The 72,089-nt window shown below is 46.2% G+C and overlaps 1 protein-coding gene across 4 annotated transcripts; it reads left to right on the top strand.

Annotated features, from left to right (window-relative positions):
- Window positions 1-9,244: 9,244 nt before the first annotated feature.
- Window positions 9,245-58,181, top strand: LOC147440401 (uncharacterized). Of its 4 annotated transcripts, none has more exons than XM_086530140.1 (10): window positions 9,245-11,018; window positions 11,276-11,368; window positions 11,463-11,528; window positions 11,619-11,684; window positions 11,795-12,091; window positions 12,182-12,369; window positions 57,519-57,616; window positions 57,711-57,790; window positions 57,881-57,946; window positions 58,056-58,126. In XM_086530140.1, exons 1-6 carry the CDS (start codon window positions 9,558-9,560, stop codon window positions 12,344-12,346), a joined length of 2,148 nt encoding a protein of 715 aa, XP_086386266.1. In that variant the 5' UTR covers window positions 9,245-9,557; the 3' UTR covers window positions 12,347-12,369; window positions 57,519-57,616; window positions 57,711-57,790; window positions 57,881-57,946; window positions 58,056-58,126. The 4 variants fall into 4 exon arrangements, with proteins under 4 accessions (XP_086386266.1, XP_086386267.1, XP_086386268.1 ...); XM_086530141.1 differs by having other exon boundaries at window positions 9,246-11,018; window positions 57,525-57,616; window positions 57,881-57,987; window positions 58,056-58,181; XM_086530142.1 differs by having other exon boundaries at window positions 9,246-11,018; window positions 57,525-57,616; window positions 57,711-57,781; window positions 58,056-58,127.
- Window positions 58,182-72,089: the final 13,908 nt, after the last annotated feature.

The raw sequence follows: 72,089 nt of genomic DNA on the forward strand, positions 1-72,089 counted from the left end.
TCATCTATAAATGTCATAAAGTAAGAAGCTCCCCCTAGAGATAGATTAGGCATAGGTCCACACAAATCACTATGAACAAGTGCCAACTGTGTATCTCTTCTACTGCTTCTATGCTTATGTGGCTGCTGTGTTTGCTTACCATACAGACAATGTTCACAGAATTCAAAATCATTAAATGAAAAGCCAGGCAAATAACCAGAACGAGACAAGATTTCCATTCCCTTCTTGGACATATGTCCTAACCGGCTATGCCACAAAGAAATGTTCGGCTACTCGGTTACATTGATTACATTTTTAGAGACATTTGATACATAAATCATGTAAAGTCCTCCAGACTTTACTCCATGTGCTACTGTCATAGAACCCTTGGATATCTTCCACATGTTCTGTCCAAAAGTGGTGACGTAACCAGCATCATCAAGTAAACCTGTGCTGATCAAGCTCTTTGTAATTGCGGGAACATGTCTCACATTCTTCAGCATGAAAGAAGAGCCATTCAAAAACTTCAATTGAACATCTCCAACACCTAAGATCTCACATGTCTGCCCATTGCCTAGCCGAACATGATCTTTAGTGGTCACATAAGAGGTAAACCACTCCTTGTTTGGAGACACATGAAGTGATGCCCCTGAGTCTATAATCCAGTCACTCAGTGCATTTCCATCAGATGCTGTAAGAAGAGCTGAGTCCATTGTATTCTTCAAGAAGTAGATGTCTCCTGACACTAGACTGTCATCCTCTTCAACAGTGTTTGTCACATTTATTTCTTGAATCTTCACTGAGGACTTGTTCTTCTCACCATGGTCTTCAGCTTTCTCTTTGCCTTTTTCTACTTTCCATTCTCTGCAGTCTCTTTTCATGTGACCCTTCTTGCCACAATGGTAGCCTTCTATGTCACTCTTGCCTTTAGCACTGCGGGACTTGCTACGAGACTGATTCCTCTTTCCACCTTTGTACTTTTCTTTGGTCCTTCCCCTGACAACTAAGGCTATTCCTTTGCCTTTGTCCATTGTCTTTCTATTGGTTTCTTCAGTAAGCGGACTTCCTTCTACACCTGCTATGTTCAAACCATATGGAGGTGCAGAATTACTCAAAGCTGTGCGAAAAGTGTCCCAACTTTCCGGCAATGTGATCAACAGGAACATAGCTCTAACAGGTTCATCAAACTTGACACCTTGAGCTGACAACTGACTATAGATTGTGTTGAATTCATTCAGATGATTGGAAATAGGTGTCCCTTCTTTCATCTTCAAGTCAACAAGCTTCTTAAGCCAGTATACCTGTGAAGCTGCACTCTGCTTCTCATAAAGATCACTCAGCTTTAACCATGCTTGATAAGCCGACATCTCGTCTGCTACATTGAAGTAAACGCTTTCTGCCAAAGTTAGCATAATGGTAGAAAGTGCCAATTCATCCATTTCGCTCCATTCATCTTCGTCCATATCTTTTGGTTTTATCCCCTTGAGCTTTATAGGTTTTATCTGCTTCTTTTGTACCAACACGTGCCAAATCTGATTCTTCCACAATGGGAAATTGGTTCCATCCAACTTCTTGATATTGTAAAGAGCAGTGTCCTGTGATCCAGCCATAGCTACGCTTCACAGTAGTTTACTTTCCTGGGAAAAATTCGGCAAAGTTTCCCCTGTAAACTGACCTCTGAACCAATATCAACCTGTCAAATGAACCAAGAAAGCTTCAGATTCTACAAAAATTTTGGCAGAGTCTCCTTTGTAAAATGGCTCTGGTGTACTAAAAACAGACCAAAAAACAGCTCAAAAAACACTGTCTCTCTGACACTGTAAGCTGCGGGTAAACCTGTCCTACACCTGTACTGTCTCTGACTGTCCTGTCACTGTCCTATAAGCATAGACTGCGACAATGCCTCAACGGCAGTAAAGCAAAGATGCAATCCCAACTGTCTAACTCACAGTCAATACATCCTAGCTGCCTATCTAAGGGTGCTCGAGGGATCGCTCCAAGACCTGTATCACCGAAAGAATCTCAACATTCTAGAATCCCCCAGCTCAATAAAACCTCACTCGACCCTCAACAAAGGCTGCAGTAAATCTGACAGTAAGACTTCCCACAAAGTCATACATCCACAAATTTCCCACTGTATACTGTAACCGCTGCGGCGGTTGTTTGCTGCGTGACTCACAGCCAGCAAACCCTCAACAGACATACATCATCTCTGACAATACATCCCATGTGGAAGTACCTGCAATGTCAGGATGAAATCTGGAATATCAAGCAGCAAACACAAGCTACCTAATGAACTAGTGGATGTCGCCTATAGTCTGTGTGTAGATGCGCCCGTGTCGTATGTGACACGCCTCCAAGAACTGTGAGCCGTCCTTTGATGTGTAGACAGCCACAAATCAACACTTTGGGAGTGTCGATATCCTCAGCACCTGCAATCGTAGGCTGAAAACCCCAAATTTGCAGAGTCGGATCTGCACCCGCCGAGACCACGTAGTCGAAAATGGCCTGCGCAGACCTTTGTCGAAGCCGAACGGTGGCCGAGATGACCTCAGAATGAAATTCCGAGAACACCAAGGCCTTTGGGCCGTCCCATAGGATTTGGGGCCGTGTCTTCGCCTGTCGAATTTCACTCCAATCTGAGCTGGTGACTCTAGCCTCCTGCAGTGCTGCCCCGAGCCTCGATCTGAGCTCTGATACCAGTTGAAGGAGTACGAGCGGAAGTGCGACGCGAGAGAGAGAGTGCGAGAAGAAGAGCACGACGATATGGTGAACTCGCTCTACTGTAGTGTGTAGAGCATAGTGAGTTCTTATTAGGTTTTTACAAAAGAATATGTGTACATACCTGGCGGCCCGCCCACTTACCTGGGCGACCACATTGGGCTTTATACCCCAACAAAAATGACCTATGAGACCAAAAAGTTACAATTGGTGAATCTGATATCATGTCTAAGTACGGAAATTAAAAAGTTACGAAGAACTAACACTAAAACTAAAAACACTAAAGAGGAAGGAAATAAATATGAAGTTGGTTAGGGATTGAGACAAGATACAGGGGGGGGGGGGGGAATCTCTCATCGGTCGTTGTCGGATCTCGTCAACCTCCTCCATGGTCAGTACTCTGGTTGGGCATCTTGCATGTCGAGCTAGAGTGATCTGTATCTTCTGTTGCAGCCTTCGTCAGTGGTGGGAGACCCCCCGAGGTCGTGGGCATCTTGATCTGCCTAGCTCAGTGGCTCGGTCAAGCAACGTACCTCTAGTATGGGTGGCTATGAGATTTGTTGTAATGACTGCTCCTCTGGCTCTCCCCTGGTTGGTGTAAAGAAATCTGTGATTTGTCTTTGAGATTGTCTATCCCCTGATGTCCTCAACAAGCTCTCCCTAAGTCTGCGCAGCTCTAGTAGGAACAATTCAAGACATCTCTGATCCTTGTATCTCATGACTCTAGAAAAGGGTCCGAAACCTTCTATGAATAGGCAGTGGAAGCGACCGCGTGTCCCATAGTACGCCGGGAAATGACATGTGTAGTGCAGCTCTATCTCTGGCTCTAACTTACATAGGTGACATATCCTGGCCCCTGCCTCGCCGACACCCTTTGAAAATGACCAGTCTCGATCTGAGCTAATGTGAGGATGTGTGTATCTGCCCAATAGCGCATCTTATCCAATGAGATAAGTGCGTATCCATGTATGTAGGCCTAGTCACAAAGCCGTCCTCCGTGAGTTGGAGAAGATGCTCTCTGTAGAAGGCCATCTTTGTGCCCAACTCCTTTGTTGGCTATATCCATGTGCTCTTGGTATCTAGCTGAATCAAATCCTGACGTATGAGTCTGGTGACCTCTGTCCGTGTGAGAGACAGGGAGGGTGCATCCAAGGAGTATTGAAATGGAGGCAATCTATCCATGTTGAAACCATGCGACTGAAACCATGTTGTCAACTGTCCATACCAACATGTTGTATCGCCTTGTAGAGCTAGTTGTCGAGATGACTCCAGGACAAGCCGAGCTTATCTGTCCTTGGGGAGATCCCATAGACCGTGCATAAAGGATACTGATCTAGTCAATGACTCCACCACGAAGCGGGGGGCGACTAGCTCGGCTCCGATAATCTCATGCGACACTGAGGCCTTAGCCCAGATCACCCGAGCGATCATCGAGACCAAAGGTCTCTCTATACATCTCCATCCATTTGTGTTGCCATATCTCCCATGGTGGTCTATTGAGGGTCCCCACATCTGAACTCCATAGAGCATAGCTGGAGTCACTAGAGTGTCAAAAAGCCAGAGCTTTATTCGTGGTTCCTGAAATTGAACCTGCGAACACATCCTCTCTAGTCCTCCCAAAGAAGCTGCATATGCTCTCATCAGTCTAGTCTCTTATGCTCTCCTTAGTGAAAACACCGGTCCACCGAAGACTACCCCCATATAAGTATATGCATTTGTATACTCCACAGTCTCCTCGCCATACGTAAATGTGGGTGCCAACCTCCTAACTGACCCACTGTGGTGTGGTGTTGAACACCATAACCTTGGTTTTCCCCAAGTTGACAGACAATCCACTGTCACGAGAAAATGTATGCAGAACATCCAAATGACGTTGCATCCTCTCTTGAGAGTAAAAAATGAGCACAATATCATCAGCATATAGTAACAACGGAATCCATTTCCCTGCTAGTTGAGCACCCCTGTCTCCCTGGCGCTCTACATAGTTCAAAAACTCATCCACATACATCCCAAAAAGAGTCGGGGATAGGGGGCATCCCTGCTTTACTCCAATAGTGGAGTGGACCATGTCAAACATTCCTTCAGTGGTGCGTACCCGCCCCATCACTATCCTATATATAGCAAGAATACCCCATATCATCTCTATAGGCACACCCATGTCCTGTAGTTTGCGTATAAGTCTGGCTCTCGGCACTGTGTCAAAAGCTTTACGAAAATCCACAAAGCTACAATAGATCCTCTTGCCATGGTGTTTACCCTCCTGAATAATAGCTCTGAGTGTCAAGATCTGGTCAAGAGTGGAGAAACCTCTCCTAAAACATGCTTGCCCTGGTGCTATTATGCCCTCTTGCTCTGCCCATTTACTCAGCTCCTGCTCATGCATACAACCTAGCTAATGTGTGACCAACCATGATGGTGCGATAATTCTCGGGAATCATGGGATCTCCTGACTTGAAAATAGGCACAATCATAGACATGTAATACTCCAAGTCTCAAGGAAACCTTCATACATGGCTCGATTAAACATCATAGCCAGCAGCTTTGCAAGCATATCTCTGGCATGGATGAAGTGCTCTGCTACCAGACCATCATGATCATGTGCTTTCCTTGTCTTCATCCTGTCAACAGCTTTCCTTACCCTCTCGGCAGTAAAGAAAGAACATGTCTCCGGGCATGTCTCTAGTGGGTCCGACAAAGGTGGTTGCCCAGGTGCTGTGTAGAGAGATGTGGCATATCCCCCCCATGTCTCAGTGGAGGTGACCGTTGGTGGTGGTGAATGCTCGTGGAATAGCCTCCATGCTTCGCTTGAGTCCTGAATTGTAAATAACTGTGATACAGATCCTGCTCTAGCTGACATAGATAAGTCCTTTTCTTTCGTTGCACTAGGCGGCGAAAGATAATCTGTGATTGTCTATGTGTGGTTATACTCATGAGCACTTCCCTCTGTAATTTGATCCTCGTCTCTGTACACTCCTCATCATACCATCTATTCTGGGGAAGGCTCCCAGATCGTCTTCAAGTAGGCTCGCTATGGGGGTATGCCTCTGATGCTGCATCTTGGATCATCTCTGTCAGTATTTGAGTGAGTTCATCTAGTGGCCTTCCTGGCTCCTGGGTACATAGCTGCCTGTAAATCTCATCCATATACACCAAATCCGTCTCCCTCATGAAGGTATACCGAGAGTGTGTGTGGGGACCTCTTCTAGTGAAGCTGTGCTGAATTGAAACATCAGGGTGAAAGACAAGATAGCATGATCAACTGCTACTCCAACTAGCCTAGTCCCCACCGTGAAATCTTGAAAGAATGGAATGAGACCTGGCTGGGCCATAACATAATCCACTGTGCTGGCACCATGTCGGTGTGGAAAGCAAGTAAAACCTCCAGTTGTCGAAAATCTTTGTAGGCCATTCAAAATGGCCAATCTATGGTTCCCATATCTATCAAGTATCTACCATATTCAGTGTATTCCTCATCTTATGATAGTCTGGATAGACCAACATCCAGCTCCCGGAGCATCTCCTCAGAAGTATCATAAAATATTGTCTGGTGGTGGGCAATCCTAGCATTGAAATCCCCTAGTATGATAATGTCTCCATCCTTGGAAAACTCCCATATGTCATTATCCAAAATAGCAAAGGGGGATTGTCCTCTAGGTGATGCATATACTGACGTACTAGGAGGAAAGTAACAGATAGCAATGTAGAGGTATCTGCCCGTCTTTTCCCTGAGCCTCACCCACATGTACCTAGCATGTTCATCCTTGCACGTTATACATATCAATGGCTGCAACTCCTCCATGAATAGAACTGCCACTCCCCCTGAGCCCTGTCCTCAATGCTTCGATCTGTTTGCAGGCTGTCTCCCATCTATATCCGCTCACCTGTGGCATGGATTGCCCAGGGGCTTGATGCGTCTCAGAGTAGAAAATGATGTCTCTCCCTGTGAAGCTATCCTCAAAGGCCCCTACATCAAGACGGAGTGACCCATTACAATTCCAGGTTGTCATCTTTAGTGTGGTCCCGTAGGTCTCGCACCGTCATGCGGGACGTCACTCCAATACCACCACCTTTCCATCCCTGTAAAAAGAAATCTTCCCCTTTTCCCTTGCTGCTCTAATTTTCGGCATTACTTCTTGCATATGAGCAATCTGCGAGAGGGTGAGGTCATCTCCAAGAAAGATGCCAGTCTTCTTTAGAGTCGGTCTCTTCTTCAAGAAGTCCTTCTTCACTTCCATGGAGGGGAAGCGGAGAATGAGTGCCCTTTCCTTCGAGGTTTCTCTGCCGCTCCCACTTTTCTTAGTGCCCACTCTCCAAGCCCTCGTATGCGTCTGCTTGCTGACCCCCACCAGAGTCATGAGTTCTTTCACCTCTTCATCCACATTATCTTGGTCTTTGAGGCCGCATATCCTTACGTGTAAAGCCCGCATACGTCTCCTTTGCTCCTCTTCTAGTGTCAAGTTGATGATGGTTGGTGTGGGGGTGGAGGTTATTTCCTTGCCTTTTCCTTTCTTGACAATCTCGATCCATTTTTCAGCCTTTTTTGCTTTTTGTTGGGTCTTTGTGATGACATCTACCCACGAGGTCATCATTTCTTTTTTGTTGCCCCCCACCTTCTTTGATGGCCCACACTTGTTTTTTAATTGTGTTAAGCTCTTCAATTACTGAGGGTTGAAGCTCTCCCTCTTCGAGGACCTTCTGCGATCGCATCTCTGCAAGCTCTTTCTTGAGTAGTGCGATTTCCTCATCTCAGGCCTTCACACGATCCTCGAGTGTATGTATCATGCTTTCCTGTGCTGCCACACGTGCGTCGAATACGTTAATAGTACCTAGGAGATGGTGGTTGATCTTGATGATGGACTTGCTCAATTCTTCTTTGCATTTTTGGATGGCATCCTCCACCGTGTCATCCTTGCCATTCTGCTTTCTCATGATTGAAGGGCCGCAACAACCGGAGAGGGAGAGGCGAGCAGAGACTCTCTCTCTACCCTTTCTCTCTCTACGCTATTCATGTCTCTCTCTCTACGCTTTTTTCCTCTCTTTCTCTCTCTAAGCAATTTTCCCCCCTCGTTCTCTCTCTACGCCACTTTTCCCCCCCCTCTTTCTTTCTCTGCGCGCTAGGTTGGCGCTGGGTTGGGGAGTTGCAGGGAGAGCAAGAGGGAGCAGGGAGCGGGGGCAGCAGCGCGAGGGGGGGGGGGGGGGGGGGGGGCGAAGGGCAGCGTGAGCAGTGCGTGGAGGAGCAGGGGCAGCGGGAGCACAACGGGAGAGAGAGGGGAGCAGGGGGCGGGGCAGGGCCAACTGGGGGGGGGGGGGGAGAGAGAGAGAGAGAGAGAGAGAGAGAGAGAGAGAGAGAGAGAGAGAGAGAGAGAGAGAGAGAGAGAGAGAGAGAGAGAGAGAGAGAGAGAGAGAGAGAGAGAGAGAGAGAGTAAAAACGCTTCTATAGCTATACTATTCAAAATTCTTCACTATGTTTTGATTTTTGAAAGACCTTTTCATAGTAAGGAACCCATTTATCGAATTTATTGAAGCCCATTTGGTCATTGGGCGCATATCCCTACATTTTGGTAATGTGAGGGGTGGTTGAAGCACCCTCTAATGAAAAAGTTCTGGTTTATTGCCAGTTAGAATTGATCTCCTCTCCTCCAAAGTGTCACACATGTGAATGAAACTCCATGACTGTGACTACCCCAAAAGTTGGGGAAGCACCCCCATGCCACTAATTGACACTCCTCCTCCAGAGGGGATTGACAATTCATGATGCTTGATGTGCAGGTGAGGAGTCCATTTCCTTGAGAAGGAAAAAAGCCCATTATGGCTGGGGTTTGAAATCACTACGTGCGAGTGGCGAGGCCAATGCCTTACTATTACACCATTGATCACAATATTACAGTGAACTGGCAACTATAAACCATATAGTAAACTTTGAATTTTGTCGTTGCCAGAGTTTACATGTGGTTCACACCATGATCACACATAGTTCACATGGTGTTTACCAACCTTTTGTGGCTCACATCGAGTTTACAACATGATCACAACAAGATCACCCAAGGATCACATCCCATATGGTGCACACGGTGATCACAACAATGTACACTCATCATCAAACATCATAAATAAATGCCGCTTGCGCCTTTTGACATGGACCATTGGTCACCATTGGGAAGGTCCGTGTCAATTAGTTGCAAGGGAAGCACCCCCCTGGAGGAGTTTGTGCACATAGTTTGCAATTTTCCTCACACCTGTATACTAAGAGGAGCACCAACCCAAGAATTTTGCAACGCTGGCGGTTACATACATGGTGAGTTTTACTTCTACGCTTTGGTCACGATTTGAAGAATCTCCTTGCTAGCTCATGAAAGTTTGACGAAGCGTCAGCTTCTTTTTTTTCTTGTGCAGAACCTTGCATGAGCACCCATGAGGCACATAAGCTGCACTTTGACGGTCATGCAAAGGTGCCTTTCGAGGGCCTATGGGGGAGCCCTCTTACAGAATTTGGAAGGAAATGTTCCGCTTTTAAGCTGTGATTGATATGGGCCCGCTCTCCACAACTCCAGTCCAAAGCTCTCATGGATTTGGTGCTGACATGGCAGCCAGCAATGAAATGGCAGATTGTAGAAATGGCGGTGTGTATGCAACACACCGCGTGCCTGTCTCTCATTGGAGCCTCTCTGGGTAATGGCGGGGGTAAATGGCGGGCGCAAAATGAAGTTTGGGAAACCGCCTATAGCATTCCCTGCTCTCCATCGAGTTTTTGGCTACTCAACAGCTTGACACAGGTTGAAGGGACGGGCCAGAAGCTTTTGTCAACCCATTACGACCCTCTGCAGAAATTCAAGAGAAAGAAGGGCTAGTTCGGAGATATGTCTGAGCAGGCAGGTGGGCACAGATTTTCTGATAAGCAAGATGAAGAAGAAGACCATGAGACAATTCAAAATCAGCCTCTTGATAGGCTAGATAATCTTGCTTTCCTTAGCAGTAAAAACGATAGCATCGTTAATGCAAAGAGCTGTCATCAGAGTCCTTTCACTGATGATGAGCTTGTTACTTGGCTGCAATACCCATTGGATGATTGCTCGGACATCTTCCAACACTGGCCTCCCGCTCCTCTCACCCCTTCTGCAATGGGTGCGCTTGCCCCGTCCTCTACTGCAAACTCCAAAGATGTTTTGCGGCAGGAAACTGATTCTTTTATGATGACTGCAGCCTCTGACAAACCTCTTCAAATTGTTGTTGGCCTGAAAGCGGATACTGCTATAGGAACAGCAAATGTTCTTTTGGAGCAGGCTTGTCATCAAGTTGGCGTAAGCACAGACTTGAAGGGGAGAGACGGTGGTGCCCAACAAGACTCTCAAAGCTTTGTGCATGTACAGGAGCCTGCATCAACTTACGCAATCCAACAAGCAGGTTCGCTTGTGGATGAGAGAGAAATTATCCCCACCAATTATCGCAACCCAACTCAACGGGAGCTTCACCACCGGAAATGTTGTGTTGCAAGGGAATCCTTTTTAGCTAGTGGTTCAAGCCCCCAATCAAAGCAGACAATAGCAGAAAAGAAAACAGCTGAAATGCAGAAGATGGAAAATACCCACTTAGAATTTCTTCCTCAGTTGCAAGCTGAGAGGCGCCCATCCCCTTACAGAATACAGAAGGAACCTGCTCAAGCAAACCCAGCAGCTGATGCAGCTCTAGCTTTGGGTGCTGGCAGAGCAGCAGGTGCCATAAGTGCATCAGGGATGGAAGCATTTACCAAGGTGAAAACCTCGTCTCAGTCCCTCCGCCCTTTCAAGTTGAGGTCTCCTCCATTGGCTCCCCTACCAACGTCTCCCTCTGGTAAAGGAGTCTCTGAGGGACCTTCCTCTCCTACTATGCTACCGCCAAAAGCAAGACCTGTTGGCTTTCGTGCAGCAATGTCTGTCAATCAACCAAACCTTCCATCGAAGATGCAGAATGTAACTCAGCCGTACTTCATCAGGGCAAGTGCAAATGTCCCTGAGGCTCAAGGACATCAGCTTCTGGTTTCCATGGAAGGTGTTAATACCAGTAACAAGAACAGCGCAAAAGAGTCACCTCTGTCATCTTCAATGACAGCTTCAGTGGGTTCTCAAGGTCTAAAGCACCCTGCAAACATTTCCAGCAATTTTCGAGCAGCTGCATTTCAACAGCTGGATACTCCTGATGTACAGAAGCAAGGCACCTTGTCTCTATGGCCAGAGAAACGAGATGATGTTTCTATTTCAGGAGATTCAGAAACTAGTGAAAGCTTGAAAGAAACATTTTCTGGCAGCAAGAGGAAGTTGGAAGACTCCGAATGTCAAAGTGAGGTACTGTGAATGCTTATTTGGGAAAACTTTACATAACCTGTTCATCTGTGCTTCATTCATGCTATGGACCACTACTTGCACGACCCAGTGCAGTTACCCCTGTTTGAAATTTTTCTTTTTTGTATGCTTGTGATTGCGGAATAAATGGCTGCTAGTGCCGGAGTTTCATTATTATTTTAGGAAAGGCATTCGACATGAGGTAAAGCTTTGCAAAATATGGAGTGCAATGTTTTGTTGCTTATCTTTCATAGTTGCAGGATGCTGAAGGTGAGTCTGCTGTTAATTCCCAAACAAGAAATCCCAATTCAAAAAGGACAAGGGCAAATGAAGTTCACAACCTTTCTGAACGAGTTAGTGGCTTCTACTAACAATTCTGGTTTGCTTTTATGTATTAGCATGATGTTCTGACTCAAGTTGTATCACCCCTCCCCCAAATTTCCACAGCGAAGGCGAAACAGAATCAACGACAAAATGAATGAGCTTCGTGAACTTATTCCAAATGCGAGCAAGGTGCGAGGATTTGTTGCTTATAATATTGTTTCCTCGTATTCGTTGCCATGTTCTATGTTATGTTAAATCCTCATCCTGTCCCTTTCACAGACTAACAAAGCTGCTTTGCTGGATGAAGCTATCGACTATCTTAAGAATTTGCAATTGCAGCTCCAGGTGAGTTGATGTGGTGTGCACAGGTATGCCCAAATTTTCCAGGTTTTTCTATTAGGCTTCTTTGTATTCTTTGGCAATATGTGTGGCTTACCGAATGTTTATGCATGCAGATCATGTCGGTGAGAACAGGAATGAGTTTGTCGCCCATGGTAGTACCTCCGGGCTTGCCACACATGCAGGCACCACAGATGAGCCCAGTTTATCCCATGGGAATGGGAACACTTCCAGGCTCTTCATCTGGGGTAGTGAGTGCAGGGTCAGCTATGGGTGTAGCAATGTGCAACATGACTTATGGTGTTCCGGCCAGGCCACTTGTTAGTTTGATGAATCCTGAATCTAGGAGGCTGGCTGCCCCTGAGTCAGTTCCTTTGCATTTTCCTCATTCCTTTGTACAAGCTCCCTCTCAGGTCAGATCAATTTTGAATCAAGGGGCTTCACTCTGAGAGCACTGCTGTTAATCTCATTTCTAAGTTTGGTGCTATTCATGGAACTTGCAGTCCATTTTTTCAGTAAATATAGACGCATGTAGTAATTACTTGCAACAACAGCATCTCCAACAACAGCAACAGCTGCAACAGCACTCTCATAATCATGAACAGCAAGCATCGCCACCTGTGCAGACACTCTCTCCGAGGTCACCCTTTTTAAAACAACAACCATAGACTTGACAGATGTCTGAAGAGGGGTCAGTATTATCACTGTTTTGGTCTGTTCACTTGGAACAGTTCGATTATTTGTCAAAAGTGTGCTCAAACTAGAATGAATGCATAGGTGCTTTGTAAATAAAATGGATGATCGATGCTTGCACAGTAACAAATGACCTAGCTGCTCTGTTTTTTGTATAGTTGCATATGCGTTCTTTCTGAGCTTTACATGTAACATAGAGGGACACATTTCATGCAGATCCAGTTGTTTTTGTGTTTTACTGTAACCTGTAATCAAGCAAACCACTTAGTAGGTAACTAGGAGTAGGAATTTCAATGGTGCATTGCTTGTAAATGCTCTATCCTAATACTCATTAGTTCTTTGGACTTGAATGTTACAAAATGCCTCTAAATTAGGGTCGCATTTGAAATGACCAGGGGTCCAATCAAACTCGTCTGTATTTGTCGTTTGAAAAAATTATAATGTAATGAGGCTTTTTACAAGTGGGTAAAAGCTATTTTATAAAAAAAATGATAGGAAGGAGAGGAATAATTTGTCAACCATAATCAGAGTTGGTGAAATGGCTATACTAGGTGGCTGAGAGTAGTGGTAGTGTTCACTAGACATCTTGCTCAAGGAGGTGAGGCCCTAGGCAGTTTACTTATTTTTAGGTTCACCAAACTTGTGAAAAAGAATGAGTTTGTCGAAATGTTTACTAGATCCAAAAGAGGTATCATCCTTCTGAGCTTGTAATTCCTCCTCTTGATCAGCAAGAATTTAGATGATCGCCATCTTCCAATGAAATGATCTATATGTCATAGGGTTTGGGTTGCTGTGTCTAGAACAGATTCGCACTTGATGAGTGTGCTTGCCTCTTCTTGTAAAGGTGGTCCATGTCAATATCCGAGTCACAACAAGCAAAGATCACTGGTGCCGAAACATTTCTGGAAGTTAACGCTATTTATTGGTGGAGTGCTTTAAGAACCAAGCTTTATGCTCCTAAGGCTTGGCAAGGACTCAAAAGAGTTTTTACCCGAAGTGCAATTAATCACTAATCGAGGTAGCATGAAGATGGTCTCCTTTGACGCGCTTGAAAATTACAACCAGAAGTTTTTGGATACTTATTACTAGTCTCTTTCTTCAAGGATTATCTCTGGAAGATTAGCATGAGAGTTACACCATTGGGGCTACCTTCACCGTTTAAAGAGTATTGCCTTTCTAACCAAGACCATACATGAGCTTAAGGAACATGCAGAAGCTAGATATTTGATGATGAAAGGTAAGCTTACTTTTGATCCAGAAAAGGCAAAAGCCTCCACAACAGAGCTACTTGCTCGACTCAAATTTCCTCCCAGTTAAGATCAAAGTCAACCCTCTGCCAGGAGTTGGCTGACACCTAGACAAAGGGAAACCTTGCAACAAGAAGGAAGATGCTTCGGATGTTTGAAACGCTCAAGATAATACGACAACAGAGCAACCACCTGCTAAGAAGCCCCGACCTTCTATAGGACTTGCTCCTGATATTTATGGTGTACCGTAATGCAGAGCGCAGGGCAAGGATATGCAGCTTCAATCATTGTCAACACAAGTCTCTGAGAACAACTCTTGTGATTTTGTCAAAGGATTTGCAATTGACTTTGATAACTGTCACATACGGGAGCGGACATGAACAATTAATAGGCTGAAAATAAATAGAATCTGAGAGAGAGAGAGAGAGAGAGAGAGAGAGAGAGAGAGAGAGAGAGAGAGAGAGAGAGAGAGAGAGAGAGAGAGAGAGAGAGAAATGAAATGTTATATTAACGTCTTCAAAAGGCCACAATGACCTATGAGACCTGAAAGTTACAAAATGGTGGATCTGATACAAAGTCAGAGTAACAAAATAACCTAACAACAGTACAAAACAAAGATATATACTATGGGGTCCTAAGTTGGTCGATGTGAGCCAGGCAAAAAACTAAGCAGAATAGTGGGCGGCTTGTTGGGATAGCTGAATCACAACAAAAGAGAGAGAGAGAGAGAGAGAGAGAGAGAGAGAGAGAGAGAGAGAGAGAGAGAGAGAGAGAGAGAGAGAGAGAGAGAGAGAGAGAGAGAGAGAGAGAGAGAAATGAAATGAAATGTTATATTAACGTCTGAAAAAGGCCATAATGACCTATGAGACCAGAAAGTTACAAGGTGGTGGATCTGATACAAAGTCAGAGTAACAAAATAACCTAACAACAGTACAAAACAAAACAAAGATATATTCTATGGGATCTTGGATTGGTCAATGTGATCTAAGCAAAAAACTAGGCCAAAATGGGCGGCTTGTTGGGATAACTGAATCACAAAAGATCTAGCATCGGTCGTTGGCGAATCTCATCAATTTCCTCCATGGTTAGTAGTCTGACTGGGCGTCGTGCATGCCTGGGCAGCGTGCTCCGAATCTTTTGTCGTAGCCTTCGTCGATGCTGTGTAGTCTTTCGCAGTCGTGGGCGCCTGGATTTCCCTAGTTCAATCTCTCGGTCGATCAGTGTGCCTCTCGTGTGAGACGAGGGGGAGCTCTGTTGTGGGAGTGGCTCTTGCGGTTGTCCCGTGTCTGCTCTGAAGAAGTCTGTGATCCGTCTTTGAGACTGGCTGGCCTTGCCATTCAGCAGGCTCTCTCTGTGTCTGCGCAGCTCGAGCAAGAACAGACCCAGGCATCTCTGATCTTCGTATCCCATTATTCTTGAGAGTGGTCCAAAACCCTCTCTGAACAAGCAATGGAAGCGGCCTCGTATCTCGTAGTAGACGGGGCAGCAGCATGTATAATGCAGCTCTCTCTCAGGTTCCAGGTCACACAAGGGGCATGTCCTGGCCTCTGCCGGTACTCCGTTGTATCTCCCAGTTTCAATCCGTAGCTGGTGAGACGATGTGTGTAACTGGCCAATAGCACATCGTATCCCATGAGACAAGTGGGTATCCATGTACCTTGGTCTCGTCACAAAACCATCTTCCGTGAGCTGGAGAAGGTGGTCTCTGTAGAAAGCCATCTTCTCGCCCAATTCTTGTGCTGGTTGTATCCATGTCCTCCTTGTGCCTAGCTGGGTAAGGTCTTGGCGGATGAGCTTGGTGATCTCCGACTGTGTAAGATTGAGAGATGGTGCATCCAATGAGTACTGGAATGGTGGCAGCCTGTCCATGGTGAACCCATGCGCCTGAAACCATGATGTCATCTCCCCATACCAGCATGTTGTATCTCCTTGTATGGCTAACTGTCGAGAGGACTCAAGTGCTATGTGAGCATATCTGTCTCTGGGAAGTTCCCATGTGCGGTTTATGAAGGAGACTGATCTGGTGAGCGCCTCCACCACCAGTGGGGGGGCGGCTAGCTCTGCTCGGATAATGGCCCGTAGTACTGATGCTCGGATAATGGCCCGTAGTACTGATGCCTTGGCTCTAATGAACCGCGATATCATAGAGACGAGAGGTTTCTCCATGTTCCCCCATCCGTGTGTGCGGCCCGGCCTCCCGTGGTGATCCAATGAAGGTCCCCATATCTCAGCCCCATAGAGCAATGCTGAAGCCGCCAAGGTGTCAGAGAGCCAGAGCTTCGTCCGGGGCTCCTGAAACTGGACCTGCGAGCACATCCTCTCCAATCTACCCAATGCTGCGTGGGCTCTAGTCAGTCTGGTCTCTGCTACTCTTCTGAGTGAGAATGTGGGTCCGCTAAAAACCACTCCAAGGTAAGTGTAAGCGTCTGTGTACTCCACAGTCTCCTGGCCGTATGTAAATGTAGGTGCTGACCTCCTGATCCACTGTGGGGTGGTATTAAACACCATAACCTTGGTTTTACCAAGGTTGACAGACAAACCACTTTCGTGGGCAAACGTATGCAAAGCATCCAATTGACGTTGCATTCCCTCTGGGGATTCGGAGATCAACACAATATCGCCAGCATATAACAAAAGTGGAATCCAATTATCCATGTACCTGCCAGCTGTGCACCTTTATCCTCATCGCTGTCAATGTAGTCAGAAACCTCATCTACATACATACCGAAATAAGTAGGAGAGAGCGGGCAGCCCCGCTTCACCTAAATAGTGGAGTGAACCGGTGTAGAAAGTCCCTCCGGGGTGCGTACATGCCCTACTACTGATTTGTACAATGCCATGATCCCCCAAATGAGCTCTGTGGGTACTCCCATTTCCTGTAATCTGCGCATCAATCTGGCTCTGGTAACTGTGTCAAAAGATTTGCGGAAGTCCACAAAGCTACAATAGATCCGTCTCCCATGAGATCTGCCTTCCTCGATGATGGCCCTGAGTGTCAAGATATGGTCAAGAGTAGAGAAGCCTCTCCTGAACCCTGCCTGCCCAGTTGCACGCATTCCTTCCTTCTCTGCCCATCTACTCAGCTGTTGCTCAAGAATGGACGCATACAACCGTGCTTGAGTGTGCCCAATCATAATAGTGCGATAATTCCAAGGCTCCATGGGGTCTCCTGTCTTGAAGATAGGTACGATCGTAGATAGGCTCCAAGTGTCCGGTAGGCCCTCACACATGGCACGGTTAAACATAACTGCTAGAAGCTCTGCTAGTAGGTCTTTGGCATGCATGAAATGCTCAACGACTAAACCATCATGATCATATGCTCTCCCAGTCCGCATCCTGTCAATAGCTTTCTTCACCATCTCAGCGGTGAAAAAAGCACATGTGTGGGGGCATGGGTCGGGGGGGTTGGGGAGGGGCGGCTGTCCAGGTACTGTGTACAAAGATGATGCGTATTGACCCGAGGTCTCTGTGGAGGAAATAGCAGGGGGGGGGGACTGCTCATGAAAGAGCCGCCACGCCTCACGCGAGTCTTGACTCAAGAATAGCTGGCATAGGTCCTGTTCGAGTCGAGCCAAAAAAGCCCTCTTCTTTCGCCGCACCAGGCGTCGGAAGTCAATCTGTGACTGTCTGTGAGTGACGTCCCCCAAAAGCACCTCCCTCTGAAGTCTGGCTCTAGTCTGTAGATCCCGTCCATGTATACAGAATCCGTCTCCGGTGTTAATGTGTAGCGAGTAGGGGCTGCTACCCGTGGCCTGTGTGCTACACTGAACTGGAAAGAGACGGTCATTGACACCAGAGCATGTACTGCTACCCCGATTGGTCTTGGCCCAACTGTGAGATCCTAGATACTAGAGATGAGATTCGGCTGTGCCATGACATAGTCCACCGTGCTGGCTCCATGTCTGTGTTGGAAGCATGTAAAACCTCCCACAGCAGGAAATCTCTGTAGGCTGTTCAAGATGGCCAATCCATGTGCAGTGCCCATGTCTATCAGGTGTCGCCTATACTCAGTATATTCCACATCGTGTGATAGTCTGGAAAGGCTCATCTTTGCAACATCTAGCTCTCTTAGCATCTCCTCTGAAGTATCATAAAACAATGCCTGGTGATGGGCAGTCCTAGCATTAAAGTCCCCTAGGATGATAATGTCACCTTCCCTAGAGAACTCCCATATGTCATCATCCAAAATAGAGAAAGGGGACTGTCCTCTGAGTGCTGCATAAATTGATGTACTCGAGGGAAAGTAGCAAATAGCTAGATAGAGGTATCTGCTTGTCTCTGCTTTTAGTCTCACCCACATGTACCTAGCCTACTCGTCCCTGCGGGCTATGTGTATCAGTGGCTGCAGATCCTCTCTAAATAACACTGCCACTCCCCCCGAGCCCCGCCCTCTGTGCTCTGAGCGTGTCTCCTATCTGTAGGCTGTCTCCCACCTGTATCCACTGATGTGGCATGGATTGCCTAGGGGCCTGGTGTGTCTCAGAGTAAAAGATGATGTCTCTTTCAGTAAAGCTATCCTCAAAAGCTCCCACATCAAGACGCATAGATCCATTGCAGTTCCAGGCGGCTACTTTGAGTGTGGTCCCATAAGTCTCGCACCGTCATGTGGAGCGTCGCTCTAGTATTACCACTTTTCCGTCTCGGTAAAAAGCGATGTTGCCTTTTCCCCTTGCCGCTCTAATCTCCGGCATTACTTCCTGCATATGAGCGATTTGCGAGAGGGTGAGATCATCCCCGAGAAAGATGCCACTCTCTTTAAGAGTTGGTCTTTTCTTCAAGAAGGACTTCTTCGCTTCCATAGAGGGAAAACGGAGGATGAGTGCTCTTTCTTTTGAGGTTTCTCCACTGCTTCCATTTTTCTTTATGTTGCCCACTCTCCATGCCCTTGTGTGCGTCGGCTCATGAATCCCCATCAAGGCTGTGAGTTCTTTTACTTCTTCGTCCACATTGCCTTTGTCTTTAAGACCAGAGAGAGAGAGAGAGAGAGAGAGAGAGAGAGAGAGAGAGAGAGAGAGAGAGAGAGAGAGAGAGAGAGAGAGAGAGAGAGAGAGAGAGAGAGAGAGAGAGAGAGAGAGAGAGAAATGAAATGAAATGTTATATTAACATCTTCAAAAGGCCAAAGTGACCTATGAGACCAGAAAGTTACAATGTGGTGTATTTGATACAAAGTCAGATTAACAAATAAATTAAACTAGGATAACAAAATATAAATACTGCGGGATCCTAAACTAAACAGTACAATGTGAAGACAATATGGGAGGGGAGTAGAGATCCATCTTCATCTGCACTCTCCATGACGAAAGAGTATGGCTTGAATCCTGTGCCGTAGCCTCCTTCGAAACTGTGTAGCTCCTCTTCTCCCTCGGGGTCGTCTAGATCTCCCTAGCTCCAATGCTCGGTCTATGAGAATGCCAGTAGTGCGGGTAGACCTCTCCATCACCGTTGGCTGCTCCTCTGTCTGTTCTTCTGGGTGTACAATATCTAGTGTAAAGAAATCTGTGATCTGTCTCTGGGGATGTCTCTCTTCAGCTCTCCTCAGTAAAGTTTCTCTGTGCCCGTGTAACTCAAGTAGATATAGCCCAAGACATCTTTGATCCTCATAACTCATGACCCTAGATAGAGGCCCAAAACCTTCTCTGAATAGACAGTGAAAACGGCCTCGTATCTCATAGTACACTGTGCAATGACATATGTAATGTACTTCTGTCTCTGGCTCTAGATGTCATAAGCGGCATATTCTGCTATCTGCTGGTGTCCCTCTGAATCTGCTAGTTTCAATCTCAAGCTGATGTGAGGACGTGCGTATCTGGCCAATGGCACAACGCAAACCATGCGAAAGATGCGTGTCCATATAGCTAGGTCGAATCACAAACCCATCCCCCGTGAGGTGGAGAAGATGCTCTCTATAGAAAGCCATCTTTGTGCCCAACTCTTGTAACGGCTCTATCCATGTCCTCCTCGTGTCCAGCTGGATCAGATCCTGATGGATGAGTCTATTAATATCTACCCGTGTCAGAGACCTCAAGGGTGCCTGTAGAGTATTGAAAAGGAGGCAACCTGTCCATGGTGAAACCATGTGTCTGAAACCATGATGCCATCTGTGCATACCAGCATGATGTATCCCCATTAAGAGCTAATTGTCTGGAGGACTCTAGAGCCACCCTGGCATATCTGTCTCTAGTAGTATCCCACAGACTGTGTACAAAGGAGACTGATCTGGTGAGCGCCTCAATCTCCATAGGGGGGGCAGCTAATTCCGCTCGAATGATATCATGCGGTATGGAAACCTTGGCTCTAATCAGTCGAGAGATCATAGATACCAGGGGCCTCTCCATACGCCTCCAACCATCCTGGCCTATAGAAGGTCCGCAAACCTGCACCCCATATAACATAGTAGAGGCAACCAAAGTATCAAAGAGCCATAACTTTGTCCTAGGTTCCTGGAAGTGAACCTGTGAACACATCCTCTCCATTCCTCCCAGAGCCGCACCGGCTCTAGTTAGTCTAGTCTCTGCTGCTCTTCTCAAAGAAAATCTCGACCCAGTAAAGACTACCCCCATGTAAGTGTATGCATCTGTATACTCCACAATCTCTTGGCCATATTTGAAAGTAGGTACTTATCTCCTGACCCATTGCGGTGTGGTGTTAAACACCATAACCTTTGTTTTACCTAGGTTTACACAGTCCACTATCCTCTGCAAAACTGCGTAGTGCATCCAATGTCGTTGCATACCTTCTGGTGAGTCAGATATCAGCACAATATCATCAGCATATAGCAACAATGGGATCCACGTCCCTGCCAGCTGGGCACCCCTGTCACCCTTTCTGTCAATGTAATAAGACACCTCATCAACATACATACCAAATAGAGTAGGAGACAATGGGCAGCCCTGTTTCACTCCAATAGTAGAGTGAACTAAATCAGATACCCCTTCTGGAGTGCGTACATGTCCCACCACTGATCTGTACAAAGCCATAATCCCCCAAATCACCTCAATGGGCACCCCCATCTCCTGCAGTCTACGCATCAATCGAGCTCTTGGTACCATGTCAAATGCTTTGCGAAAATCCACAAAGCTACAATAGATCCGTCTCCCATGTGCTCTGCCCTCCTCAATGATGGCCCTGAGTGTCAGAATATGATCAAGAGTAGAGAAACCCCTCCTGAAGCCGGCCTGACCCTTTGCTCGTACACCCTCGCCCTCTGCCCAACTACTCAAGTGTTGCTCCAGAATAGATGCATACAACCGTGCCAATGTGTGTCCAACCATAATAGTGCGGTAATTCCCAGGCTCTGTAGGGTCACCAGCCTTGAAGATGGGCACAATATTAGACAACCTCTAAGTCTCAGGTAATCCCTCACACATGGCACGATTGAACAACACTGCGAGAACCTCCATCAGCATATCCCTGGCATGTATAAAGTGCTCCGCTACTAGACCGTCATGATCATATGCCTTCCCGGTCCTCATCCTGTCGATGGCCCTTTGTACCATCTCAGGTGTAAAGAAACTGCTCGTAGCTGGGCAAGGCTTGGTAGGGTCTGGAAGGGGTTCCTGTCCAAGAACCGTATATAATGATGTCGCATATTGGCCCCACACATCAGGTGAAGTAATCACTGGGGGAGGAGAGTGCTCATGGAAGAGTCGCCATGCCTCTCCTGAGTCCCTACTCAAGAACATCTGATATAAGTCTCGCTCCATCTGAGCTAGGTAAGCTCGTTTCTTCCGTCGCACAAGGCGTCGGAAAGCAATCCGAGACTGTCTGTAAGTGATGACTCCTAACAGAAGATCCCTCTGAAGCTGGGCTCTCATCTCTCTGCATTCCTCATCATACCAACTATTCTGGGGCATGCTCCTAGAATGTCGTCTCTTACCCGGCTGAGTGTGTGGGTATGCCACTGATGTAGCCCCATGCAGTGTCTCAGTCAGTAGAGTGGTGCACTCCTCCACTGAGAGGCCTGTACCATTTGTGCCAGCTGTGCCTTCCAATAGACTGTCCCAGATCTCCTTTGTATAAACGAAATCAGTCTCTGGTGTAAATGGACAAAGCTCGGTTGTGTCATAACATAATCCACTGTACGGGCCCCATGTCTGTGTGGAAAGCATGTGAAACCGGCTGCTTCTGGAAATCGCTGTAAGCCATTAAGTATGGCTAATCCATGTGTAGTCGTCATTTCCATGAGGTATCTCCCATACTCCGTCTGCTCTCTATTATCTGAGGATCTGTCCAGTCCCAGCTCACCCACATCCATCTCTCTAAGCATCTCATCTGAAGTGTCGTAGAAGACTGTCTGCGAGTTGCCCGTTCGGGCATTGAAGTCCCCTAGGAGAATGATATCACCATCCCTAGAAAACTCCCATATGTCATCATCTAGAATAGAGAAAGGTGACTGCCCTCTGGATGCAGCATACATGGATGTACTGGGAGGAAAGTAACATATGGCAATATATAGGAATCGACCTGTGTCAGCTCTCAGTCTCACCCACATATATCTAGCATGATCATCTCTTCGTACAATATGCAGTAATGGTTGTAGTTCCTCTCTAAATAGCACTGCTACTCCTCCTGAACCTCTGCTCCCATGCTCAGATCTCGCATTTGTCCTGTGAGCTGTCTCCCATCTGTATTCCATCACATGTGGCATTACCTGTCCAGGAGCTTGATGAGTCTCTGAGAAGAATACAATATCTTTGTCTTTGAAACTGTCCTCAAATGCACCCATGTCCAACCTCATAGACCCATTACAATTCCAGGTAGCCATCTTCAGTGTGGTCCCATAGGTCTCGCACCGTCATGCAGTGCGTCGCTCTAAAATCACCACCCGTCCATCTCTGTAAAAGGCTATCTTTCCCTTCTCCCTTGCCGCTGTAATCTCTGGCATTACCTCTCTCATATGTGCGAGCTGTGAGAGAGTCAGGTCATCCCCGAGGAAAATACCTGTCTTTTTGAGAGTAGGCCTCTTCCTCAAGAATTCCTTCTTCTCTTCCAACGAGTGGAAGCGTAGTATGAGAGCTCTCCCCTTTGAAGACTCTCATGTGCCATCACTTTTCTTACCTACCCTCCATGCCTTTGTGTGCAAAGGCTTCTCCATCCCCATCATGGATGTAAGGCTTGTGACCTCTTTCTCCACATTGTTTATGTCCTTGAGACCGGTCACTCTCACTTGCAGTGCTCGCATCCGCCTTCTTTGTTCCTCTTCGAGGGTCATGTTGATAAGCGTCGGTGTACAAGAGTTTCTTGACCTTTCCCTTTCTTGGCGACCTTAATCCATTTTTCGGCCTCGTCCGCCTTTTTCTGCGTCCTTGTTATCATCTCTGCCCATGAAGATGTCTTTGCCACACTCAGTTTCTCTTCCTCTGTGATCATCCTTACATGTTCCTTGATTTCCTTGATTTCGTCTATTACCGAGGGTTGAAATTCGCCTTTTTCTAGCCCACTGCTTACTCTATCAGCAAGCCCCTGTTTAAGGGCCGAGACTTCTTTTTTGAGTGTCCGTATCTCGGCGTTTGGGTTCTCCTGTTTGAGGGCTAAGACTTCTTCTTTGAGTGTCTGTATTTCTGTGTTAAGGCTCTCTTTCTCCTTCTTCCACTGTGCGCCTTCATTAAAGACCATCCGAAGGAGGTTGGCCTTCTCCTTCCACCATCCTTCCATCTTTGTTTTCCACTCCTTCATATCCCTCTCCATCTGCGCCGTCCGCTTGTTCGTGAGCATGAAGGTTGCCTTTGCTCGCGACTTGCAAACAGGTGAGACATTGACGGCTTCTGTGTCTTGTGCAAGGGAGATTGCTTCCATGTTTTGTCGTTCAAGAGATGTATCGGGCTCACTTACCATTTCGCACACAGAATTTTCGCTGAATCCTACGCATATGATTTCCACACACAGAGAGAGAGAGAGAGAGAGAGAGAGAGAGAGAGAGAGAGAGAGAGAGAGAGAGAGAGAGAGAGAGAGAGATGAAATGTTATATTAACGTCTTCAAAAGGCCATAATGACCTATGAGATCCGAAAGTTACAACGTGGTGGATCTGATACAAAGTCAGAGTAACAAAATAACCTAACAACAGTACAAAACAAAGATATATACTATGGGGTCCTAAGTTGGTCGATGTGAGCCAAGCAAAAAACTAAGCAAAAAATGGGCGGCTTGTTGGGACAGCTGAATCACAAGAGATCTAGCATCGGTCATTGGCGAATCTCATCAATTTCCTCCATGGTTAGTAGTCTGACTGGGCGTCATGCATGCTTGGCCAGCGTGCTCCGAATTTTCTGTCGTAGCCTCCGTCGATGCTGTGTAGTTCTTCGCAGTCGCGGGCGTTGGATTTCCCTAGTTCAATCTCTTGGTCAATCAGTGTGCCTCTGGTGTGAGACGAGGGGGAGCTCTGCTGTGGGAGTGGCTCTTGCGGCTGTCCTGTGTCTGCTCTGAAGAAGTCTGTGATCTGTCTTTGAGACTGGCTAGCCTCGCCATTCATTAGGCTATCTCTGTGTCTGCGCAGCTCGAGCAAGAACAAACCTAGACATCTCTGATCTTCGTATCCCATTATTCTTGAGAGTGGTCCAAAACCCTCTCTGAACAAGCAATGGAAGCGGCCTCATATCTCGTAGTAGACGGGGGAGCGGCATGTATAGTGTAGCTCTGTCTCAGGTTCCATGTTACACAAGGGGCATGTCCTGTCCTCTGTTGGTACTCCGCTGTATCTCCTAGTCTCAATCCGCAACTGGTGAGAAGATGTGCGTAACTGGCCAATAGCACATCGTATCCCATGAGACAAGTGTGTATCCATGTATCTGGGTCTCGCCACAAAACCATCTTCCGTAAGCTGGAGAAGGTGGTCTCTGTAGAAAGCCATCTTCGTGCCCAATTCCTGTGTTGGTTGTATCCATGTCCTCCTTGTGTCTAGCTGGGTCAGGTCTTCGCGGATGAGCTTGGTGATCTCTGACTATGTAAGAGTGAGAGATGGTGCATCCAATGAGTAATGGAATGGTGGCAGCCTATCTATGCTGAACCCATGTGCCTGAAACCATGATGTCATCTCCCCATACCAGCATGTTGTATCTCCTTGTATGGCTAACTGTCGGGAGGATTCAAGTGCTATGCGAGCATATCTGTCTCTAGGAAGTTCCCATGTGCGGTTTATGAAGGAGACTGATCTGGTGAGCGCCTCCACCACAAGTGGGGGGGCCGCTAGCTTTGCTCGGATAATGGCCCGTGGTACAGATGCCTTGGCTCTAATGAGCCGCGAGATCATAGAGACGAGAGGTTTCTCCATGTTCCCCCATCCGTTTGAGCGACTCGGCCTCCCGTGGTGATCCAGTGAAGGTCCCCATATCTCGGTTCCATAGAGCTATGCTGAAGCCACCAAGGTGTCAAAGAGCCGGAGCTTCGTCTGGGGCTCCTGAAACTGAACCTGCGAACACATCCTCTCCAATCTACCCAATGCTGCGTGGGCTCTAGTAAGTCTGGTCTCTGCTGCTCTTCTGAGTGAGAATGCAGGTCCGCTAAAAACCACTCCAAGGTAAGTGAAATGTCTGTGTACTCCACAGTCTCCTGGCCGTATGTGAATGTAGGTGCTGACCTCCTGATCCACTGTGGGGTCGTATTAAACACCATAACCTTGGTTTTACCCAGGGTGACAGACAAATCACTTTCGTGGGCAAACGTATGCAAAGCATCGAATTGACGTTGCATTCCCTCTGGGGATTCGGAGATCAACACTATGTCATCAACATATAACAAAAGTGGAATCCATGTCCCTGCCAACTGAGCACCTTTATCCCCATCGCTGTCAATGTAGTTAGAAACCTCATCTACATACATACCGAAAAGAGTAGGAGAGAGCGGGCAGCCCTGCTTCACCCCAATAGTAGAGTGAACCGGTGTAGAAAGTCCCTCCGGGGTGCGTACATGCCCTACTACTGATCTGTACAATGTCATGATCTCCCAAATGAGTTATGTGGGTACTCCCATTTCCTGTAATCTGCGCATCAGTCTAGCTCTGGGTACCATGTCGAAAGCTTTGCGGAAGTCCACAAAGCTACAATAGATCCGTCTCCCATGAGATCTACCTTCCTCGATGATTGCCTTGAGTGTTAGGAGATGGTCAAGAGTAGAGAAGCCTCTCCTGAATCCTGCCTGCCCAGTTGCACGTATTCCTTCCCTCTCTGCCCATCTACTCAGCTGTTCCTCAAGAATGGATGCATACAACCGTGCCAGTGTGTGCCCAATCATAATAGTGCGATAATTCCCAGGCTCCATGGGGTCTCCTGATTTGAAGATAGGTACGATCTTAGATAGGCTCCAAGTGTCCGGTAGGCCCTCACACATGGCACGGTTAAACATAACTGCTAGAAGCTCTGCTAGTAGGTCTTTGGCATGCATGAAATGCTCAGCGACTAAACCATCATCATCATATGCTCTCCCAGTCTTCATCCTGTCAATAGCTTTCTTGACCATCTCAGCGGTGAAAAAAGCACATGTGTGGGGGCATGGGTCGGGGGGGTTGGGGAGGGGCGGATGTCCAGGTACTGTGTACAAAGATGATGCGTACTGACCCCAGGTCTCTGTGGAGGAAATAGCAAGGGGGGGGGGACTGCTCATGAAAGAGCCGCCACGCCTCACGCGAGTCTTGACTCAAGAATAGCTGATATAGATCCTGCTCGAGTCGAGCCAAAAAAGCCCTCTTCCGCCGCACTAGGCGTCGGAAGTCAATCTGTGACTGTCTGTGAGTGACGTGCCCCAAAAGCACCTCCCTCTGAAGTCTGGCTCTAGTCTGGCGGCACTCCTCATCGTACCAGCTGTTCTGAGGCATGCTCCCTGATTGGCGGCTCTGCTCAGGCTGGGTGTGTGGGTATGCTTCTGCTGTTGCCTCATGTAATGTCTGTGTCAGTATAGTAGTTAGCTCCTCCAGAGGTCGCCCTGGGTCCTCAGTGCATAGGCGCCTGTAGATCCCGTCCATGTATACAGAATCCGTCTCCGGTGTGAATGTGTAGCGAGTAGGGGCTGCTACCGGTGGCCTGTGTGCTACACTGAATTGGAAGGAGATGGTCATCGACACCAGAGCATGATCCACTGCCACCCCGACCGGTCTGGGCCCAACTGTGAGATCCTGGATACTAGAGATGAGATTCGACTGAGCCATGGCATAGTCCACTGTGCTGGCTCCATGTCTGTGTGGGAAGCATGTAAAACCTCCCGCAGCAGGAAATCTCTGTAGGCCGTTCAAGATACAGTGTCTGAGTACAAAAAGTACAAAGAATTGAAAAATTGAAACTGAAATGAAATAGGTGGGGGTGGGGAGGGGTGAGGGCTGATATAATGGGTTAGCTAACACAAACTGAAACAAAGATGGATCAAATGAGATACAAATCATTAGATGAGATCCCTCATCGGTCGTTGCCGAATCTCATCAATATCCTCCATGGTCAATTCAAGCTGGTTTTCACTCCTTCGTGGCTCACTCAGGAATATGAACAAGATGTAATAATAGCTTGGAATCATCTGAAGATGACCAAGGAAGACACACTGGATGTCTACTTTTAGAGATTTTGGGATACTTTTCTACTTGCCTCTTCTTTTAAGAAAATCACCTTCAAGCAACAAATTGAACGATTCTGCTTTGGACTATCCAAAGAGATACGAAGTTATTGTCTACAGAAGAAGTCCGAGTCCATGGAGCGGCTAATGGGACATACTAAGCAAGGGTTTGCAATGCACGCAGACACTTTGACTTACCTACGGAAAGGCTTGTGGCAGCCCGGACCGGGCAAGAACTGAACAACGGTAACAAATGAAAGGGAAAGCAGCAACAGAATAAACCTTTGGGCCCTTGTCCTCAGAGCAGCGCGTTGAGTACTACAAAGAGGATAAATGCTATGGATGCAAGGAACAAGGAAGGGCATGTGCTTGCCAGATGCCCCAACAAAGCGTCTAATGATCAGTTAGAGGACAAATCAGGGACTTTGAGAGCAGTCGAGGAGCGAACAAAGAAAGGAAAGACAAAGCAAGACTCGTAGCGAATTTTGTGAGGATTGACCCTGAACAATGGCTGTATGCAAAAGATTTTAACGAATTAACGGAGGAAGAGTACGGGCCACCTCGGCCTACTCAGTATGAACTTCAAGAGATGTAGCGTCGACAACAGGTTGACGAGTTCACAAAACAGATGATTAAATTTGCGGAAGACCCTCAGTTTGCAAAATTTTTGTTTTAGCAATCCATCGCTGAAGTGCACACTCAATGGCAGAAAGCCACCGAACCACCAATCAAACCGGCAATCAAGAAACCTTCTTCTCCGAGGATGTTTACAGAACAAGAACTTGAAGAGGTGGTTCACACTCAGATCAGTCAGCTTTTGGACACGAGGAATCAATTTAAAAAGCAATTGAAAAAGCGCAAGAAGGGGACTGACTTGCATACCCATTGCACTGGATTCGCCCATGCTGAAATTGGGCTTCTATCGGAGAAGACCATGTTAAACCGAATGCTTCAAGGTAAAGGTTCACAACCGCTCGGTCCTCCTCCTCCATCCACTTTGCATCCAATGCGGGATAGTTCTTGAATTTAACCAAGAACCGCCTTATCACTTTACCTTTAATCTTTCTATCTTTATGTGCCAGTATCTGTTCTGAAACGAGTATCTCCTCGCTTTCCTCCACTTTGGGTTGCTCATCTGGCTCCCCATCATCGGGCACATCGCCTTTAAAGGCTTCAAGAGACTCACATGAAAAGCATTGTGAATTCTCCAAGTATCGGGCAACTTGAATCTAAAGGAGACATCATTTATCTTTTCTTTTATTTGGAAAGGTCCATAGTATCTCATGCTAAGCTTTGGAAAAAGCCGCTCCTTCCCCTTTTCCTTTCTCATGCGTGCCTTCTCAAAACGTAAGATCACCCAATCATTCTCCTTTAATTTCAAATCGCGACGGTGTCGATTTGTTGCCTTTTTTTGTCTTTCCTGAGATTTCTCTAAAGCCTCCGGGACCTTGGCAAAAGCAATGTCCAAGTCCCTCGTGTACTGGTCGTCTTCAAAAATCTTAGCTTTTGTGCTTAAGAAGGGTGGAACCTTCGGAGCACCTTCAATAATCTCAAATGGCGCCTTCCCCGTCGAAGAGTGAATCGTGTTAGTGTAGGCAAATTCCACCAAAGGTAAAAATCTTTCCCATTGAGTCTTTTGATCCGAAATGTAAGACTTCAATAAATCCAGTACGACTGAATTTGCAATCTCAAATAGCCTTCCAAAACAAACTCGTGAATTGGGGATCTCTGTCAGAGACAATTGTCTCAGGCATACCATGTAATCTAATTATTTGGGCAGTGAACAATCTCGCTAAGTGATCCGGCTTGACTGTTTTCTTCACTGGAATGAAATGAGCTTGCTTGCTAAATCTGTCAATAACAATCCAGATACCATCGTGTCCACTTTTTGTCTTCGGGAGATCAAAACGAAATCCGTAGGAATACTTTCCCAGGGGCGGGTGGGAATGGGTAAAGGTTGTAACAATCTGCGTGCTTTATGCATGTCAAACTTGACCTTCTGGCATACCAAGCAACTGCGTACAAAATCGTCCACGTCCTTCTTGAGTCTTGGCCAAAAGAAGTCTCTCTCCACACCTTTCAAGGTGGTATCAATGTCGCGGTGACCCGTAAATGGTGGACAGTGGCATTCGGTTAGAACCTTTCCCCTCAACGGCTGTGTAACGCACAACATCGTTTTCTTCATCAAGTTATCCCGAAAGGAATATCCCACTACTACCTCCCCATTCTGTATTCGATTGAATACATTTGCAAAATTTGGATCTGTGGCGTACTGATTGACCATATCCTCGAAGCTTTTATGATGTATCGCTGAAATAGCCAAGACCAACGGCTTCCGAGACAAAGCATCTGCCACCAAGTTCTTTTGTCCCTGCACATGGACAATTTGGAAGTGAAACTGTGACAAGATGTTCGCCCACCGTATCTGCTTTTCCGATAGCTGCTTTTGTGATAAGAAGTAGCTTAACTCTGATCTGTGAAGACCGTAAAATCGGCTTCGAGTATGTAATGTCGCCATTGAGTAAGAGTATGGATAACCGCCAAAAGCTCTTTCTCATATATCTATGCTGTCAATTCTGGCCTTGAAAACAATCGGCTCTCATAGGCAATGACATGGCCTTCTTGCATCAAGACCGCACTTAGACTACAACCACAAGCATCAAAATATACTTCGAACAACTTCTGCAAATCTGGCAAAGTCAAAACTGGTCCCGTAGTCAATTTCTCTTTCAAAGTCTGAAAGGCAATCACCTCTGTGGGTCCCCACGAGAAAGGGACTCCTTTCTGTGTCAAGATATGCAAAGGGGAAGCAACCTCTACAAACTTTCTAATGAACCGCCGGTAGTAAGAACTTAAGCCCAAGAAGATTCCAACTTTATGGACATTCTTCAAATCGGGCCACTCACGTATAGTCTCTATCTTGGGCGGGTCCATCTGCACTCCTGCTGGTGAGACGATGTCCCCCAAAAAGTGTTATCTCTGATAAGAAAAATTCACTCTTCTTTGCATTGATCACCAACTTGTGATCTTGCAATGCCTGAAAGACCTGTAGCAAATGTTCTCTATGTTCTGCCTCATCCTTGGAGAAGACAATAATGTCATCAAAGAAAGTGCCAACAAAAGAGCTGCACTCTCTGAAACTCCTTTCCATCATTTGGTTAAAGGTTGTTGGAGCATTGGTAAGGCCAAAAGGCATCACCAAAAATTCAAATAAACCGAAGGTCGTCCGAAAAGCTGTTTTATAGACATCTCCCGGCGTGATTCGAATCTGATGATATCCGCTCTTCAAATCGATCCTGTTGAAACAACAGGATCCCTGTAGTCGGTCAAGAATATCATCGATCCTCGGAATTGGAAATCTGTTCTTATGGTGATTTTATTGAGAGCTCTATATTCAATGCACATTCTCCAAGATCCGTCTTTCTTCAAAACCAACAACACCGGAGAGCAATAAGGTGAAGTACTTGGCTGGATAAGACACTTTTCCAAGAGGTCTTTCACTTGGTTCATAATCTCTTCATTCTGGCTCGGCTCACACAGTAAGGTGGCCATTTTGGTGGTGTGCTTTTAGGTATCAGATCAATAGTATGATCCTCATGACGAGCCGGTGGCAACTTGCCTGGCAGGTCCGCAGAAAACCAATCTGCATGAGTGTGGAGAAGATCTTGGCGTTCTTTTTCAAGTTCAGACATATTTGTCCTATGTTCATCATTCAACTCTTTCAAAAAGATCGAGCAAACAAACAGACTGGATTTTATTAATTTCGAAATGGTCAAAGTCGATACAATAGGGACAGACTCGCCCTTCAGTTTCACATCAAGTACAATGTTTCGGCCTTTTCAGTAGTCAATGTCGCTTTCTTTGCCCGATAATCAACCATGGTATTGTTCTTATGGTACCAAGGGACTCCCAGGAGGACATCACAATCTTCCAAGGGCATTATGTAGAAGTCCTCGTGCCCCAAATACCCTTGACAATGCAACCGAAGTTTGCTAATGATAGGTGTAATGGCCACATCCCAACCGGGTGCCGCTAGAACTGCCTCTGCTTGTGGTCCCATCCGATTGGGTGTAATCACGAGCCGCGCCGCCAATTCAGGTGAAATGAAGTTGGCCTTGGCTCCTCCATCAAAGAAAATTAGGGCTTCTTGATCTTTCACTTTGCCCCAAGCTCGGCAAAGTTTTGTACTTTCATCAATTTTGCTTGGGTCAGTACCCATGCAATCTGGAAACAGTCCTGCTTTCATCTTGTCTTTTCGTCCACGTTCCTCGGCTGCTTTCGAACTCTTTGGCCTTTCTTCATTCTGTCCTTGCTATGCCTTTTTAGGGCATTTCGCGGAGATGTGCCCATGTTCCCCGCATCCAAAACACTTCCTCTCGTTGATGTGGTTGGCCCTCTCTCGAAGAGTGAACCGGGGTCGTGAATCCTTATCTTTCTTTTCTTGGGGGCTCTTCTTTTTTCTACTTTCATTATTACAAGTCTGTTCGGTTCTCTGAGTCATATCTTATCTGTGGGGTAAGTCAGATTGCCTGAATGAATGACAAAACCCCGTTTCTCATGACCCATCAATTCTTGAATAGAATCTGACTTTTGTTCTAAGCAGTGATCTCGGATCTCTGTAGGAAGTCCGCAAACAAAACCGCTCAATCCGTTCTTTAAACGAGATCTTCTTAAATCAAGAAGCTGGTAGAAAAGAGCTCAAAAATCTCTCGCAATATGCGTCCAGAGAATCTCTCTTGGTCATCCGAAGATGATTCCAAGCAGTTCGTATATCTCGTTCGTACTCTCGAGTCAGCCAAGAAGAAATAAAAAGCCTTTTGAATTTCAGCCATTTAACTGGCACTTGTTCAATAGAAGGGTGGACCACCATGTTCGAGCATTTCCCTTGAAGAAAGAGGTAGCCCTCCGAATCTTGGAGTGCTCTCAGTAATGCTCTCCAAAGAGAGCTATATCAAACTGCTGTATGAAGGCCAAAGCCCTCCAAGCATCTCGGAATCCAGAAAAAGTGTCAAACTTAACTGACTGTCCACCTTCTTTAAATTCTTGAACTTTCTTGCTTTTATTCTCGAGGAAGTCATACTGGTTGGCTTTATAGAAATGCTTCTTCTTTGTGTAAAATCTGTGATTGTCGGAGTCCGAACTATCTGAGGACGGGTCCTGTGTAGAACTGTCAGAAACTGGGGGAAACTTAGGCTTCTTTGCCTTTCTCTTGCCCTTTCCGAAGCTTTGCTTTTTGCTAAGCTTTTTCCCTTTCCCTGTCTTCTTCGCTCGAGTCAGAAGAGCTAGAAGAACTGTTAGAAGAAGAAGAAGAAGAACTGGATACTCCTTCAAATCGCACACGCTTCTTCTGCTTTCTTGCCGAGGCAAAAGTAGATTGACAACTCAAATAACCCTGGAAGTCGGTTTCTTTCTTCTGCTTTTTGTCGTGCTTTTTGGCTTTGGTGTTTGCGTCAAAAAGATGACTAGCCCGTGCATCAACCACCTCTTCCAATTCTTGTTCTGTAAACATCCTCGGAGCAGGAGGTTTCTTGAGTGCCGGTTTGATGGGTGGCTCTGTGGCCTTCTGCCATGGGTGTGCATTTCTTCGAAGGATGTCTGAGTAAAAAATTTTGCAAATTTCGGATTCTTCACAATGTTGATCATCATCTCTGTCGCTTCGTCAACCAATTGTCGACGCTCCATCTCTTTCAATCTATGCCTGAGTAGACAGAGGTGGGTCGTATTATTCGTGAGAATCTTCTTCGTGATCTCTTCTCGCATCCCTAGATGTAGAAGAAGTCAACTGTTCTTTGTTGGAATCAGTAAGTGTCACGAGAAAAGGATCGGATTTCCCGGTAGAAGAGAAATCGGCCGCGCTCTGATACCACTGTAACAAACTTGGATGCTTCAAGTCAAGATTCTACCGCAACACAACAGAGATTTACTTCAAAACAATACACAATTCACACTTGATTCGACACGGCCTGGCGGAGTTCCGTGCCTAGAGATATTGGCCCCCAAAGACTGGCGCCCCTTTCGGTATTTCTTTTTGTATTAATCTGTGTTCAAAGTACAAGAGAGAGGGAGGGTTCTCACTTTCAGGCTTTGCGTCCAGATGCTCTAAGAAGTGAGGGCCTTGCCCACTTATTGATAGGTTACAAATGATGCCCAAAAGCAGAGCCCCAAAAGCTGTCAACTTTAAAAGCTTGTAAAAATAAAGCAATCAATCCAAAAGCTTCTCAAATCAGCCAGTGTAGGATTTTCAGCAGCGTAAAAGCAACAATTCCGTACGCTTTACCACGTGAGCATGTGAGCGGATTTGCGGTGGAAAATCCGGGCCTGCCGTACAGCTGCCACGTGTCACTGCCGCCGCTTACGGGATTTTACCCTGCTGCCTGTGTGTCCGGGCATGGCACGTCACCAATTTGTGACAGTTACACAGGCATAGAGACACTTTAATGAGGAGAGCTGGAGAGAGAGTCCAAGAGACAGATTACGGAGGAGCAGCCACCATTGCAGAGCTCTGCCCGCACTCATACTACCACTACTGGCATTCTCATAGACCGAGCATTGGAGCTATGGAGATCTAGACGACTGCAATTGAGGAGAGGAGCTACACAATATTGACGGAGACTACAGCAGAGGATTCGAGTCATACTTTCTCGACGTCCAGAGTGCAGATGGAAATGGATCTCTACCATATCTTCCCCCCCCCCAACACTTCTCTCATTGTACTACACATTGTACTGGGCACCTTTGTATTAGCTGGCACATCCATACAGTCCGAGCTTGTAGTAGTCGTATTTTTTGTTTCAGTTCTTTTTGATTCCGGACATGGTATCAGATTCACTATGTTGTAACAGCTTGGTCTCACAGGCCATTTTGGCCTTTTGAAGATGTTAATGTATCATTTCATTTCTCCCTCTCTTTCTCTTGTTTTCTTTTATACTTCTATCATTTTTCTTATTTACCTAAGTGCCTTTGGCATTTTCCCCAAGCGAGCCTCTACTATATACTCCTGTATAGCATTATCAACGCGCCATGCATCGCACGAAATTGGCACCGCTAGCATGCATCAACTCATAGAGGAAATTCCAGTTGCTCCTTCCAAATCCACACACACACTGACTTGGTCCCGAGGGTGTTTCTTCTCCATTTCTCGCTATTACAGATGCATCCTTGGTCAATGTACTTCAACTTGAGCTAGAGGAGATGCAACGACAACTCATGGAGTTGTGCGCCACGCAAGTTACGGCTTCGCCCATAGCCATGAGCACTTTGCCTCTTCTGTTCCATCCCGACCCCTTCAAAGGGGAGAGAGAGGAATGTGAAGAGACCGTCATTGATTCATGGCTGGCAAAATGGATTGCCTACTTCAATTTGTATCACTTCACTGATGGACAACGCATCAACCAAATATAAATCATGTTGCAGGGCAACGTCTACGAGTGGGCGGCTGGGCTACAACCTAAACAAACGACTTGGACAGACTTCGAGGTGTTCTTGCACGCTCGCTTTGTGTAAGTGGACAAGATCGAATGCTACAAGAATCTGTTCAAGTTGGAGATGGGCTAGAAGACTCTCGACGCTTACTCGTTGGTATTCAAGGACTTAGTCCATAAAATATGGCCTTGGAGGATCCAAAGGTCATTCTACAGATGCTTTATTTGTTTGGATTGTTGCCTACATATCAAAACAAGGTATTGTGCAATCCCACTACCTCACTTGAGGACATGTACAAGTTTGCGAAGAACTACGACAATACTTTGGCCATGTCAAGGAGTGGCCCGACGATGTGCGAGACCTCTAACTACAATATTTTTAGCTATGGCTATAGATAAATGAAAATGATTTTTGTGCACACTGAGTGAATTTATGAATTTATTGTTACCAATTAATGACGAACGGGCAAATTTTTTGGTGTAATGTGCCACCTGGAAATATTCGTGTCTGGACAGTTTGATAACTAGAACAATAGCTGGACGTAGTGCATAACAATTCAGAACAAGCACATGAATAAGATGGTGTCCTTAGTTCTCTTAGAAAAGCTATAATTTAATATTTTTGCGGTGGCCGGCCGGACATAGTGAAAATACATCCTAACGGAAGCCTACAAGTTTAGCATGGCTCTGTGCAACAGTTTGCACACATAGAGACTCCTCTATCAACTCTCAGTTCAAGGTTCTCTCTCTCTCCCCTCACGGTTTCTTGCTCTGGCGTCCACAAAGGCCTTGCAGAAGCAGTGAAGCGTGCGGCGAAGGTAAAGTGTAACCATAGGAGCTTGTGTGCATCCCTGCGGGGAATAGTCGCACTCAGACCAGCGCATCACTAGCTGCCCACGAAAATTTTAGCGTTTTGACGCATTCCAAAAGCAGATTTCAACCAAGGAGAACTTGTGTGGGTATCCCCTACGAGAGCAGAAATGAGTAGGAACGTCTTCTGCCTAGAAGATTCTAGTATGAAGCAGACATAGCCATCCTTGGCTACAGGTAATTTTAGCCAATAGGCTTATGAATCCATGCATTTTTATGCATCATAAAAGTGTTTGGGACATGAACAATGAATACTGTTTCGGGTTCTTGTGCTTGTAACAGTTCAGAAAGTAATACAAATCTCCTTCAAGAGGGGGGGGGGGGGGGGGCAACCCATCTTCTGGTTCCTAGTGCTGTGTTGTCTTTCTGCAAAATTCTACGCGGAAATAGTAGATTGACTTTAAAGTATTATGTTCACGCTTTCGTTATTGTGACTCTAACCGCGGCACACCATCAAAAATTTATGTCGTGCAGAATCCTACGTGGAAATAGTAGATAAACTTTAAAGTATTAAGTGCACGCTTGTGCTACTGTGACTCTAACCGCGGCACTTCTACGCCCAAGACATCAAAATTTTATGTTGTGCAGAATCCTACGTAGAAATAGTAAACTTTAAAGTATTAAGTGCACGCTTCTGTTACTGTGACTCTAACTACGGCACTTCTACGCCAAAGTTTATACTTTAAACGCTTCGCTCCATCAACAACTTCAAATCAGTCAGTTACACCTCCGCGGAACAAATTTAAGGAGGATGGGGAAGGCAAGGCTTCTCGTGTTGAGAATCAAAAGAAGAATGAGGACGTGGCAGGGTGTACGGATTTTCGCATTTTGCGTTTGCTGATGACGTGGCAGCTATTCGGATTTCTGTAAATTACGTTGGCAGCTTTTTGGCATTGCTTTTGGACCAGAAGCTTTTGAGTTTTGAAGGCTTTTCACTGTAACTGCTTTTTAGGCCAAGGGTCTTTAAATATGAGGCTAGGGCTCATTCTTTGGCATGCTTCCTGGAGAAGGTGCAGAGTCTAAAGTACTGGCTTGTAGTGTGTTGATGCAATATAAAGAATTACTGGAAGGGGCGCCAAGGTTTGGGGCCAATACTCTCTGGGGTGGAATTTGCCACTCCGTGTCGCGTGTTGTTTCTCTCTTTCAGTTCAGTTGTTATTGAAGTGCTAAAAGTCTGTTCAGCCTGTTCTTTTCTATTGGCACGTGGTGCCCGTCTTATGACAGTGGTATTAGAGCAGCAGGCGTGTGCTTTTTTGAAAGCATACCGGTCCCACAAAAGAGCAGACAGAGCAAACAGAGACTTTTGGAATTTATTTGAGTTATCTTCGGCCTTGTGCTTTTCTAAAAGCATACTGGTCCCACAAAAGAGCAGACAGAGCAAACAGAGCCATCGACCCCAGACTTATTAGCCACTTCTACCCTTACTTCATCGCGCACTCCCATCTTCACCGCTTGCGTCTTACAGGGCATAAGCCATAAAGAACCCAAGACTTGGAATTCATGGATTTAGCAGAATATTTGCAGTTTCTGCTCAACGAACTTCACGACATTCTTTCGCGTCATCCTCAGTAGAATCTTCCGATGCTGCAAAGTTTTCAACAATTTTTGAACTACATGTTACCCCCTCTGATGCCCCAGGTGGTACCTCCTCCTCCGACATCAGAAAGTACGAGAGCTTCCAACCGGCAACCTTCTCAGCCGTCTGTTCCGATCGGGGGAGTTTTCAGGAATATGGTACAGCCATCTGACCCTGATCCAGTGCAACTGCCTTTGCCACTGCCATTGCCCCCACCTCCACCACCGCCACCGCCACTAGGCTACAATGGTTGGAGCCCATATGGATACTCTTATTATCCATACTCGGGATATGCGCCTAACCAACCCAAAGATTTTAAAGATGGTGGCACGACAATCAAATTTTTCACTTTTTCCAGGTGAAAGATCGCAAGAAAGCATTGCAGCTCCTACAGGAATTCGACAACATCTATGCTTTAGGGAACTATTCAGAAGAATCCAAGATTTCTCGAGCAGCGGGATTCCTTGAAGATAATGCTATGCAATGGTGGAGTTCAATTGCGACACAACCGCATGCTCCAAGGACCTGGCAAGCTTTCAAGACAGTTTTTGTACATAGTTACATGACTTCTATGTTTGAAGTCCGGATTTTGGCAGAGTGGGGCAACTTGAAAATGCTTGCCACCGAAACCATGGACGAATATAACCTAAGGTTTCTCGACGTGTACCTTCCGGTGTCCTTCTTTAGATCTGTTCCCTTGGAGGCCCAATGCGAGTGATACACCATTGACTACCATCACCCTTGCAGGAATATTATCTATCCAAGCAAGTCTCCACCATGCAAGAACTTATGGACCATGCCGCAGTCGGCTACAAACTGACGAAGGGAAAGCTAGAGTTTACCACAGAAGAATCTCCGGCCACTAACCACAACTCTCGCCAACGAAGAACAAATTCTCGAGAGTGTCGTGAAAGTCAACCACAAAGGCCTCGTTTGACACCTCAACAACAAGACACCTTACTACAAGAAGGCCCATGTTTTGGATGCTTACAAACAGGACATAAGTATTTTGGTTATCCCCAACGCATTGGCAGATCCGCGGAGCCGACTCCCGTGTCAACGATCGACAGAAACCCAGAACCATCTCCAGCCAAACGAGCTAAACCGGCTATTGGAGTAGTACCTGACATCTATGGCATACGCCTTGAAAGTACAAATGAATTGTGTCGAGCATATGGCAAAGTCAATGGCTTCAAAGCCCTTATTTTCTTTGACCCCAAAGCTACAAAGAACTTCATTCATCCAGGATTCTTAAAACAGATGCACTTTGATTATGATGCAGAGGGTGGAGAAATTGAAGCTGAGCTAGCCACGAGGCAAACTCAGAAAGTGGAACCGCTCATTGGTGCTCTTCCAGTGACTATTCAACATTATCATGGAAAAGCTGATTTCCACATCATGAAGTTGGCAATCGTGACGTTCTATTAGGCATGCCTTGGCATGACAAGAATGATGCGACTCTCCAGGTTCGGAACGGAACGATCATCGTGATGGAGAAGGGCAAGCCAGTTGTCCTCAAAGTTTGGCTGTCCAAACAAAACCCTGAACGAACTCTCTAGTTGTTTTATAGGGCGTTTGGTTGTAAAAGGTCTCTATATCTCATGGCCGGGACCTTTTTAGGTTATTTGCGGGAGGAGTGATGAGGGAGTCCTTGAATAACTCATGGCCCGGACCTAGATGGTTATTTGTGGAGGGAGTGTTCATCGGCAGCTTTATGTTTCTATGCCTTGTAACATGCATATGTGAGCATTTGTGTTGCATTGTGATGTGCCAACCACTGAATAGTCCTAATTGGATGAGATTGCCTGGGTATGTAATTTTAGTGTATCAAGATACCCGTGGAAGATCAATACGGTCTGGGTGTGATGGCTAATTTTACTACGTCGGAATATCAAGAGTTATGATCTGGACGAAAGGAGAAGCTAACTCCTTGATCAAAAGAGCTGAAAGGAGAAGCTAACTCTTTAACAAAAAGAGCAAACTGATTGTCCCTCGGAATGACCCTCGGAAATTTTTGAGCTAACTTGAGTTGTTTTGCAGATATGCTGTAATCGCGGACGATTGCTCTCTTTCAAGAAGGGGAGATGTCACAAACTGCTGACGTGTCAAAGCCCTGAAGAAGGGAGTCAACTTACACATGTCGGCCAAGGGGCCTAAATCTACGAAGAACAAGTAACAGAAGAAGAAGTCCTACTAACTTATGGGGACCCCGTCCGATGGGGCCCCAAGTGACATAAAAGATTAAAATAAAGCAGGACTCTTCACACACACACAAAAAAGACTTGCGGCATATTTTTGAAAATTACGTTGACTGATGACGTGGCAGGCTGTACGGATTTTCGCATTTTGCACTGGCTGATGACGTGGCAGTTGTACGGATTTTCGTAAATTACGCTGGCAGCGTTGATTTCCACATTTTGCACTGGCTGATGACGTGGCAGTTGTACGGATTTCCGTAAATTACGCTGGCAGCTTTTTGGCATTGCTTTTGGACCAAAAGCTTTTGAGTTTTGAAGGCTTTTCATTGTAACTGCTTTTTTTTTTTCCGAGAAAAAGATCCTTCTATTAGTTACGAAACTGCCCATCGGGCTACAACCACCTCTTCAAGAGAGGGCTACAACAACAATGGTGGGAGACTCTCCCAATGAAAAAACTAGTATATGTACAATGGGGCTAAATCAAGAAATGGGGGGAGGGAAGAGCCACACAGGTGGTCGGTAATGCCATCAAAGTACACTGTGGACTATGGTGTAAAAAGGCCCAGGGCGCCAGAGTCGAAGGAAAGCCTCGCGGCGCTCCCGCATGTGGTCGGAGCTGCCATGTAGTCCCTTAAGCTGTCCTCTGAGAGTATAGATCAGCTCTAGCCAAAAATCACGAATAGCCTCTGCTGGTGGCACAAGGCGAGCCTCAAAGATGCGGAAGCAGCGGGCCCGCCAGATGAACCAGAGTGTTAGGCCTTTGATGAGCTCCCAACACTCCTCTCTCTCACTACACCACTCCTGTGGAGTAAGCTCTGTAGCAGGCTGGAGTGTAGGTCGCCCCTCTTGCATCACTATCATCCTGCTGGTGGAAGATAGCTCAAACTGAAGTGCCGGCCCGTGAGGGTGGACCAAGCCGCTGCCCCCCAAGTGTACTGTCGAGCTGTGGAGAGAGCAGGCATCAGCCGAAGAACTCGTAGCCACACCTGCTGGGCCGAGGGACGTCCCATAGACAGTGATGCTGACTCTCCACCAAATGGTCACAAGGTGTACATGCGGCCGAGAGACCACTATGCACTAGCCAGCTCCCTACTGCTGTAGCTCTGTGTGCGACCAGCCAGTGAAACAAGGTGACTCGCCTCGGCTGTCTGGAGTCCCACAGCCTCTCCCAAAAGGCTGCCAAGAACTCAACTGCGAGACCCTCCTCCTGCCAATGAGGTGTTGCAGCGGGGCGGGCCTCTCTGTGTGCTGCTAGTATATGACGTCCCAGTCAAACAGTGTACTGAAAGAACGAGACTCCTGGGTGGTCTGCAGAAGAGAAGGGGTCCCTTCATAGCCACTCACCAGGATCCCACTGTACTCGTGCCAGTGGACAACACTCCCAAGCCCACAGCCTCTAGTTTCCAGTCTCAAGAGCTGCTGGGTCAGGGTCTATGACACAAGTCCTCCCACAGATGCCCACTACTCGGATCCTCTGAAAATAGCACTCTGCTACCTGCGGGGCCTCTACTGCAACTCGCTGTAGGTGTCCCCCACCCTGAAGCTCGAAGAACAGGGCTGGGACAGTCGTTGAGCAGGCCCTGATTGAGATGAGAACCTCCAGTCGTGTGAAGGCTCCCATCCACTGGGGCGCTACTGGCTCGAGAGGCGTGAGCCACTCAGCTGGAACTGACTCTGAGATGTCCTGACACATGCTCTGCACCCCTCTCATGCCCTGTAGTTGGAGCCCCTGCACCTCCTCTGACAAACCTGTGACTCTAGCCAGTCACCTAAAGAACGCGCTGGACCTGCTGCCATGGGACCCCAGGAAACATGAGGCCGACTACCAACCAAGTGGCCTTTCTGAGTGCTAACCATGGGGTTCCAGACGAGGGGCTGCCGTAGGCGCTCCTCCGTGCACGTAGGCTGTCTCTGCTCCATGCCATGCCGTAAGAGCTCCCAAGATCAAAGCAAACTCATAGCGAAGCGGTCCTCCAGTCTCCTGCTCAAACCAACTCTGTGCATCTCTGTAAAGATCCATCTGGTCGAAGGTTGCCAAGGGCCTTCTGACTGAGGCACCCTAGCACGAAGCCATTGTAGCAAGAACTCCTTCCAGGGCTCCTCACCTGGAAGAAGCCCTCTGACGATGAACTTCCCAAGAAGGGCTCTGCTCTGCTGTGCTGGATCAATGATCCCAAGCCCTCCCTATGAACAAGGAAGAGTGATGACCTGCCAAGCCACCTTGGCTCGGGCTATCTGAGTGTCACGTCCTGACCAAAGGAAGTTCTTGATCAGCCTCTCTACCTGGCTGATACAAGAACTCGAGAAGATCGAGCAGGAAGTGATGTACCACATAGTCGCAACAACACCTGGTTGGCAACTACTACTCTGCCAGCCAAAGAAAGTCGTGCTGAGCTCCAATGTAACAACTTTCTCCTGATAGACAAGAGAAGGGGAGCAATCTGTTGCTCGGGAGACAAGTCCAAACCAACCTGACAGCCCAAGTAACGAACTGCAGTCCTTGGGGGAATCCACCTGAAATCCTCTCCTGGCATCCAATCTGGCACAGGAGCACTATCAAGTGAGAAAGCCACTGTCTTTCTCCAGTTGATCAGTGCGCCCGATGCACAACAGAAGGTCTCCAGAGCCTGCTCATATCTGTGAAGGTTGGCCTCCTGGCCATCTAAGTACAAGGTTGAGTCGTCGGCAAACTCAGCGTCCAATAGCTCATCTCCCCGAATAGGGAGTGCTAAGCCCTGTAGACCAACCTGCCGCGACACAAAAAACCTGCTCATTGCCTCCGCATAGAACAGAAAGAGGAAGGGGGCAAGAGGACAGCCCATTTTGACCGAGTGTGTAAGCATGAAGCGATCACCTCTACCTCCTGCCAAAAGTACCTGACTATGAGCCTGTCTGTACAAGGCTGACACCCCTCTGATCCAAGCATCTGAGAAGCCCATCCTACATAGAGTGCCATCTAGAAAGTCCCAGTCAACTCTGTCGTATGCCTTCTCAAAATCGAGAAGAAGAATCACGAGGTCCTCACCACGGAGCCGTACCAGGGCAGAAGCCTCCCAAAAAGTAAAGATGTTGTCAAGGATACTGCGTTCCTTGACAAAACTTGTATGGGTCCCATGTATAAGGCTCTCTAGAAGTGGCTGAATCCTCAAACTCAGAGCCTTGACAAGAATTTTGTAGGCTGAGTTGAGGATGGTGATGGGATGCCACTGTCGAATCTCATCCAAGGAGCCACCCTCCTTGGGAATGAGGTAGATCAGGCCCTCACTCATGCTGTCAGGCATCACTCCTGTGTGCAAAATGTACTGAAAAGCACTACAGAGATCTGGGCCAAGCAGGTCCCAGTACTCCAAGCAAAAACTGGGAGTCAACACATCCTCATCTGGACAGCTACCACGGGGGAGGGCCCTAAGAGCCGTGTGCAGCTCCTCAAGTTGAAGTGGCAGCTCTAACCTCTGACGCATCTCCTCACAAGACAAGGCATCTGTGCCCAAACCTGCTCCCCGCATGCATCCTGACGCTCTGATTGGGGCTTTGCAGACAGTAACTCACGGTAAAAGTCAGTAGCAACTGCACGCATATCCTCTGGCTCAGAAGCAACTGACTTGTCGGGCCTCCTCAAGTGACTGACCTTGGCATGCGAGTGCCGAGGTCCCACTGCCTCAAAGAAAGCACTAGTCACTCTGTCGCCCACCTGGGTCCACTGAGATGCCTGTCGGTGGAAAACAAACTCATGTCGCCTCTCCTCTGTGCTAGCAAGCTTTTGTTGAGCCTGCTGTAACTGCTCCTTCAACCAAGGATTGTCTGGATGCTGCTCCTGCATCCTCTGTAACGAAGCAATGCCCCGTCTGAGACGCTGCTCCGCTTCTCTCGCTGCAGCCCGGCGAGCCAAAGACTCTTGGAGAAAAAAATGGCTAATCTGAGCTAGGCCTGAGGCCACTCTGTCAGCAGGAGGATCCTGCCTGTCCATGCCCTCTGTCCAGAGAGCCTCTACCCTCTCTCTGAGTACTGAGTCCAACAAGACCCTCTTTGGGATGCGAAGCATCGTGCTCCCACTCCTCTGCCTGTCTGCCACTGTGAGGATCACTGGTGCATGGTCCGAGAAGGAAGTCCCTGCCAGGGTGCCCACTGATCCTCCCAAGTCACTGAAGTGGTCACTAGTGTAGAAGCGATCTATCCGCGATAGATTCACTCCTCCCACTCTGCTGTCCGATTGAGAGAAGGCAAGACTGTCTGGGGGCCTCACAAAACCAGAGTGCTGCCACGCATCCGAGACCCTCAGAGTCATACAAAACCTCTCCCAAGCTGCCAACTCAACTCCATGCACAGTAGCATGGCTGCCACCAATCCTGTCAGAAGGGTCCTCCAACATGTTGAAGTCGCCTCCTATGCACCAATGTTCTGCCTGCGGCAGAGACTCAACAATCTGTGACCAAAACTCTGCACGAGCATTCGCCACATTGGGCGCATAGATGTTCAGGAAACCCACTAGGCTACCTTGAACTTGCATAGTAATCCACTGAGCCCTGCCTGGCACAATAATCTCTCTGCCCACAATGGCCTGCTGCAATGAGTCCGCAATAGTTATACATACTCCACCCTAGATGCCTCCAGGTCCAAAAGCAGCTGCCAAAAAGTATCAAATCGTCCACACAAGAGCTGACCACAACGTCTAATGCAGCTCACACAGATGGTGCTCCTGAAGCATAAGGAGATCAATCTCTCCTCCCACAAGGCAACGCTGAAGCTCCTGACAAAGTCGGCCCCGCTGACGCTGAAACTGGGGCCGACCTAGTCCGTGCACGTTCCATGAGACGATCCTCATGGGGAGCGAGAGAGAATAGATACTGTTGCAGCAGCTAGACGGGCTATCTTCGAGGCTGGCTTGGATGGGGAGTAATCCGCATCCGAGCGTCCTCTAGATAGGCGTGACTGCGACGAATACCTGGCCCAGGCCCAAGTAGAGCGAGCCGTACGTAAAGCAACCTCCTCTGTCAAGGAGTCCTCATGAATGTATACATAGCATGGCAAGCACTATGTATCAGCAAAGAAGTAAACCACAATGTGCCTACATCCTACTGAGTCTGGAGATGTCACCGCAAACTTGGCCAATGGCCACAACGTCTGGAGCATGTCTGTAACTCCTAGTTCTCCCATGTGGTGAGAGAACTCTAGGACCTGTGTGTGCAACCATCCCAACACTGAGTCGAGAGTCCACTCTGTCTGGGCCCTGCCGCAAAGGGGAAAGGAGAAACCAACAGCTGAGTCCAAGGCCTCTGTCCCCCTAGCGGCAAGGAACAGAACATGGACCCTGAAGCAGGCTGCCTCATGGTCTGCTGATGGGTCGCCGAGAAAACGAGTGAAGCCGTAGTCGAAGAAGTCCCAACGGCGCCGGATGTCAATGCTCCTCAGACCACTAGGGATAGCTGCAAGGGAAGATGTCTGGACCTGCAGAGGGGGCCGTAAGAAAGGCTGACCCTCTCTCGCTAGGCGACTCGTGGCAAAGGCGTTGCCAAGAGATCTCCTAGCCGCCAGAGAAGGCCCTGCCCCCTAGGTCGACTGTGGAACTTGAGCAGGAGGGGGGGGGAGAAGGAGCTGGAGGTGGGGGAAGTGGTGGGGAGGAGGGGCGCGAGGGAAGAACAGAGGCAGAGGGGCAGGGGAAAGAGGCGGCGGGAGCAAGAGGCGGGGGGGAGGATGAGGAAGGGGGGGGGAACTTTGGGGGGGGGGGCGGGGCTGTCGAGGGTGAAGCTGGGGTGGGGGCTGGAGCAGGGACCTCCTCCTGCTCAAGAAGACCAAAATGGTTCCCCGTGGGAACCTGCTGTTGAGTAGGCGCTTGAGGACCACTCTTGAGTGCCAGGCTGACGCTGTGGCCCCTGTCGTCGTCTACGACGGGCTTGCTGCCATCCCTCCTCTGCTCGCCCCAAGCTTAGAGGGTGGCTTTGCATGTGTGCGCTGTGTCTCTGTCTGTGGCTGCTGGCCAGCCCTTGCAGGCTGGGGATGAGGCTGTGGTGTAGGTCGAGGCCTCCTCCGTGGACAGGCCTTCGCTAGATGGCCCGTCTGTCGACAAATAAAGCACTGGTTTGGGAGGCCCGAATACTCTACACTTTGTCTAAACCAACCCCCACTCTCCCGAGGCAAAAGAATAACCTTCGGGAGCGTGTGAGTGTCTCTGACCAAAACGCGAATTGAGGGAATGCCAGCCGCCTTGGCAGCTACTGAGGCTGCCGTGCGAGGTGTCTCCAGGACCGTCCCAATGGCTGAGCCGATCCTGGACAAAAGTGGTAGGTACTCCCTCCGCAAACCCGAGAAGCAGACGGAAATGGGGATGTCTGCCTCCTCTACCAGAACATTCGAAGCAGGGTCAAAACCATGTCTCCACTGTCGAAAGTGGGCTCGAGCTGCTCGGATGGTCAAAGGACTCATGGCAATGACCTTGGACGCCATCTCGGAGGCCTCAAACTTGATCTGATAGTAGCCTCATCCGAGTATCTGAATGTCCAAGGTCTTGCCCACCTGTGCGAGAAGGCGGGCTGGAGAAGGTCACGCAGCTCTCCTCTGCTGGGTCGGGTGCCGAGAATCTTGCAGATGACCGAGGTCGCCTGCAAACTCTCTACTTGTGCGGCTAGGCTCGCTTGCTCTGTCGGTGAAAGAGCAATGGGCTCAGCGGAGTCTGGCGAGGGGGCTTCGGAGGATTCCCTCTGGGGCGGAGCATGAGCCTCCATTAGTGTCTCCTGCTCTGAAGGAGAAGGGCGGACGAGAAGGCTAACGCTTGAGAGCTCGGCAAGAAGAATCCAACTGAGAATCCACTGCAAGGCAGGTCAAGTGAGGCCTTCGGAGCCAGGGGGGGGGGGGGGGGGGGGGGGGTTGAGGATAAGGGGGCTGGGTAGGCGAGGGCAGCGAACAGGAGGGGGGCAGCGGGCGGGGCTGCACTCAGGCTGGGCTGCGCGCTGGCTGGGTGCAGGCTCGGCAGCGTTCGCGGGCAGACAGCGCGAGGGCGAAGGCAAAGGGGGGCTATGGCGAGGGGGAGCAGGAGCGGGTGGGGGAGGGGAGCGATGGAGCAGCAGCGAGCTTGTGGGTATTGTAACTGCTTTTTAGGCCAAGGGTCTTTAAATATGAGGCTAGGGCTCATTATTTGGCATGCTTCTTGGAGAAGGTGCAGAGTCTAAAGTACCGGCTTGTACTGTGTTGATGCAATATAAAGAAATACCGAAAGGGGCGCCAAGGTTTGGGGCCAATAGTCTTTGGGGTGGAATTCCGCCACTCCGTGTCGCATGTTGTTTCTCTCTTTCAGTTCAGTTGTTATTGAAGTGCTAAAATTCTGTTCAGTCTGTGCCTTGTGGCAGTAGAGGTTTATGGGTCGGTTATGTAGTGCTGGAAGTGCTTTCCAGACCTGTCTTTACGGCTTGTCAATTGGAGTTCGGGTCGGGCAGTGCAAGATTTTTGGGGGGACCGGTTTTGATGTTCTTGGACTAGTCTCGAGAAGCGTACTCGGAAGATTGGCTTCAGCTTTATAGAGTTTTGGCTGATAGTGACTGATATCGGCTAGAGCATGTGCTTCACAGTGCTCAAATCGGGTATTAATTGCTCAAGTTATGGTCGAAACAGTTCTCCACAGTTTTGGCGCTTTCGAAGATGTTGTGCTTGGTATTGCTCTGGTCAATATTTAGCCAAATGAAATGCTTGCCAAGCTTTTGTTGATAATTATGCCAAATATAATGCACTTCAGAGAGCACAAAAGTTCTCGAGGAGCTTGCTACCAGAATAAGTTTTGGGAATACATTGATTGCGAAGTATGCCTAACATGGCAGAGACAAGGAAGCTTTGGGTTACCTTTGTTTTTCCTACCATGGCCTTTGACTTAATGACGAGCTTAGCAATGCTTTGCTTGATATGTAGACCAAATATGGTGCACTTTAGAGAGCACAAAGAGTGCATGAGGAGTTGATTTTCGGGAATGCCATTCCTTGGAGTACATTGATTGTGGGATATGCTCAACTTGGCAGTGGCAAGGCAGCTTGAATGTTGTATTTGGTAAAGCTTTGGTTGATGTACATACCGAATGCGATGCTTTATTTTGATGGCGTGCTTACCATTGTGTTGGCCGATCCTAGGGTGTCACAAACTGATGACGTGGTAGTGCCCACATACACACATGCTAACGTGGCAGCCAGTACGGATGGCTGACTGAATGCTGACATGGCAGCCCGGATATTGCGGAAAAAAATGCGTCGAATTTCACACTGATGACGTGGCAGTCCGTGTGCTGTGCAGATCTACGCAAATTACGCTAGCCAGCTTTTGGGGCTTGATGGAAGACCAATTATTTTTGGGAACTTTGCTTTTGAATTAGAGATTTTTGGGGCTCTGCTTTTGGGTATCCCTTCTGCCAATAAATAAGTTGGTTGGGCCTCACTTCTCAGAGCATCTGGATGCAGAGTCTGAGAGTGAGCACCTGTCGACTCTCTTGTACTTCGAACACTAATTAATATAAAAGAAATACCGAAAGGGGCGCCAGTCTGTGGGGCCAATACCTCTGGGCACGGAACTATGCCGGGCCGTGTCATCTTTGTGAACTGTTTTGACGTGAATCTTTGTTGTGTCGCGGTAGAATCTTGACTTCGGGTGTCCAAGTTTGTTACATATGACCTCCCATAAGGGCTTAGGTGTTGGATTTACACCACTCTGTTGCTTCACACGCAGGTCTAGGGCATACACGTACGGCTAGTGTGCCTCCGGACTAGCCACCCATGCTTGCATATGCATATAGGCTGCATTGTCCGACCGCCCATCTTTTGGGCCTTTCGCCTGTTTTTGTCCAGGCACCCATCACATAGGTACATATCCACTTATTATAGGTCGTGGGTATTTTACTTGTGGTTGGTCGTGGGTTTTTTTCCGACCTCACCTTGGGGTCCTTATAAGGACTGCCAGAGTGAGTCTTATATCACTTCACAGTGTGGTGATAGTTATGGGGGGACTGATCGCCCTCTCTTCCCTACATCAGCGTTTTGGTGTTGTGTTCTCTCTCTCTCTCTCTCTCTCTCTCTCTCTCTCTCTCTCTCTCTCTCTCTCTCTCTCACACACACACACACACACACACACACACACACACACACACACACACACACGCGCGCGCGCACTCTCACATGGTATCAGAGCTTAGGCATCACATGGTATCAAAGCTTCAGGCTCTTCATGTCCAAGGCGCATCCCTGCAGCAGGTACCTCTCCCAAGAAGAAGATCAGCCAGGGATCCAGCTTCTGAGGCCTAGCGCTAGCTTCTCTGCCACTTTCGGTCGTGGAAGACATCATCAGATTGCCTAGCATTTTTTTTGCAATCCTAGCGTTTTGCATCAGGCCTGCGTTTTTGGATCTGCATCAAAGATCTGCATCTTCCCCCCTTGGCGCCACCTCCCTGCAACAAATCGCACTCAGATCGGCACCAGATCTGCCTAGCGATTTTAGGCCAGATCTGCGTTTTTGGGACAGCTTGCGCTTTTGGACCTTGCTGCGTTTTTTGGTTGCTGCTGCGTTTTCAGCACAGGACAGGTTTGGGGCGCTGGGCCTCACCCACAGACCTTGCCTTTGACCGGGCCGGTGCATTTCTGGCGAGAATCCTCTTTATCTGCTACATGCTGTTTTTTCTCTGTTTGCAACCCTCCGACACGTGCGCACACAGAGATAAACCCTCTCCACACCCTCTGCACCGCTCTGGACCATGCCGGGAGCGTACGAGCATGCTGAAAATCACTGGACAGCAGCGTTTTCATCACCTCATAGTTGCATTTTTGGGTGGACAGCAGCTACATGGCTTGTGTTTTTCACAGAGGATAAAGATAACTCCTATTAGGACACCATCCGGTGGTGGTCCGTGCGGTCTTTCCGTGCCTGCTGCTGCAGTACACGGTATCTCGACATCGGTTGATCATCTACGGGCGTACGATCCTTGGGAGATCCATTCATTCCAGCCATCATTCGGCGGTTGTGCACTTTAGAGGGGGTGGTGACTTGTGGTTTGCTATGGACACACCTATGCACTCATCAGAGGAGTTCATACGAGATATGGCCATGCTCATGGCATATGGGATTCCGACATTCCTAGAAAAGACACCACCATCTTTGGTGGACAGACGCTTATCACTTGACCTTGACACGTGAAATCACTTGCTTACACAGGAGCATCTACATGGACTTAGGGAGAGGATCTTGGATCTCTTCTTGAACAGGTTCATTGCTTGGATCTACAGACTTGAGTGGGACTTCAGTGCTTTAGACTCTCTTGGAGAGTTTACCCGCAAGATGTGGAAGATCAGGCATCATTACGCGACTACATCCGGAGTCACCCGTCGCTTGGCTTGGATGGTAGTGCAGTTGCTCTTCTACACTCCTGATCATTTGGATTGCTATCTTCAGAGTTTCTTACACTCACCCTTGATAACCTTACATCAGACTTATCCTCCGACCTAGGCAGTAGGCCACTCCCAGCTCATTCACATTGAGAGCCACACCGAGATGCGGTCTGGTGGCGTTGTTGGCGCAGATTCTGTTTTGGTTGACACTGGAGGATTGGAGGCAGGAGATACAGGCAAGACGGCGCAGACAGATCGGTTTGGCCTTTCGTCTTCTCAGAGGATCTTCACAGCGCAGACTTCTCAGTTTGGCTTCCCTACTTCTACAGGATGATCACGGTGCAGACAGCTTGGTCTGACCACCCCTCTTCTCACAAGCCCTTCACAATGCAGATTGTTGAGTCTGGCTTTCCCCTCATCTTGGATTACCCTACTTACTGACAGGACACCGTCCGGTGGTGGTCCGTGCGGTCTCCCGGTGACTGCTGCAGCTTATGGTAGCTTCTACAGTGCAGACTGTTTAGTCTGACTTTCCTTGTTTCGGAGGACGTTCGGCGCAGATTGCTACATTTGGCCTTCCTGGAGTTTTACATAGCTTAGCCACCTTGAGTTTACAAAATGATCACAACAAGAGCACCCCGTGATCACATCCCATATATGGAGGAGTTTGCGTACATAGTTTGCACTTTTCCTCACCTGTATACTAAGAGTAGCATTGGCCCAAGTATCTAGCTAGTGGTTACCTACATAGCGAATCCTACTTCTACGCTCTACCTTAGTGTGAAGAATCTCCTTGCTAGCTCATCAAAGTTCGATGAAGCATCAGCTTCTTCTTTTCTTGTGAAGAACCTTGCATGAGGCACATAAGCTGCTCTTTGACGGTCATGCAAAGGTGCTTTTAGAGGTCCTATGGGGGAGCCCTCTTACAGAATTTGGAAGGAAATGTTTCTATTTTAAGCTGTGAATGATACGGTCCACCCCCACAGCTCCAGTTCGAAGCTGTCATGGATCTGGTGCTGACATGGCCGCCAGCAATGGACTGGCAGATTGTAGAAGTGGCGGTGTGTATGCAACACACCGCGTGCCCTTCTCTCATTGGAGCCTCTCTGGGTAATGGTGGGCCGGTCCTCTACCGCAAATTCCAAAGATGTTTTGCGGCAGAAAACTGATTCTTTTATGATGACTGCAGCCTCTGACAAACCTCTTCAAATTGTTGGCCTGAAAGCGGGGATACTGCTATAGGAACAGCAAAGAGCAGGCTTGTCATCAAGCTGGTGTGAGCACAGACTTGAAGGAGAGAGACCGTGTTTCCCACCAAGACTCTCAATGCTTTGTGCGTGTACAGGAGCCTGCATCAACTTATGCAATCCAACAAGCTGGTTCGCTTGTGGAAGAGAGAGACCATCCCCACCGATTACCGCAACCCAACTCAAAGGGAGCTTCACCACCAGGAAGAGCCGAAATGTTGGGTTGCGAGGGAATCCTTTTTAGCTAGTGGTTCAAGCTCTCAATCAAAGCAGACAATAGCAGAAAAGAAAACAGACAATAGCCATTGGATGATTGCTCGGACATCTTCCAGCACTGGCCTTTTGCTCCTCTCGCCCCTCCTACAAGGTTTGCGCTTCCCCCGTCCTCTGCCGCAAACTCCAAAGATGTTTTGCGGCACTAAACTGATTCTTTTATGATGTCTGTAGCTTCTGACAAACCTCTTTGAAATGTCTTTCGCCGGAAACGGATACTGCTATAGAAACAGCAAATGTTCTTTTGGAGCAGGCTTGTCATCAAGTTGGTGTGAGCATAGACTTGAAGGGGAGAGAAAGTGCTGAAGGGGAAATGAAATTGAAATGAAATGTTATATCAAACGTCTTCAAAAGGCAAAATGACCTATGAGACCAAACTGATACAATCTTGGTGGATCTAATACAATGTCTGAGTACAAAATAAAAATGAAGTAAAGTAAAAACTAAAATCATCATCATCATCATCCTTATCAATGTCTGAGGATGCCCGACATGGGGCGTTGTCCGAGAATGTATTGCATTGGTCACTGAAGAGCATCGGCAATGTCCGCCTTTGTAAATAGTCGTATTGGACGTCTCCCATGTCGTGCTAGAATAGTCATGATCCTCTGATGGATCCTCCGACTGTCACGTGACACATCCCAACCCTATGTGTTCGTGGACAAGCTACACCATAGCAGGGTTTCCGTCAAGTCCAGTCAAGTTAGATTAGAAGTGATCTGGCACTTTTGTGAGTCTATTCGTAGACCGTGCATGCCCAGTCACTCAGTGTAGATGCATATCCTCTAGTTGCACCTTGCATAAGCATAAGCATTTCCATCAGATTCCATCATAGTCAGTTTGGGGATTTTTCAGATGACTTTATCCCATTATTCCCTATTTTTGACATTTTTCACTTATTTATTAAGTGACTTTTGTTGGGTAGTCAGTAGGGCAAATTGGGTAAGTTAATTTATAAGCAAACCCAAGTTAGCACTAATTGGCAGATGAGCAGAGAGCACAACAGGCTTCCCCAAGCAGCAGGTGTTCCCTCCCTCTCAGCAAGAACCTCTCCAACTTTGGAGAGTCCATTTCCCCCGCATCTTCAGCATATTGGTGGCGTCCTCCATCTCTGGCAGTGCTAGCGCTTCCCTCTCTTGGAGCCATCGCCAGCAAACAGGCAGTACTAGCGTTTTCTGTCCCAAACCACTAACGCCAGCAAACTGCATCAGAATCAGCGATTTCATTCTCAGCATAGCCAGCGTTCTGCTATTCCATTGGCAGCCGTAAACCTACATTTACTAACGCTAGGAAGCAAGGCAAATCTGCAGCAAATCAGCAACACTAACGCAGGGAAAACTGTCCACAGCAGCAGCGTTTTTCATCCTCAGTCGCGGCAGAAGATCCACTTGCAGTAAGTGTGATTTGGCTCTTGCAAAACAGTCAAATTTCAGCAATCAAAACCCTGCTTTATCAGCGTTTTCTCAGCCAAGGTGTACCCCCGAGAACGCAGCCTCAGAGAATTCTAAACCTAGCGTTTTTCCCAGCATTCAGATTCAGCCATAAGCCCATAAGAACAGTCCATTTTCAGCGACAAAAACAGTCTATTTTCAGCGACAAAAAGAGTCCCAGTTTCAGCCACGAAGCCGTCCTCGTCACCATCGTCGTCATCGGCATAGTCCAACAGCATCGGTCCTTTGCATTCGCATTGTACTCTTTCGTGCAATGATCAATCAAGTAGACCACTCTCGCCGACGAGAGTGGGGCCTTCGGAGGAGGGTTTTACAACCTCTCGGTGTCGTATCTCTTCTCTCTCCTTCTCTCAGTCTCATTCACTTGCACGCACTAGATCCACTCACTTTGTTCGTGATCACCACACTCTCTATAAGACGGAAAGCTTTCTCTTTCCCTAAGAACTAAAAGGAACCTTGAGCAGTAAAGATCACTAATCTTGAGAAAATATAACATTCATTCCGCTGCACCTTACACTGACGATGTCGTGGTCGCCCTCGTAGACGTGGGCATCTAGCTCTCTCGAGCTCAATGGCTCTGTCAACTAATATACCTCTAAGCTTGCTCATCCGACTGCCGAGTCTCTGCTCTAAAGAAGTGAGTGATCTCCCTCTGTGAATGTCTTCCAGTGCTTGATCTCCTCAAGAGTGTTAAGACTTACACCACTCTGCTGCTTCACAGGTCTAGAGCATACTTGTATGGCTAGTATGTCTTCGGGCTGGCCACCCATAGTCTAGGTTGTACCTGGTCCGGCCGTTCGAGTTTGGGGCTGGCCGACCACCTTGTCCGGGCGCCCTCATATATTTCCATATATCATTTTTCTGTTGTCGTGGGGATTTTTATCAGGCCTTGCCCTACCTCCCCTTGGGCACCTATTTATGGGGGCAGGGGGTACCCACTTCTACATCTCTCATCTCACAGAGATCACATATCTGATGTATTAGGGTCTTCTGCTCATGGTAGCCATGGGGGGTTGATCGCCCCCTCATCACCATCTCTCTCTCTCTCTCTCTCTCTCTCTCTCTCTCTCTCTCTCTCTCTCTCTTGCACACGCGCACTCTCACATGGTATCAGACGCCAGACATGGTATCAACAGCTTAGGCTTTCGATGGCCTGGGACAGTGCATCTCGGCATCGGGTTCTCATCCCAAGATCTGCATAACCAGCGTTTTCATGCAAAATCTGCCAGCGTTTGCAAACAAGCAGGCGCGCGATGAGATCTGCGTTTTTCGTCACGAAGGATCCGCCTTCACTTGCGTTTTTGCAGATAAGGTCAGCGTTTTTGCATCGGGCTGCTAGCGCTTCACTTCTAGGATCATTTCATCGCCGGAAACCTCCTATACTCCATCTGCGTTTTTCAGCCAGATCTGCGTTTTTGGGTTTTCAGCCCATTTTCGACGGTTTTATTGGTCACTTTGTGTCGTTGACACCTTCCACAAGTTGCTGGGCACCTAGGGTACGCATCAAGCCTTTGTTTTTTCAGCAAACAGAAGGTTTTGGGTGCCAACAAGTGCAACAAATGTGGACTGCAACTTGACCTGCGTTTTTGCAGCAGGAGGGCAGCGCTCAGCTTCTGAAACCCGGATCTCGCCACCACCTTCCCGGCTTTGCATCTGGTGCATTGCCGACGAGTGTCCTCTCCTCAACCATTACCCCTTGCCGTTTTCTCTGTTTTCAGCCCATCAGGGGCAGTGACAGTGATTCACCACCCTCTCTAGACCCTCTACAACGCTCCGGACCATGCCGGGAGCACACGAGCACGCTGAAAATCGCTGGACAACAGCGTTTTCATCACCTCGCAGTTGCGTTTTTGGGTGGACAGTAGCCTCTTGGGTCGTGTTTTTCACACAGAGGATGAAGTTACCTCTTGCCAGGACACCATCCGGTGGTGGTCCGTGCGGTCTCTCAGTGACTGCTGCAGTACAGGGTATCTTGGACATCCGCTTGATCATCTACGAGCGTACGATCCTTGGGAGATCCATTCTTTCCAACCATCATTCGGCGGTTGCACACTCCAGAGGGGGTGGTGACTTGTGGTTTGCCATGGACACACCTATGCACTCATCAGAGGAGTTCACATGAGATATGTCCATGCTCATGGCATATGGGATTCCGACATTCCCAGAGAAAACACCACCATCTTGGGTGGACAGACACTTACCACTTGACCTAGACACGTTAGATCACTTGCTTACATAGGAGCATCTACATGGACTTAGGGAGAGGATCTTGGATCTCTTCTTGGACAGGTTCATTGCTTGGATCTATAGACTGGAGTGGGACTTCAGTTCTTTGGACTCTCTTGGAGAATTTACTCGCGAGATGGAGGAGATCAGGCATCGTGCGACTACATCCGAAGTCATTCGAAGCTTGGCTTGGATGGTGGTGCAGTTGCTCTTCTACACTACTGATCATTTGGATTGTACCTTCAAACTTACTTACACTCACCCTCGGTAACCTTACAGCAAACTTATCCGCCGACTTGGGCAATAGGCCACTCCTAGCTCATTCACATTGAGAGCCACACCGTTGTGGTTTGGTGGTGGTGTTGGCGCAGATTCTGTTTTGGTTGACACCGGAGGATTGGAGGCAGGATATACAAGCAAGACGGTGCAGACAGATTGGTCTGGCCTTTCCTCTTCTCAGAGGATATTCACAGCGCAGACTTCGCAGTCTGGCTTTCCTACTTCATACATGATGATTATAGTGCAGACAGCTTGGTCTGACCACACCTCTTCTCAGAAACCTTCACAGCGTAGACTGCTGAGTCTGGATTTCCCCTCATCTTGGATTACCCAACCTATTGACATGACACCATCTGGTGGTGGTCCGTGCGGTCTATCGGTGATTGCTGCAACTTACAGTAGCTTCTACAGTGCAGACTGTTTAGTCTGGCTTTCCTTGATTCGGAGGAGTTTACGGCGCAGATTACTACATCTGGCCTTCTTGGAGTTTGACACAGCTTAGCCACCTGGACACAGTGGGTTACAGGTTCATGCATTGACAGGCTTCCGATCATTCTCATTATGGTTCCTGGGCTTCCCCATTTTCTCCAGATGGTTTGACTTCAGACACCACAAATCTTATTGGGCAGGACACTTGCATGTCTATTTGCACTTCTTTCATTACAAGGAGGAGTTTTCACATTTAGTTCGGGACCTTCACGCAGTATCTTTACCCTGTATCGGCAGAGTACAACAGTTTGCTACACTGCTCATGACTGCATTTTACCATGGAAATCTCTTGGTGGCTGGGACATCCAAGACTGCTGCAGACATAGCAGCAGACATCTTCATCATTTGCCTCACATCTTCGGCTTCATGCCGTTTGTTCAGCATCAGGTGCTGAGAGGGGGTGTTAACTTACACCATTCTGCTGCTTCACAGGTCTAGGGCATACTTGTATGGCTAGTATGTCTTCGGGCTGGCCACCCATAGTCTAGGTTGTACCTGGTGCAGCCGCCCGAGTTTGTGGCTGGCCGCCCACCTTATCCGGGCGCCCTTATATATTTCCATATATCATTTTCCTGTTGGGTCGTGGGGATTTTTATCAGGCCTTGCCCTACCTCCCCTTGGGCACCTATTTATGGGGCCAGGGGGGTACCCACTTCCACATCTCTCATCTCACAGAGATCACATATTTGATGTATTAGGGTCTTCTGCTCATGGTAGTCATGGGGAGCTGATCGCCCCCTCTTCACCATATCTTGCGTTTGTGGTCTCTCTCTCTCTCTCTCTCTCTCTCTCTCTCTCTCTCTCTCTCTCTCTCTCTCTCTCTCTCTCTCTCTCTTCCGCACACGCACGCACTCACAAAGAGACTCTCCCTGCGTGTGCGCAGCTCTAGCAAAAACAACCCGAGGCATCTCTGATTCTGATATCTCATGACTCTAGACAATGGTCCAATGCCCTCTTTAAATAGACAATGAAAGTGGTATAGTATCTCATAGTATACCGGACAATGACATATGTGATGTAATTGTGTCTCTGGCTCTATTTAACACAACTGGCAAATCCTGGCGTCTGTTGGTACTCTCCTAAAGCTGCCAGTCTCAATCTCTAACTGATGCGACGATGTGCGCATCTGACCGATAGCACATCGTATCGCATGGGATAAATGAGTGTCCATATAGGCAGGACTGATCACATATCCATCCTCCTGCCTTCGGCCTTTCAAGTTGGGGTCTCCCCCATCGGCCTGATGCCTCCCTGGTAGAGGAGATCTAAGGGACCTTCCTCTCCTACTATGCTGCCACAAAAAGCAAGACCTGTTGGCATTCGGGCAGCAATGCCTGTCAATCAACAAAACCTTCCATCGAAGCTGCAGAACATAACTCGGCCATACTTCATCAGGCCAAGTGCAAATGTCCCTGAGGCTCACGGAAATCAGCTTCTGGTTCCCATGAAAGGTGTTTGTACCAGTAACGAAAACAGGGTAAAAGTGTCACCTCTGTTACCTTCAATGACAGCTTCAGTGGGTTCTCAAGGTCTAAAGCATGCTGCAAATATTTCCAGCAATTCTAGAGCAGCTGCATTTCAACACCCGGATACTCCTGATGTACAGAAATAAGGCATCTTGTCTCTATGGCCAGAGAAACGAGATGTCGCCATTTCAGGAGATTCAGAAACTAGTGAAAGCTTTAAAGAAAAATTTTCTAGCAGCAAGAGGAAGTTGGAAGACTCCGAATGTCAAAGTGAGGTACCGTGAATTCTTTTTTGGTAAAACTTTACATAACCGGCTGATCTGTTCTTCATTCATGCTAAAGACCACTACTTGCACGACCCAGTGCAGGTACCCTTGTTTGAAATTTGTCTTTTTTATACGCTTGTGATCGAGGAAAAAATGGCTGCTAGTGCCGGAGTTTCATTATTATTTTACGAAAGGCATTCTACATGAGGTAAAGCTTTGCAAAATATGGAGTGGAATGCTTTGTTGCTTATCATTTCACAGTTGCAGGATGCTGAGGTGAGTCTGCTGTTAATTCCCAAACAAGAAATCCCAATTCGAAAAGGACAAGGGCAAATGAAGTTCACAACCTTTCTGAACAAGTAAGTGGCTTCTGCTAACATTTCTTTTTTGCTTTTTTGTATTAGCATGATGTTCTGACTCAAGTTGTATCTCCCCTCCCCCAAATTGCCACAGCGAAGGCGAAATAGAATCAACGACAAAATGAAAATGACAAAATGAATGGGCATCGTGAACTTACTCCAAATGTGAGCAAGGTGCAAGGATTTCTTGCTTATAATATTGTTTCCACTTATTCGTTGCAATGTTCTCTGTTATGTTAAATCCTCATCCTGTCCCTTTCACAGACTAACAAAGCTGCTTTGCTGGATGAAGCTATGGACTATCTTAAGAATTTGCAATTGCAGCTTCAGGCGAGTTGATGTAGTGTGCACAGGCATCCCAAATTTTCAAGGTTTTTCTATTTGGCTTCTTTGTATTCTTTGGCAATGTGTTTGGCTTACCGGATTTTTATGCATGCAGGTCATGTCGGTTAGAACAGGAATGAGTTTGTCGCCCATGGTAGTACCGCCGGGCTTCCCACGCATGCAGGCACCACAGATGAGCCCAGTTTATGCCATGGGAATGGGAACGCTTGTAGGCTCCTCAACTGGGGTAGTGAGTGCAGGGTCAGCTATGGGTGTAGCCATGTGCAACATGACTTATGGTGTTCGGGCCAGGCCACTTGTTTGATGAATCCTGAATCTAGGAGGCTGCAGTACGCACCGGAAAAGTGCGCATTTACTCAGCTTCAACCATTGACTGCGCCTGAGTCGGTTCCTTCGCATTTTCCTGGAGTCTCTTGTACAAACTCTCTCTCAGGTCAGATCAATTTTGAATCAAGGGACTACACTCTGAGAGCATTGCTGTTAGTCTGATTCTAAGTTTGGTGCTATTCATGGAACTTGCAGTCCATTTTTAGACGCATGTAATAATCACCTGCAACGTCAGCATCTCTAAAAAGAGCAGCTGCAACAACAGAAACAGCTACAACAGTACTCTCATAATCATGAACAGCAAGCATCTCGAACTGTGCAGACACTCTCCGAGATCGCCCTCTTTAAAGCAACAACCATAGACTTGATAGATGTACGAAGAGGGGTCGGTATTGTCACTGTTTTGGTCTTTTGACTTGAACATTTTGATCGTTTGTCAAAAGTTTGCACAAACTAGAATGAAATTTGTACTAGCAAATGACACATTTCATGCAGATCCTGTAATCAAGCGAACCACTTAGTAGGTAACTCAGGAGTAGGAATTTCATTGTCACCACACAATTATAAAAGTGTAATTCTTAGTTGCATTTAAACTTGTTTGAAATGACTATCAGACGTTTGAAAATATTGGAGTTTTAAGTTGGGTTTCAAGCTTGACCAATTGGGTTTTTCTTGCAATGGTCATTGATTCACGATCCATTCTAGTGCATAATGTTATATTGCCAGGATAATGCTACTTGCTTGGAAATGCTCTATCCTAGTTATTTGGATACGAATGTTACAAAATGTCGTTTGATTAATTAATGGCGTGATGAGGGTTTTTACAAGTGGGTAAAAGCTATATTATAAAAAATGGTAGGAAAGAAATGAATAATTTGTCAAGCACAATCAGCGTTGCTGAAAGTAGTGGTAGTGTGTACTAGACAAAATGCCCCAAGGATGCGAGGCCCTAGTCTCTGGATAGCTTGTCATTCTTGACTCTTTAAACAGTTCAGTTATTTTTCGGTTCATCAAACTTGTGACAAAGAATGAGTTTTTGGAAATGTTTACTAGATCCAAACGAGGTATCATAATGCTTTTGGTATTGTGTCTTGGGTGAGTAGTCCTCAAGAATGTAGATGACGGCCATCTTCCAATGAAATGATCTGTGTCTCAGGGTTTGGGTTGCTGTGTCTAGACCAGATTCGCACTTGATGACTGCGCTTGCCTCTTCCAAGTTGCCACAAGCTCGGCAAGGACCCCTATATGCAAAGTGCAACTAATCACTAATTGGGGTACCATGAAGATGGTCTCCCTTGACGCGCTAGAATATTACAACCGGAAGTTTTGGGGTACTTACTACCAGTCTCTTTCTTCAAGGATTATCTCTGGAAGGTTAGCATAAGAGAGACACCATTGGGGCTGTCTTCACCATTTAAAGAGTATTGCCTTCGTAACCAAGACCATGCATGAGCTTATGGAACATGCCGAAGCTGGATATTTGATGATGAAAGGTAAGCTTACTTTTGATCCAGAAAAGGCAAAAGACTCCACAACAGAGCTACTTGATTGACCCAAGTTTCCGATCAAAGTCAACCCTCTAGACAAAGGGAAACCTTGTAACAAGAAGGAAGATGATCTGGATGCTTTAAACGCTGAAACAGCACGGCAATAGAGCAACCACCTGCTAAGTAGCCCTGGCCTTTCATATTGGCCGACCCTAATAGGATCTATGGTTGAGGTGATTCGGACCGTCAGATGCACATTTGTAAATTCGGGACATTTGGTAAATTTGGGGAGAAAAGTAAATTCGGGTAGGCTTGTAAATTCGGGGCAGTCCGCACCCCATATCTTGAACTCGTGACCTCCCCAATGCGAGCCATGTGCACTAACCACTACGCCTACATGTGTTCGTTGAAATATAGGGGATTCGAGTATCTCATATGGTAAATTTGGGCCGATTAGTAAAGTTGGGGCAAATTTGTAAATTCCTCTGACTAGTAAATTCGGGGCAACTGTCGAATCTGACGGTCCACGATTGGCGTGCCCCGTGTTTTCCTCCTCCACCATTCATCCCATTTGAGCATGCCCATGTGATATAGTGATGAGGCTGACATACTACCTATTTGGCTCGCTCCATATTTTATTCAATCTTTCCTGAGATTCCTCCCATTTCAACCTTGCCACTCAATTCTCTCGTACCCTTACCCTTACAAAAGGAGGGAACTTGGATTTGCATTGACACACCAGATATAAGTAAATTTCCGGAGTACTCCAATGATCGCTCGAGCAAGCATGTGGAGTTGCTGTCACTACGAAGTTGTGCAAATAAAAAAAATAGCTCCCCCCTCCCCCTCGCTTGGGTCGTGTGTCGCGTTGCGGCTCCTCTCGCATCCGAGCGCACGCTTGGAACATCTGTCCGTCGCTCGCTCATGCTTGTCACCTAATCTACTGCCGTGTCGCCATTTCCATCCTTCAATTTCACCAGGCTTGCTCAGGGAATCTTGTGAAGGTTCCTCTCTCAATTTTTTTTTTCAAAATGGGTCACATCTACTAGGTTGAATATATATATATATATATATATATAGAGAGAGAGAGAGAGAGAGAGAGAGAGAGAGAGAGAGAGAGAGAGAGAGAAGCGAGATGTTTGACACTATATTGCCCCCCCCGCCCCCCTTAAGAGAGAATGTTTATTAATAGGGAGAATCTTTTAGTAGCACAAGAACCTGAGTAACCTCCTCCGTTCTAGATCTCACGCTCGATAGTGGTTTCCTTCTCCGTAGGAGACTCGAGCGACGCTCTCGGTTCAATGTTCTTCCAGCTTGTTCTCAAAGCACGATTACTCCACAAACCGTCTTAGATCTCAATCCCTTGAGCATAGATCGAAGCCTCCTTGCCCAATCCTCAGGTAAAGAGTACCTGCGAAACACAAATACAATAGAAAACACCGAAAAAACTTATGCACAAATCATCATCTATTGCTCCCGGCATGGAATGGAACTTGCAAGGGTCCAATTGCAAATTCCTCACGTAAACTTGCGGTGTGTTCGTGGTAGAATCTCCTACTCTTGATAGCGCTTGCAAAAACTGCTAGGAAGTGGGGTGATAAGGTTGCTTTTATAATTGGCAAAAAGAGGGCTCAAGTGCGGGTACGTTGCTGTTTCTTGAAAATAAAGAGAGAGAGAGAGAGAGAGGGGGGGGGGGGGGGGGGGGGGAGATTGTTGCTAGAAATAGCCAAATGGAGGGGTAGCAATTGCTTTTCCTTCATGGGAGAGCAATTGCTTTCTTGGAAAGCACTAAAAAAGAAACTTGCTTTTCAAAAAGCATCTGCATTTCTTCACAACTTCTTAGAACCCATTTTCATTCATGTGCTTACATCTATGCGTAACTCTTACTTAGCTCGGATTTCCTCTTCAAACCATGGAATATTTCCTAATCGATGCTTCTATCACCGATCCAAAATGGAGGGTTTTACTCCGGTTCTTGTGCTTGTAAAAGATTCTCCCCGTTAATAAAGATTTTTAAGGGGAGGGACCATCGGTGGTCCCCAATACTGTGTTGATCTTCTCTTTTTTCTCTCTTTGTCAGATTCTATGTATTTGCAACCTATTAATTGCTCATATACGCTCTTGTTTGTGACAATAACCTTGGGTTCCAGATTGAGGTGGGTCTTTGCTAGTTCAAATACAAGGTTACAATGGACTAGACGGTAATATTGCAATGCGGCAAAGGATCATAGAGCATCATGGCAAACCTATCGTTTTCAAGCTTGCATTATCAATGTGCCAATCAAAATTGGTTTCGATTTCTTCTCTCGTCAATTTTTTCTTTTTCAATAAATCACCTCTTTGAAAGATGTTTTATCGATTTCTTCGAATTATTTCTATTGTGTTTATTGTTTGTTGAAATAGTTGAGACCCACTTTGAGCGACTTAGAACGGTGTTCCACGGTTAATTGATTAATTGACTCGTCCTAGAAGGATATATGGTGCGATTCTGGAATCAGTTTTGATCCACCTACTTGAGACACAATTGTGGCTAAGAGGTTCAGACCTAGCATAACAGTTGGATGTTGTTTAGGACATGTTATGACGGCAACCTAAATGGTTGGATGCTATCTAGGACCTATTTTGAGAAGGGATTGATGTTTTTTTTGTAAAAAAAAGGATCCTTGCATTAGTTAAGAAAACTGCCCAATGGGCTACAAACACTATGCGAGAGGGCTACATCAAAATCTAGGGAGACTCTCACATTGAAAAGATAAGATATGTACAATGGTGGCTAAATTCAGATATTGGAGAAAACAACCACATTGGCGGGCGGTTATGCGATCCAGGCGCCCCATGAACCATGGTGAAGAAGGGTGCTAGTCGCCAAAGACACAAGAAGCCCTCGTGGCACTCTTGCTTGCGATCAGAGCTGCCTCCTTAAGGAAAACTTTTGGATGTAATCACAACAGTGGAGTTCCATGCACATGTGCAGGGTCTTTGAGGGAGAGGAGACATGTCGGCCAACTACCAATCCTCGCCATATCAATGGTAGCAGAGTGAGAATCGTAGGACCACAGACACTAAAGTGTCAATTTCTAGGACATAATTGGCCCGACTAGTGTATGGAGGCTACAACAGGTTGCTACTCTCTCAAAAAATTCCAGTCTACCTCACAATCCAAAATGCAAATCGCAAATGCATGTCAAACTGTACAAGCTAGCTTACTTCTTTGCAAGCATCGATTGATAACCTTGCTAGCTACTGGATTCCAAATGCTCTCAAACTTATTAGACGAATAGACCATGTAATCTTAGATGTCTCTGTCATGTCAAATGTCAGTTTGACACGTGCAGAATTGTGTTTAATAGCAACAATCTATTTTTAGCAGGTCGGTTCAGATCGCAGAAGCACAATAGCTTCCTCTAAGCATGCTCTACCTACTTCTATACTCAAAAAGAGATTTGTGCTTGTGTTTTGTACAACAAGAGCATAATTAGATTGTAGACAAGCACAATTGAAACCACAAATTTATTGCAAGAAACTTACGTAAAATAGAAGAGCTTTCACCTGTGATTGAGAAGCAAGTTTCAAAATAGAAATGCCACACTATATGAAGGAGATATGAGACAAAGAGGTAAGAAGACTCTATTGATAGAAATAGTCGCACACTTACTTTCATTATTGAAAAACTTAGGTCTCCATTTACAAAAGTGGCTTTTATACCTTAGCCAATGTTTAAGAATGAAAATTTCTGACTCAAACTTTGGGTAAAGGGGGCTAATAGCTGCATCTAATACAAAAATATAACTACCAGCTAGAAGCTCTTGGCCCCATTTACCTATTCTACATATCTGAATGAATGACCTTGGTACAAAAATAGACGGGATTTTCATTCAATAAATGAAGCAAATTACAAGAGGTTTGGCTAATGTGATAGAAAATGGTATTTCGACCAACTAAGTATCTAACATTTCCCCCCTTCTTGTCTTTGTCGTCCATGACATAGTTGCCTAGTGACAAAGTAGTGTGCTTGTTGAAGCGTTGCGTTTCTTTTCTGATTTTGGAGAGCCACTCAAATCCTCGTTGATATTTGAGGTGGAGCTCTTTTTCAGCCACTGTAATGAATTACATGATGTAATTCTGTTTCTGTCCTTGATGACCGAGTAGCCTATGAATCTTGCTTGAAGGTTCTTGATGACTGGGTCGAAGATCTTCGCTCGATTGGTGGAGAAGCCTGTGTAAAATGCCTCTTCAAAGGCTTGCATATAATAAGATGGAAAAACAATAAGCCTACATAAGAGCCATATAGGATCTTATATGTTGGCTACTTGGAAAAATCATAGTAGAGGCCCTAGTTACCCTCTAGGAAGGACATCCGTGCTGTGTTCGTTTGCTCTATCTTATGTGAAATGTTTCTATGCAAGTAAGCATCATTCAAGCTATCTTTATTAGCATAATGCATGTTAGATTTGGTATCCATAGGAACATCTTAATTGCTTCAGTCAGAGTATATATCATATAATCTTCAATCGGCTTGCCATCCTTGGGTGGTTATACCCTCGGGTAGTTTGGGGTTATATAGACTCTCATGTGAAGATTTGTTAATAACTGAAGCCAAGTAGGCTAAGTAATTGTTGGAAGATTCCAACACTTGTAACCGATGCCTATAAACTTAGAGGCATATTGTTCATGTTTATTTTGTATAGTGCTATGTATAGGCATATGAGCTCATAAGAGTTTCTGATAGTATGACATGAAGCCAAGTAGGCTAAGTAATTGTTGGAAGATTTAAACACTTGTAGCCGATGTCTATTAACTTAGAGGCATATTGTTCATGTTTATTTTGTATAGTGCTATGTATAGGCATATGAGCTCGTAAGAGTTTGGGGTTATATACACTCTCATGTGAAGATTTGTAAATAGCTGAAGCCAAGTAGGCTAAGTAATTGTTGGAAGATTTCAACACATGTAGCCGATGCCTATAAACTTAGAGGCATATTGTTCATGTTTATTTTTGTATAATGCTATGTATAGGCATATGAGCTCGTAAGAGTTTTTGATAGTATGATATGTTCATTTTTATGTTTTGAGCGGTCCTAGGTATAAGGATAAAAGTTAGACCATCTGAAAGGGAGTCTCCAGAGTAGAGATTGTGAAGGAGAGCTTTGGCCACTCCTTTGTACTAACCTTGGAGCTCTAATGCAAAGCTAAGTTTCTTTTTCCTCTCTTTTGTCTAATGTGTTTATGATGAGATGATTAATGTGTTAGCATTCTCTAATTTGTGATTAATCACTCTTGAGTCCCTAATTGCTCGTGTACCTTGATTAGATTGTGCTTGCTTGATATTAGGTGAGGATTAGTGTAGGATCTTGCAAGTTTAAGCATTACTTTATTCTAATTAGTGCTTTGTGAGTAGATCTTGTGTGTGCATAACAAGCAATTAGTGGATTGGTAAGAGATTAACAACATTGTCTATTAAATTGTGAGATTGAGTAGGTGGTAGACTAACTAGGTTAAGTGTATGTGTAGAGATTTTATCACTTGCTAACTTCTTCATTAGTCTCTTGACTTTGCTCTTGAGAACCCTCTTCTCACATCATTCTTGATTCCATGCCTCCAAGACCTAGCTAGGTTTCTACCATCCTATATTGAAAATTATGTTGGTTTGGTTGTACTAAGATGACCCCCCCTCCAAGACCTAGCTAGGTTTCTACCATCCTATATTGAAAATTATTTTGGTTTGGTTGTACTAAGATGACCCCCCAACATTGGCACTATTGCCATAGACAAGTACGTAGGTTAGAGGAATCATTACTATGTAGAGGAGTCATTAATCCTTCATTTAAGTAGATTAGAAGTAGGTTTAGGATTCGGTGAGGAAGAATGAGTGATAAGGGTTGAGAATGTGTCAATTTTGTGCTTGATCTCATGCGTTTCCCCTCCTTTTCCACTAATTGTATTGCTTTTTTTTAATTTACTAATCTAGTAATTTTTTGTGAGCTACACATGTTGGTTTGCCTAATTAGAGGCTTGATTATCACTCTTTTGATGAGAATTTGCACTTTTTTTTGTTTTGAGTGACTAAAAAGTGTGTGATTAGGTCACCACAATTTCAGAGAATTAGAAAATCTTTCAAAACCAAAGTGAAGAGGAAATGAGAAGCCTTGACAACAGATAGTAGAGTCGAAAGACAATCTACTCTATATAAAGACGTAGTCTCTTCTTTATATTAACTCTTCTTTTACCCTCCATCGTTTTCTTCTTGTTATGCGTCCCACTATGTATTGAATTTATTTGTTTTCATGACATTAGAGATACAATTTATTGGAGTGATTAGATATAATATATCTAATAAACATAATATTAGATATTAAAAAGTGTGTGATTAGGTGATTTTTATGCCAATTGTGTTGCTAATTACTCACTAATAACTTGAAAGTTTTGTGCTTTACATTATTAGTTCTCTAATTAAATGTGTGCCAAGAATTTGTATGCATTTAATTTCTATGAATTTGATGTTACACATGAGGTTTGGGTTTTATGCTCGTAAGTGAAGCGGTTTATGCGCGCACACACACACACACACACACACACACACACACACACACACACACACACACACACACACACACACACATGTGTGTGTGTGTGTGTGTGTGTAGTTTTCAATTGGAGTGGAAAATCGATACGATCCTTATCAATTTGTGAGTGCATTAGTACACTCATTGAATTTTAATTGCAAATTTGGAGCAATCATTTTGTACACAAATAAGGTATAAGATTAGATGCAATTCTGTATGCCTATGTGTAGGCAATTGCGCACATTTTGGTGCAAATGTATGGCAATTTTGGTGTCCATTTGAGTTTTGTAAAGAACTTGGTTTCTCAATGATATTATTGTGGTGAATATGGTTAAAGGATTTGAGTGTGCAAATTACATCAAAATGTTACCAAATTTATACACGTCACACACACGTGCGCGCGCGCACACACACACACACACACACACTTTGTCATTAGACTACTGCTTGTGAGTACTCCATCTAGTTTCACTTAAATATTTGCTAGATTGTACATTATTAATGGTTTGTACACTTGTGTCCTGAGTCGATACCTTGAAAATGTATAAACACCTCCTTGAGGTAAACTGCATCTACACTATAGTAATCTTTACCCTAAAGCATATATATGCAATTTATATGCATGACTTTGCTCAACTTATTGACAATTAATTTAGAACCCCAAACACTCTTTCTTGTATGGGGTTGTCACCTCTAGAACTTTTTGCCCCTCTTCAATTTACCATGACTTGGTGGGATGTTACTCTATTATATTGGTTGTGGGTTTCTTGGGAGGATGGGTGGCTTTAACTGCTCGTTGAATCTCTCTCTCTCTCTCTCTCTCTCTCTCTCTCTCTCTCTCTCTCTCTCTCTCTCTCTCTCTCTCTCTCTCTCTCGTTCCTACCTACAAAATCGGGCATGCACCTCTTGGACGACTACTTTGCACGAAGAAAATATGTCTTCTCTCTAGGCCATTTCCACATAGTTGGTACTACCCTCTGTGTTTTGCGATTTTCTTGGGGTATATACCAACGCACATTGATGGCTATGATTGGTGATGACCTTACTGGCTACTGAGGAAATGTATGCCAACATGCAATGCCTTTTGTTATCACTTAAGCCAAGGGATTTTTCTATGCCCCACTAAGCCTTGTGGTTCTTTGTTTGCTTGTCCTACTTGTAAGAACGAGAGAGATAAAGAGAGTGAAAGCAAGATGTTATTTTGAACTTGGGTTTTCTCTTAAATTTTTGTAAAGATTGGAAGGAAGGAGATGTTTGAAATAGGGTTGCAGGGAAACACACACAGCTTGGAGAAGATGAATAAGCTCAAGGCACACAACAGAGAGTATATTGCTTAATGCACATTGGAAGTAAGTTAGCCCTATAGTGATGGGCATAAATACAAAGCACAAGGAAAAAAGCCTCCTAGTAACGAAAAAAATTCCTTGACGGTCCTAAGTACACTCACACACATCACTACAACATATATATGGTAACAAATCCTTCTTGGGAGTCATGCGTGAACAAGAGCTAGCATATAGTGTATAGGAAAGTGCCACGCCGTGAGGGCATGATCAATCCACAAAGGGAAGCAAGCCCAAAGATTTGAAGAAAGCTTGGAACCTCTCACGAGGCAATGCCTTTGTGAACAGATCTGCAAGGTTGTCTTGTATCGGCACATAAGCCAAGCTGATCTCTCTTGCTGAGAGTCTCTCTCTGACATAGTGATAATGCATCTCAATGTGCTTTGTGCCAAAATGAAAAACTGGGTTCCTCGCAACCAATGCACTCTGATTGTCAGTGTAGATGATGTTGGCAATGTCTTGTCTAACACCCAAATTAGGTATTTGAGCCATACACACTCAACCATAGCTGCACGAAAATTGCAATGTACTTAGCCTCACAACTGAAAGTGGCCATAGTAGGATGCTTCTTTCTCAACCATGATATGCATGAACCGTCGAGCATGAAACAAAAACAACTTGTGGACACTCACGTGTCATAACAACCAGCTCATTATGAGTCCGGAAAAGCATGTAAATTTGGCGACAATGATTCCCCCTTCGGATAAAACAAGCAAAGATGTAAAGTGCCACTCAAGTAGCAAAAAATTCTCTTGACAGCTTGCAAATGCTTATACCTTGTTCTATGCATATATCAGCTGACCTGTGAGACTGCAAACTGGATATCGAGTCTCGTATTGCATACATAAATAAGACACGCAACAACATTATGATAAAGAGTGACATTGATATGATCACTAGCATTATGAAGACTCAATTTCAAACCTATTTCCATGGGAGTAGCAATAGGTTTGCAGTCAAGTCCAAACTTACATAGTAATGTCTCTACGTAGAGTGTTTGAAACATGGCAATACCACCATCACACTACTTAAAGCTGTATGCCCAAGTAATGATGCAACAATCCCAACTCTTTCATCTTGAAAGCAACATTCAAATCATCTTTAAATTCAACAATATGCATCTCATTAGGACTAGTAATCAACAAATCATCTACATATAAAACAATGATGAGAAATACATCACCCTCATGGTTTACATACAAAGTGTTTTCTGTTGGATTGTTATGAAAGACTTGTTTAGCCAAATGAGTGTCATCTTTCTCATACCAAGCACTAGGAGACTGCTTCAACCCATACAAAGCTTTCTTACATTTGCACACTTTATCTTCTTGTCCTTTCTTGACAAAACCGTGATGTTGCATTACATAAACTTCCTTAAATATTTTTCCATTCAAGAAAGTAGTAACAATGTCTGATTGATGTACATCCCACCCAAAATGAGTTGCCAATGCACATATAAAACGAATAGTAGTCATACGACAAGTGGAGCAAAAGCCTCTTCATAATCTATGCCATTTAGCTGTGCATGACCTTTCGCAAAAAGTTGAGTCTTGTAGCGATCAATCTCACCATCTGGCTTATGTTTCAACTTGTAAACCTACTTTCTACCAATTGCCTTTTTCCATGAGGCAAATCACATAAAGTCCACGTGTCATTTTCTATGAGTGCATCATATTTTGATTGCATAAAGCTATCCAATTTTGTGAATTTTGTGCTCTATCAAAAGAAAGAAGTTCGTCCACATCAGATAAACTAGAAACAACCAAAGCGCAATCTGATGCATAAGATGCATGGCAAAAACCTAAACGAGTATGACTAGACATAGGTGCATCCAATTTACTGTCACGTAAAGTATGCACTAATTGTTTTGGCATACCTCTAGCCTGCTCACTTAGCCCTTCCATATCAAGTACATCATGTATATTTGTATAAGTAATAGACTGATCCATAGCATTTTCAAAAACCTTCATATGCTGTATATTTGTCTCATTGGAATTTTACACTATAAAAAAGAGGCAAGAAACTGTCATAAATGTCTTGTGAGCTTACATTACTGTCTCTAGTATATGACAACAAAGGCTGAATAGAATCTTCCACAAACACTACATTTCATGAAACCAAGATACGTTTTGTTTGCGGATGGTATAATCTATAATTTTTTTTTCAATACACCAACAAAAATGCATTTAATAGCCTTATCATCCAATATCCTGCACTAAGTTTGTGGCACCAAAGCATAAGCTAAACAACAAAAAACGCGCATGTGATCAATAGATGGATTCTCATCATGCCATGCTTCATAAGGGGTCATAGACTGCAAAGATTTCGTAGGACACTTGTTAAGTACATAAGTAGCACACATGATAATCTCAAGCCAAAACAAATGTGGCAAAGGCTTGACTTTTGACCATACATCATGCCATCTCCATAAGTCACTTGTTTTTCCTCTTTTAACAACACCATTTTGCTAGGTGTATACAACATTGTACATTGGTGTTTTATTCCAACACTAGCAAAAAATACATTAAACTCATGAGACATATACTCCCCCCCTCGATTTGAACGAAGGGTGCCCATAGTACATTTAGAGATATTTCATCCATAGTCAATAATTTCTGGAAGCACATGAATACTTTCAACTTAGCTTTAAGCGGATATACCCATGCATGCCTTGAGTAATCATCAATGGAAGTCACAAAGTATAGGTAATTGCCTAAGGACGGAGTTTGCATAGGCCCACAACATCACTATGCACAAGTTGCAATTTGCATGTAGCCCTTAGTGAACCATCTTTTGAAACCTTTGAACACTGTATTTCACCCAAACTAAAACCTTGACAAACATGCTTGGAAGGTGCTTCAAGAGGCTGCTCCGGTTCCACATCTTCCAGATCACCTTCTCCAGTAAAGCTCTCTCCTATTCTGCCTACAGCAGGCTATTGAGCAACAGGCTCAGCAAAGGTCCATGGAGGCGTTGGCTAGTGTATTGGCCAAGGTAAACATCAAGTTCCCCACCTTCAAAGGACTCTCTTCAGAAGATGCTGACGACCATGCAAGGAGGTTCATATCTCTCTGTAGGGGTCGTGGTCTTAACAGATAAGATTCTTATTTGGTACTTTTTTCATCCACCTTGGATGGCTTAGCAAACAAATGGTACGGCCAGTTTACAGAGAACCATTTTGCAACTTGGGCAGCCTTAAGACGACAATTCTGTGCAGCTTTCAGGCCAGGTGACTACTAAGAGAAAGTGTTGGATGAGTTGGCCAACATGGTGCTCCAGCCAGAGGAGACTTTTGCAGAGCTTATGACTAAAACCAAGTCTCTGGTTGCCAAGCTTCCCCAGAAACCCGATGAATTCAGGGTTAAGAAGTGGGTGGAGAAGGCACTCCCCAAAACCTCTCAGCAAAAACTCCGAGAGAGCCTCCGACCCGACGTCACTCTAGAGGAATTCATCGCATCTGCTACTAGGATAGAGGGGGCTAGGAAGCTGTTCAACAACTCCCCTCACATAGGCCCTCTATGTTCTCAGAAAGTAGTCTTGCTGATCCATTGACTTCTTTGCGCAGAGAACTTAAATCCCTAAAACTACAACGCGCTCTCCAAGAAGAGAAATCAATCTCTCTTAGACAAGAGAAACCATCGCATCTTGATGCTTTGGATCAAATCAAGAGAGAGCTAGAAGAGCTTCGGTCTCAGCAGGAGACTAAAGCTATGGTATGGTGCAGCTCTTGTCGCTCTCCAAGACATCCTCCACAGGACTGTCCCCTTCGGGCTTATTGCCACTTCTGCGAAAAATCTGGGCACGAAGACAAGGACTGTTACTATATCAAAGGATTGCGGCAAATACAACAAAGTCTAGGTCCTTCTCTCCAACAAGGGCTAGCACTTGCATCCAACATGGTCTCACCCTATGGCCATCAAAACCCATTGCCACCTCTGCTAACAACACCTCCTACGTAGCAAGGTATGCACAACAACTTTGCATCCCCCATCTTTTATCATGCTAGTACTCCATCAGTTCCCCAAAGCTTCTACACCTCAGCCTCCAACTCCATGCAACAACAAGAGCAACGACCATCTCGTCCCCCGTTTTGTCCGTCTAACCGGCCAATGTTATGCTACAGATGTGGTGAATATGGGCATTACCAAAGTAAGTGTCCTTTACCTGAAGGGTCTCCTCCTTGCAGACATTGTCCGGAGTCTAAGGACCACTACAAGTAAGGATTGTCCCAAGCAAAGGGCATCCTCATCTTCATGCCCGAATCAAAACCAACAAGAGTTCTCGAAGATCAATCTAATCACAATGAACATCACCCCTCAGCCAGCACCTGCTACACATACAGTTTGGCCACAACAAGTGGCAGAGCCCGTTGGCGTGTTGACTCAAGCACAAAGAGCAGCCCTGGGTT

Source organism: Adiantum capillus-veneris, chromosome 15 (genome assembly GCF_014529385.1).
Source record: "Adiantum capillus-veneris isolate H3 chromosome 15, ASM1452938v2, whole genome shotgun sequence".
In the NCBI taxonomy this organism is placed as follows: Eukaryota; Viridiplantae; Streptophyta; class Polypodiopsida; order Polypodiales; family Pteridaceae; genus Adiantum; species Adiantum capillus-veneris.

What these genes read in the sequence shown, in the direction of transcription:
- LOC147440401 (XM_086530140.1), top strand. Translation starts at nt 9,558, where the DNA reads ATGTCTGAGCAGGCAGGTGGGCACAGATTTTCTGATAAGCAAGATGAA. An exon ending in ACTCCGAATGTCAAAGTGAG is followed by an intron (nt 11,019 to 11,275) that starts GTACTGTGAATG and finishes TCATAGTTGCAG; the next exon opens with GATGCTGAAGGTGAGTCTGC. An exon ending in TTATTCCAAATGCGAGCAAG is followed by an intron (nt 11,529 to 11,618) that starts GTGCGAGGATTT and finishes TCCCTTTCACAG; the next exon opens with ACTAACAAAGCTGCTTTGCT.